The 72,089-nt window shown below is 39.1% G+C and overlaps 1 long non-coding RNA gene across 3 annotated transcripts; it reads right to left on the bottom strand.

The window, feature by feature from the left end:
* Positions 1-31,653: 31,653 nt before the first annotated feature.
* Gm42214 lies at positions 31,654-60,455 on the bottom strand. 3 transcript variants are annotated; one of them, XR_880795.1, is made up of 4 exons: positions 60,401-60,455; positions 60,259-60,317; positions 59,614-59,773; positions 31,654-32,015 (listed from the first exon to the last, which is right to left on the bottom strand). It is a non-coding gene; the product is annotated as a predicted gene, 42214 (long non-coding RNA). The 3 variants fall into 3 exon arrangements; XR_880794.1 differs by having other exon boundaries at positions 60,145-60,443; XR_880793.1 differs by having other exon boundaries at positions 60,259-60,443.
* Between the last annotated feature and the right edge of the window lie 11,634 nt (positions 60,456-72,089).

Below are 72,089 nucleotides of genomic sequence, written 5' to 3'. Positions count from 1 at the left end.
ATTCCATGTAATATATTCATGATTCAAACTTTAGCTGGGGTTGAACAGGATATTACATGAAAAATCTCATATCATCATGAAAGACACCTAGTTCTATAATGCAAGTTTCTACCTTCAGAACATTTTCCTGTCTACATGGGAAAATTTCATACAGAAATATCCAACCTAAAACATTTATTCGGACGTATAAATCGATTTTATATATTATTTCCATTCATTTTATATATTAAAAATATTACATATTTCCAAAGAAAGCATGCGTGCTATATAACTCATTCTTCACAAAATATAAGTAGAAAATGTGACATACAAATGAAGTGTATTTTTTTTAGATCTTTTCAGAGTTTATTGATGATCACGCTCGTAAAAGTGTTGCAAAACACGACAACCCCATTGTGATCAGTCACTATGTCAAGCAGGAATTTTATTCTTAGGTAAATCCTCTCACTAACAACTCATAGAATCTTCTTGATAACTTTCAATCTTCCTGTAATGATCTTCCTGGTGGGGAAAGATTCCTACTGTTCCTTGTGTTTTAGTGGTTGAAATATTTTCCTCAATGACAGACACACCTATGAGAACCTGTGCTCCTCCCTTCCATATTGTTCTTTTCCCAACACACAGCCTAACACACTTTTGTTTAGTTGGTGATAGTATTTTATTCAAAACTAGATAATAGGATCATCAAATAATTATTTTTTTTTTGACTTTGTGATCTACAGAGCAGTGAAGGGAGCCAAGAGTGGCAAATAATTGATGTCAGCATGAGTACTATGTTCTGGATTCATTTCATTGCCTTCATACATAACCTAATCCCCTGATGCTTGGCTGTCAGATAAGTGGGAAAAGGGAAGATGGTGACTGAATTTTATTAATTATACATTTTAAAAAATTGATTGACTTATCTGTGCGCATCTTTGTGTGGGTATGTGCATATGTGGACAGTGCCTCCAATGACCAGAAGAGAGAGGTTGATTCCCAGGAGCTGGAGTTACAGACAGTTGTTTATGAAAGTTAAAAAAAACCCACCTAAGGCCCTCTTCAAGAGAAATAAATATAAACTTTTAACATTTGAGCCACCTCTCCAGCTCCTCAATTACACATATGTGTGTGTTGCAATATAAATATTGATCATTTTAGTATTTTCCACAATCTACTAAAACATCTCAGGTAAAAAAAAAAAAATCAACTGTACAAGAAAAGGCAAAACAAATTGTTAATTTGGAGAGATTTTTGGTGATTCTCTAAAGTCATATGCACGTGTACATATGGACACCAAAGCATTTGTTCTTAAGGATCTCTGTGCTCATCTGTATGTAGGAGCAAAGCAAAGGTGTGTCTATTAAATCTTCACCATGCGTGCTGTTCAGTGAGTAAGGGTGTGGCTGTGCAGTCTTAAAAGTCAGGATAAGAAGGGAAAATTGATGGTGGGCGAAGAACTCTCCCAGAGCTGGGGATTAGATGGAACTGAAGAGCTGCAGCCATTGTGGAGAGAATGGGAGATATGCCAGAGGAGAAAAATCTCATAGGATTGCCAAGCATTTGTGGTCACCTCTAGGTCTGGATGCCATAAATCCTCTGGGGTACTAATCCTCGGGTTTTGCCTGCCATTCCCTGTGGTGCAGTAACATGGGAACAGGGTCTGTAGCAGAGGACATAGAGAGCTGAATTCCACCAGAGCTTCTCACAAGGCAGAGGCAGGGGACTACTGGAACGGCTGGGGATTTCTTTTTAACTACATGTGCCTGTGACACCAAGTCAGGGACATATATTTCATCCTAAAGTATTTGCGAGTGTTGACTGGATCAAGGATTCAGAAAAGCTAGAAGGCTTGCAGCAGTGACCCCGTGACCCAAAGCTGCTTAAAGAGAGGAGGAATGCATGGGACTCGAAGCCAATTTATTACTGTGCTTATAGTAATGAAATTATTTACTTGAATTCAAACGTGTCTTCAACATCATACAATGTAGTCAAAAACCACATGTCTTCAGAGGATCCTTGTAGTTGTAGAAAGTGGGTGTGGGATCATGATCTATCTGCAGTCATTTGCCTACTCCTGGATTCTTCTTAAAAGTTAATTGTTTTTATTTTCTGTATATATTTTAAAATGATTTTCTTCAAAGATCAGTGTTTCCTGAAATGTTGAAATCACAATTGCCTTGTGAAACAGACTGCGTAGACCAATACCTCTATTTCTGAAGCTGTTAACTTGTCTTGTCACTCAGTGTTAAATAAATCTGATCCCTGCCACTGAATCCTGGAGCCACACCCCCACCTTTCCTCTTTTCTGTCAGCCTTGGGGCAAATGCAAATCCCAGGACAAGAGGGTCTAAGGGATCTTTTCACATTGAAATTGGTTTTCAATTTGGAGAAGATTAGAAAACAGAAAACTTGACCATTTCCATTCCTAGAATGAAATTCAGTGCAAATGTGAGCTATAGTAAATTTGAAGATCAGAGTTCCTGGCTTCTTTTCATTTTACTTCCTCTGTGACCTTATACTTGGTGTTAAACATGGCTGTGCTTGTGAAAGGAAAACAGGATGCATGTGTAACTGCTGAGAGGAATTCAGGTCAGGTCATGGAGATCCTGGATTTCTCTAATTTCATTCGAAACAAGGTACAAAGAGCCTGGTGGCAGGTGAGAACCCCACAGGGCCATGGCATAAAAAGTCAGGCTGACCAGTCTTAAGATTCTAACACTGCAGGGAAAGAGAAAAGCTAGCTCAACTCTGACAGCTTGTTCCCATCTTTTATTTCTCTTTCATGGATCAAGAGCAACGTGGTCCTGGCTCACTGTTTGTATGTATCATAGACTTCAATTGGCTACAGAAAATTTAAGCCCCCATGTTTCTTTCCCTGTGTTCAGAATGAAACTTTCAAATTGCACACAGTACTCTCGTTTTGATCTTTCTGTCTTTACAAATCTGGTGGTTGGTTCTGACTTTTCCACAAAAGGAACCAAGGACCTGCCCTTTGGGGTGTCAAAGCAGAGGGCAGGGGGCACCAGAGTATTACCTCCTTCATTTGATGTCCTCTCCCAGAACACCAACGCCCTCCCACAGAGAAAAACACCTCTAACCAGAGGCCACAGAACCATTAACCAACACAGTGATTTGTACCAAGCAGTTACCCCTGACTCATAACAATAAGTCAAAAGCCCAGTGGGCTATCTTTTGAGATTAAGCTTTGAAAGTTGTCTAGCTTTCCTGGTGTTTTAAACAAAATGGCTTTATAGATAACGACCAACAAACATTATGCAGGCTCAAAGAGCGGACTGCATTTCTGCTAGATATGAGTCCCAGCTAAGCACCTTAGCAATTTATCATTGGAAGGTCTAAATCCCAGCATGGGTCACATAGATACAAAGTCAAGTGCTTTGGGAGCAGCAGAGCAGGGAACCCCATCTGACCATAGTCTTCAGAGATTAAGAAAGCCAATTTGACTAATATATACACCTATTTATACATTTGTTAGTCTACTTATTTACTAATAAGCTTAATTTATTATCATCATCCACATAGTATAAAGCTAAATATTGAAATTTAAGAAATTTCCTGTCATCATGTGCTAATAAGAAGCACAAACTAGAAGTGCCAGTTTGCATTGATTTTCCCTGTTAAATTACAAAAGTAATAGCTACTTATTAAAAGATTGCGCCAATAGAAAGTTATATAAAGAAAATAATAAAACCTAGGAATACTTGCATTATAAATGTATATTTTTATAAACATGTACATTTAATTTAATTTAGACTAATGCCTTATGTACCAATGTGAAAATGGCTTATAATTATTCCCAGAGTATCCTATATAATTTAAGATGCTCTAATGATTATCATCAAATAGCAATATTACAAATGACTAATTCATGTAATATGAGTATTTGTAGTAATATGAGTACTTGTGAGTGCTCCTGAATACTTTTAGTGAAAGGTAACAAGAAATGGAAAAGCTTGAACAAAATTATTTTACTCTTACTCTTTTAATAAGTATTCATTTATTATTTTTTTTAAATCACCTCCTTTTTTCTTTTTTTTCTTTTTCTTTTTCTTTTTTCTTTTTTTTTTTTTTTTTAAAGTAGCTCTTTTGTCAGGCCCTGTACCTCACCTGGGAAGCATAACAGAGCTGGCCCTAGATGTGGGGGTTGCATGTGAGCTGGCCCTGAGAGTGTGAGCATGAAAGCCAGCCCTGCTTCTTATTTGCTGGGTGGTGCCTTTGAGGGAGGTAGCCCCTCTCCTCCCTTTGTCCTTGTCACCATTGGCAGGCAGGGGAGCTGTGCCTGAAGTGGTTTTAACAGCAGGAGAGCTAGCACTGTCCCTCACCTGCTAAAGCACCTGGGAGAGCAGTCCCAGCACCTCACCTGGACAGATCTCTAGAGCTGACTGACCCTGATGGTAGGGATACTGGTGAGGGTGTAAAAGTGGGAGAGTTAGCAGGCTGAGCAGCTCAGATACCTCTCAGACCCAGATTCAGGCCTTTGAATTGATCTATCCCATCATCTACCCAGGAATTAATTGCTGAAGTATATGAAAGGGAAGGTCTTACCAATCCAAAACTACAGGATCTCCCTGACACAGGGCAATAACAGGAAATCAATAGGAGTCCCAGTGAGGTTCCAATATTGATAGAATAGCAGAAGTCAGAGGACTCATATAAGACCAGCATGTCATTGCAATGAACACTTGCAAGTAAAGGAGTGTGGACAGTAGGGTGTACTGTGGGACACACTGACACACTATAACTTCCACAATGAAATTTCTTTCCTCTGGTTGGGGGGAGAGGTTTCAAGAGTGGATGGTGGGTAGAAGAGGAAGGAGAGATGAGTGGGACATCACAAAGGAGGGAGAGATGAGCATCACAAAGAACCAAGAAAATGTTTTAAAGAACAAAATAGTTTTTTTTTCTCTAATACCATATAACCTGCTTATAGTCTCCCTTCCTAGTGCTCCCTGCAGTCCCTCCACACCTCCCCTCCTCCCAAATTCACTTTCTTTATGTCTCTAATTATAAAAGAACAGGCCTCTAGGAGATAACAACCAAGCATGACAAAACAAAATATAGTAAAATGAAGCAAAGGCGATCATACTGAATTTGGGCAAGCAACCAAACAGAAGAAAAAGAGTCCCAAGAGCAGGCACGGGAGTCAGAGACCCATTTCACAGTCAGCTCCCATTAATTATTTTATTATAGTCTGTCTACAAATTTGACAAAACATCTTATCAAGATGGGTTTTCCCTGATCTAGTTTCAAATCAAGCCTTGCAGAAAGGTCTGGATTACTATATTTCCCATGGTTCCTTTTGCTTTGATGAAATATTCCACTACTTGATTATAAGGGGGAAATAATTTTATTTGTTAGTATTAATTTTAAACCACCTAAGAACAATTCTTACTTTATGAAAACTGAACTTTCTATGTTTTGCTATGTGAATTTATCTTTAGAAACACTTAAGAGTCATTTATTATTTTAATTATTTAGAAATGAGAAATTTGAAACCTCCCAGCATAAATAAATGTTAAACATAACATGTAAGGGGAAAGAACTCAGTTACCCTGTCTTATCCTTCTATACCATGTGGAAATATCAATTTCACATGGCCCCCTGAAAAAAAGTGTAAAATTGCTATATGTCAGTAAAGTTGACCCCTTCTTCTGAAACCCTTTCTATTGGTCAGCTCTTACCACTCTCCTTGTTAAATCTTCTTTCTGGTTCTTGTTTACATCTTTTATTTTACATATGTGGAAGAAAGCATGAGACATGTTTTATCCCAAGTCTGGCTTCTTTCTATTAGATTCCTAGAGGTAAACCATTCTGCACTATACATGGATAGACCCTTACTCTGATTCTCTAACCTGGCTATTGTCATCAGTGATGCAGTAACAAAAACAATCAGAGGTCTCTATTACAAAATCATTTTTATTATTTTGAGTATAACTGACAAAGTGGCCTAATTGTACCATGTTAGAATGTATGTGTGTGCTTGTTTCTCCAATACCCTTCTCAGAATCAGTTTTGCTTTATTTCCTAGTGGTAGCTATCCTGACCGAGTGTACACCCAAGTTCACTCTTACTTTGATTGACCTTCTCCCAATTGATCTAGGGGTTGAACTTATTTTATTTTCCCATTCACATATTTTTATTGGTCTTTCTTCTTCACTGGAAAGTATGCAGTTCATTCATCTGTTTACTTATTAGATTCTCATCTGGCAACGTGTAGAGTTCATTTATGTAAAACACATATAATAAATGGTAATTACTGAATAACATTGCAATTTTACCACATTCTTAAATAAGCTATGTCTATCAATGCAGGAAGGGTAAGAGACAGAGAGAAGACTTTTGCTTAAGTTTGAAGATCCTCTCAGCGTGGGCTTTCCAGGTGAATTTTATTATGAATATTTTCTCTCTCTCCCATTTCCGTTCCCTCCCTCTTTCTTCCAGCTGTCTTTCTATATTTCTTTCTGCCCCCCCCTTCCCACAGGTGGATGACAATAAGTTAATGTACCTACTACATTCTTTTCAAATCCCAGAAATTTTTGAGACATATTTACAATTGAAACATGACTGTCAAAATAAAGTTGATGCCTACAATGTTAAAGATTAATCTAATTAGTCTCCAGTACTTTCTAAGCAAATAAATAACAATTTAAATACATCTTTCCCTTAAACAACATTTTATTTTCTTCCAAACTATAAATGCTTCAAATTACCTCTTGTCTGGATAGCATGTAAATGTGTTTCTATAAAATGTATGTTATAAAATATACTAGCACACAGGAATGCACCTCAACATTACAGAGGTAAGGATCCTCCAGCATCAACAGATAAATATCAATAAAATAGTAGCAATCACACATCCTAAGCATCTAACTGCAATTAGACAGCCCATAAAGGTGGGCCAGAAACTGTCTATGGAGAAGTCTGCCTTGTAAGCAATAGATTTAACCGATGATATAAATCAACAATCAAAACACACATAATGCTTACAATACAATAAAATTCAAGCAAATATCAGAAGAAAGGAAAGCATGCAAAGAAAAGATTGAAGACAGAGACATGAGAGAGGTCAGAATTAATCTGGAAGCAATTTTAAAGTTGTAATAAGCAATCTAATTCAATTACAATTCTTTAAATCACCTAGAAAGTAGAAAAAAACACATCAAAATGAAATCAACAGAAAATCATGGTGCTAAAAATTCAATATTGTAAAATAAAAACTCAATGAATGAACTTTAGAATTGAGATGGTAGATAATAATGTCATGGAATTGGAGGACAGACTAATGAATTTGTTCAGTCCAAAAACAGAAGGGAAAGACTCTAAAAATGAGCAGAGCAGAATTCCAAAGTTGTATACACTCTCCCAGACAAGGGCTCAGATCTTCTCTTATTCAAAACCCAGATTGAGTACAACAAACAAACGACAAACCAGCTAATATATTTCCAATAAATCTTAAACAATATACTGAGCAAAGAGATCTAAGCAAAAATGCAAGGGCAACTCTGGGCAAGATGCTTCAACACTTACATTTTACTGTAACTCCTACATGAATACAGCAGACAAGGAAAATTGCCATTGGTCAGACCATGAGCATGTAACAAAACTCACCCAATCATAATTTAAAGAAAGCGAACTCTTAGTAGGTGAGTCAGGGAATAAAATTCTGTCAGTGTCTGAGCATCTTTCATTTAAAACTGCAGCCACGGAACATACATGCAGTTAACACAGCTGTGGTACAAGGTGCTGAGACTCGGAATCCTTCCTCATCTTTAATGAAAGAGACTAAAGCCTCCTTGGGGCACAGGACACAAATGCCTGTGTAAAGCAGTTCCTGAAAGACTCAGGAAGTTCTTTGTATACAACATTGCTGAATTTCACTAATTTTTTTCATTTATAATTTGCAATTGAGTTCATCAAAAAACAAACAAAACTATGCAATATCTTAACCCCTTTTATGGCCACTTTCTTTCTTTTATTGAGCACATTGTATTATGAGCAGTGTACTATTTTTATAATGATCTGTATTTCACATCCTAATTCATGAAATCACCAAAAACATTAAGATATTAGTGAGCCAGAACTATTTTTCATTTCTTGGGATGGGAAAAACTGCCTTTCTCTGTATCTCGGGATCTGCATTCTCTCTTTTTTAGTCTGTGTCTTAATACTTGACGATATTTAAAGAAAAACATCTTAATTTGTAAATGTAAAATATCCCCCAAATGCTCTATATTCTGTTCTGGAAGGGTTTGTCCATTGTTTATGACACAATAAATCTGAAAATTTCAAACTGCAGTCATTTTTCTGTATGGATTTCTAAATAAAATTCTGCAGATTAAAACACAATAGTTATAAATAATTCCCTTTGAGTGTTAGAAGCTAAACACAGCAGCTGCATTTGAGATTTCACTTAAATATTTATAAGCCCTGTGAGATAGATCATCAGTAATTCCAGTGTATTTGGTAAGGGGGAGGCAGCTTCACTTATAAGCATAACTCAACATTTACAAATGTCATCGTTCATGAGGACAATTGCTGTGAATTTTTAAGGAATAACTGAATGCAAAGAAAGAAAGAAAGAAAGAAAGAAAGAAAGAAAGAAAGAAAGAAAGAAAGAAAGAAAGAAAGTTAGTTCCAGGGATTTGCAAGCAAATAAACAGTTCTTTTAAAAACAAAATGAAAAATAAAATCAACAGTAACACAAGAAAAGAAAGGTGCCTTAGTAAGTCACCTACCATACTCACCTACTAATGCCATTATTCGAAGTAACTTCTGGTAAATTGAGGGGAATGTGAAATATGCAGGGGGGGAAAAACATCCAAAAAGAGACAAATAGTTGAAGGTGAAAGTGGGGTGTAGACCTGTAATCCCAGCACTACAAACAAGCAGTAGACAGGAAATGATGAGTTCAAGGCCAGTCAAATCTACAGAGTGAGCCCTGGTATACAGAAAGTCTCCATCATATTATCTTTGTGCAACTTTTCTTTCTTTCTTTTTATTTTATTAGATACTTTCTTCATTTACATTCCAAATGCTATCCCCAAAGCCCCTTATACCCTTCCCCCCCACCCCCACTCCCCAACCCATCCACTCCCACTTCCTGGGCCTGGCATTTCCCTGTACTGGGCATATGATCTTAGCAAGACCAAGGTCCTCTCCTCCCTTTATTCTTTATCTAGTATTTATTGGTTTATTAAATATTGCCCATTTCTATTTCATTTTAGGTCAAGGTGTCTTTAAGCACAGATGCCAGCTATAGCAAATACCAAGCTCCCTAGGTAGATTAGCTGCATAGTCAAGCTCTGCTTTCCAGTGAGAAATGCTACATTGTGATGTAAGAGAAGAGTAACTGAGCCAATGGCCTTGTGTGTCAAACACATGTGTGTACCTGCATATATGGGCACCCTTAGACACATGGGGAGATGTATACAAACATGCATTCACATCACACGTATGCATGAAAAAATGGACAACTATGGTTTCTCAACAGCGTACTATTTTACATTAGGTCAGTTATACCAATTCTTTATCTGAGGCAAATGGTAGGAAAACCCACATGCTTTAAGGGCTTTATGTAACTTACTTTGAGAAATCTATGGAGAAACAAGGAGTCATAGTAAGACTTTTTAAAGGATGTAGGGCCCTACAGGTACTGGGGAAGCAAAGTAAACCCATTTGTTGAGGTCTTTTCATTGTTTTCAGTTATACACAAAGCAAAGGTGTGTGTTCAGGTGTTCTGCTTGATCTTGCTTGATTTGTAAAAGTATTGATGGCGCTAATTATAAGGGAAGCTTCTTGTAGTACATTCCCACGAAAATCATTAGGAAAGTGCTTTACACGTCCAGTAAAATGGAAAAGGTTGCTGATTGGCCAGTGCTGACTGTTTATTTACATAAATCATGACCCCATTAACTAAATGTTTTCTCCCTAAATAGCAGCAATTTTAGACTTGAATTATCTAAATAATTGACTCAATTCTTCATCTTGGCTTGCCAGTATACACACAACCTTTGACTTAAAGATGAATATGAGCTTTTGTGAGTTTAGCTGACATTACCAAATTACTTATTTTCTTAGTGATTTTTATCTAATTAGAGTCATAATCTGAAATAACTTATGTTCCTTAACCCCATGCAATTCATGCCGTTGCTGATTTTATGCTCAAATTCCAATATACACACTGAGTGTCAGGAGAAGTTGGCCTGCAAAACAGAACAAAGTTGGAAAATGAGATGATGTTTTTATTTCCCCAACAAATAAAATAAGGTAGAAGAAAAAAAATCATAGTTTCTATGAAACTGGAATTAGGGGAATTTTAAAACACTCACCTCCAGCAGCAGTGATGGCTGAGTTGGTTTATTACATTTGAGCGATTGATGTTGGACCAGACATGATAACAGAAAACAAGAATGAGAGAAAGATGCTCCCTCTTACACACTAGCCACAAAGCCAGTGGCTTGCTCTCCTGGTTGCCAAGATTTTCAGTTGATTTCTTGGATTACATTCCCAGAGTTTTCTGTCTTAACTTGGTAGAAGGGGAAGAGAACCGGCGTTCTTTTCTGATATTTTATGGCTAGTGTTCCTGCTGACTTAGACAGCAGTAATTAGTCAGAAAACAATGTTACAATACAATGTAAACTTTCCCAGCCAAGAAGAAAAGATGTGGAGTTTTTCCTTATCTGGAGCTTGGCCCCAAGTTTTTAATTTTTCATCTGACCAGATTTCCATTGTGTGTGCATCCCTAGACAATCATGCCACACATGATTAATTGCACTATTTTGGATGCCTGGTATACATAAAATAGTAACTGTTTGCGTGTAGCTTGACTGACTCTGTTGTGACTCTCAGTGGGCTCTTTGCCTCTGGTGGTTTGTGAATTACACCCTTATAGTGGGACCAACCTGAAGTAGTCCGATTTGAATGTTTTCTGTCCTGCCACTTAAGCTATAAAGTCTATGTTAAAAAGTTCTGTTCATAAGGACAGTTTGTGATTTGATTGTTCTGTGACATGTGAGAAACATTCAGACTTTGAATCCTTGTATACATGAGATACAGGCAAAGGGCAACCCTTATTCATTGCTAGTAGGAGTACAAACTGGTCCAGTTACATGGAAATCTGTGTGTGAACTTATTATTAACACTAAAGGTAGAATTGTCTATGACAAGTTATATACTCTTAGGCACACACAAAGGACTTTAGGCCCTCCCATAGAAATGCCTGCAAATTCATGTTTAACACAGTAGCCAAAAGTGGGATCATCCAAGATGTCCATGGAAAAGTGGACAATGGGGGCTGGTGAGATGGCTCAGCGGGTAAGATCACTAACTGCTCTTCCGAAGGTCCTGAGTTCAAATCCCAGCAACCACATGGTGGCTCACAACCACCTGTAATGACATTTGATGCCCTCTTCTGGTGTGTCTGAAGTCAGCTGCAGTGTACTTATGTATAGTAATAAATAAATAAACCTAATAAATAAATAAATAAATAAGGATCCATCATGTGAAAAACACACAGCATTTAAAAAAGGAAAAGTGGACAATGATGGCTTGTTATGTACACACAATGTAATATCACTCATTCATAAATTTAAAAATTAAGAAACTTTAGGAAAACAGATTGGTCTAGAAATCATGAAATTAAGTGAGGTAATCTCAATTCCTGGAGATACACACTGTACATTCTTGTTCATACACAAGTTCTAGCTTTCATATATAGCTGATAGAGATTGTAAAACTAAAATGTGGACCATAAGATGGTGAAGAGATATTTTTGAAGTGGGTAAAGAGGTTAAGAATTACTTAAGACATAAAGAAGAAAGGAGATCAATGGAAATGGAAGGATGCAGGTGCTGGGATCTATGGGAGGAGGAGGAGGAGGAGGAGGAGGAGGAGGAGGAGGAGGAGGAGGAGGAGGAGGAGGAGGAGAAGCAGAGCACATGTGGGAATGTCATGAGGAATTCTAATACTATAGGCTAATTTAAAAGCAAAACTGGTAAGAAATCCATACACAAGTGTGTATAAATGCAAAACTGGTAAGAAATCCAATACACAAGTGTGTATACATGCACATATGCACACATACATACCCCCCCCCCAACTTTATACCTTCATACATGCATTACAGTACTGTTTTTCATTTGATTTATACTTCATATATGAATTTCTGTCATGTTTGCCATCTCCAGCATGCTCCACATCAAGGAGAGACTGAAAGTTTTTCTAGTTGCCACTACTAATTGTTGGCAACATTCACCAATAGAGGGGTGGAGCCAGTTCTGGCTTTCTAAAAACACTGGATCAAAGTACAGTAAAGTAACAAGCTTGAAAAGAGACTCATTGATCTAAAATCCTCAAGGACAGAGATTTAAAATCACAAGTGGAAGAGGGCCTTGGCTTTCCCTTCTGGCTCCAAGGCTGACTACTCTTCCTGGTGTTTCTAGGTGGTGGTGATTCCCTGAAAGCTTCAGTAACTCCTTGATGCACACTGTGGTCTGCCTGTGACATTCTGTGCCCAATGCTTCTATTGTAAGTCCACTCTTCTCTGGTTTAGGGACTGTCTCTGATTCAGTGTGAGCTCATCTTGGTGTACAAAAATCATACCCACTGAGTCCAGTGCTCAGAACTCAAATACACATTCCAGACTGGCAATCTACCCCTCAGCACCTTGTGCTTGCCCGCCTAACTTCAATAGAGAAACAAGTCTCTTGGCCCAGAGTTTATCACTTTTACTAATTTCCATGTAGTATTAGGGTAGATGACCACCCTACCCTCCCAGAAGAATACATTTCCTAAGGATTTCTTTTATAGTTATCATTGCTATACTTATTTTTCCTTGATATAGTTTATCCTTAGATAATACAGTGCCTTACAAAAACACAAAAGAACAACCAACCACAAACTAGAATGCAGTGTTCCCTCTGGGTACTTGTGCCTGAGATGTAAAAATAAGTTGTCTATGAAAGGAATCACTGCAGAAACAAGGACCAGACTAGGCATTGACAGTGCAGCCACAGAGAGCAGGAAGTTGGATCTTCACAAGCAGGAAGAAGTGCTGACAGGCAGAGGAAAGAGGGTGAAGAAAGGAGAGAAGCTGAGAATTGATAAGGAACAAAATATATTTTGATAATTCTGAAGACATGTACAAAGCTAGACTACTTTTGATATACTTTGGAATGTGGTTGGCTGATAGCAATGGCTGGGCAATGTATCAGAGTCAGACTGAAAGCTTTAATTGTTGATTGATATACATTCAGATTTTAACATATAGCTCAAGCCAAGAATGACTCATTCTCCTCACATAACTGAGGTTCCCCTGTACAGACAGTCACCATCCTTCCCTTAACCTCTTCATTAGTTTCAAATACTCATTTTCTACTCATAATGTCATTAAGGAAGTCCATTGTTCATGGTGTCTTGGTTTTGTTGTTGTTGTTTGTAATATAAGTGTTCATTTTGATTGTGTAGAACATGAGGCTGAAGAGCTTGCTGTGTTAAAAGCACCTGCTGCTCTCTTGGAGCACAGAGTTCAGTTCCCATCTTCCACATCAGACAACTTACAACTGAATGTACCACCAACTCCAGAGAATCCAAAATGTCTCTCATGAACTCCACATGTGCCACACATGTGAAAAAAACCACACACACACACACTAGGATAAAAATGGTTGGGAAAGGTACTAACCATGCACAAGCTGCCTTCGAGGGCTCAAAGCTACTTTATCCAAATTTATCTAGGACATCACTCTGTTGCTCACAGATGTCCGTTCCCATTTTCACATTTTAAAGGTATTTTCTAAGCACTCACTTTTCATTTTCAAATTTTAGGCTGAGTGAAAGAAGAGAAAATAATTGGTACAAACCAACTCCAGTGGTCTTTAATGTGTTTGCCTAGGAACTACATCTGACCTATTCCTTCATCTGTTATCTTCAAAAGTGGTGGAATAAATTCCTGGTTGGACAGAATGGAAGACAGTATTGGCTCACTCACAATTCCTGCTCTTTGGCCATCCCTCTCTATTCAGTCCCTTTGAGAGTCTATTTTAATTGTCAACTTACAACAGCTTAAAGTCACCCTAACTTGATTGAGGAAGTATCTATATAACGTCTTGATCTAGGGGCATTTCTGCGTGAGATTGTCTTGTTCTTAGTTGATATAGGAATAAACAGCCCCTTGTGGGTGTCAACTATCCCCGGTGCAGGAGAGTCTTGAACAATGTGAGAAAGAAATCTTGCTGAAAATGACCAAACAAGGATCCATGAGTTTATTCTCTCTCTCTCCTCTTGAGAGTGAATATGACTCTTGACTTCAATGCAATACTGGCATGTGACCTGGGATTGTAAGATGAACACACCCTTTCCTCTCCTATATTGTTCCCATCAAAATATTTGATCACAGCAAACGTAATGAAAGTGGAACACGAACTAATTCAGATTCCTTGACAGGGCTTTCAGGATATTATTTTAAGGTGCTTCACAGAAAGCCTGTAACTGAAGGGCATAACACTTGTTTGTGTAGCATTTTCTTGCTGAAAGAATTCGGGGACTTTCTGCTTTCTCAAGAGTCACTCTTCTCAGATTGTAACTTTTCTTTGTGGCTTACATTAACTTTTTTTTTCTAAAGCTGTGACTCTGTACAGTGATTTTATTCTGTGATATCTTCATTCTACCATGGTAAACAGACAGATAATTAATTTTAAAGATGATAAGTGAGTGGTAATTGTTCAAACGTGCCTCATTTGGTGCTTTACTCAGAATATTATGAGAATATAAAACCTGAATTTTATATCAGTTGTCCGTAGGTACATATTGTTCATTGTACAGACAAATGTTCTTTGTTAAACATCACCGAAATATAAGAAAATGATAGTTTAGTTGACACCCACTCTACAAAGAATTCTTAATGATAGATATTATGCTGAACTGTGAGTCTAGATTCAGTATTTGAGAAAACCAATTTCAGATCAGTATTAAAGGGTGTTGCATGAAGGGAGATGACTTCCACACCATGTGCAGCGAGTTTTATCACAGTTTCTGGTTGCAGCATCGAGTATTGTGGACAAGGAGACTGTACCTCATGGGGATAAATGACACCAGACTGTATTTGCACATGTTTCTGCTTGTCTGGACCACCCACCTGGTGGGGAATTTCACCCTGGGCGGTGGTGTGTGTCACTGTGAACTGACCCTCCTGCTGAGAATGACTAAAACTAAAAAGAAAGAGAAAAAAATATCAACTTAAAAAGTACTTTCGGGACTATTTTCCAACATTAAGGTCAGCGCTTTGCCCTTAAACCCATAATTCTTGGTCTGTTTAAAATAGTGTCTTGTCTGTTATTCATCACCTTGCTTCCCTGAAGCACTTTGAACCCTCTAGTGAGGCCAGTTCATGTAGAACAGCATCAGCTGGGGTGTCAGCAAGTGTTCTGAAATAGCAACCTCACTTGAGGTTGACTGATTGGAAAAAATTATAAAATAATGAGGTCTGTACAGAGTCACAGCCTCTCACCAAGGGTCTTGTGCTCCATGAAATCCTATGTAACATGGTTAAATATAGTGGTAACCCCTTCATGGAAATGAGTGTGCAGCTGTCCTATGCTGTGAAAAAGCCAGGTGATGTGGACATTTAACTCAGTTCTTAGAAAAACAGCTACGTGTCATGGGTCTGATAGTCTAAGAATGAATAGCAGGGGATATTATCTCATGAGTTTGTTGTTTAAATGCTCTGCATTGTAAGAATACAAACCTGTTGTGGTAACATACAGCAAAATATACTATAATCCAAAGGTTCCGAAGGTCTATTACTAGTTTTGTCCCATAGCACAATGTGGTTGTTTACAATTAATTGATAGGTAGGATTCAGTGCATAGGCAAGGCCAGTTTAGGGACCATATGCAGCAAAGCCAGCCATGAAAGTGTTCCCAGAACACACACACACACACACACACACACACACACACACACACAAACACACAAACACACACAAACACACAGGTTTTTAGTGTGAAAAATTATTTTCAGTCAACTAAAGGTGAACTGAAGAGATATTTTCTGATAACAAAATAAAATTTTTAAAAATCAGTCAATAAAAATACAAATCAAAACAGTGTTGTTTAGTTCAAGTTAAAATTGAGAGAATTTTCAATTTCTGACCATAAAGTAAAATTAAGCATTCATTTTTTTTTTCTAATCTTATAGATTTGTGAAATTCAGAGTCAGCAGAAAATTAGATAAGGTGAAGAAAGCTTAAATGTGAGAAGCTTGATTGGTGGCTATTTTTGGATTCAGAGACACTCAGGGGATCTTCTGATTCATGTCTACAGGGTTAAGGGCTTTTTGTCCTACTGTGCCTGTGTCAAGCAAACTGAAGTGAGGACGCATGCTAACTTGGAGACTGTCCTTTCCAGGAGCTGCATGGTGGAGAAGCTGTTTTCATGTGTCACTGTAAGATGAGGGACAGGTTTATGCAGACAACAGTTTATATGCAGTTAGCAGACTAGATGCTGGCTGAGTTCCTGTATGTTCAGTTCCCAAAGGCTTGCACATTAGCAGCGGTATGTGCTCTGATGAAAGCCACCGCGTACTTTGAAACACTCATTAGCCCCAGTGAAAAACAGACACAATTACGTTTCGAGGATTTGCTGAAGGAGAGAAGTAAGACAGTACAAAGAGCGAAAACTAGGTTAAAAATAACATCCATGTTTAGCATCCTAATAAAATTCAAATCTAATCTATAAAAGATTACTCCATCTCTGGTTATTAACATGTCAGTTTATATTTGAAAGCTTCCTACTTAATGTTACATATAACAGCCATCCTTATATAGTATTATTATTGAAGTATCTTTAATTTTAAGTTAATATTACTGACTTTAAGAGAAAATAACTATAGTAAAGAAAATGAGTATGTATTTAAATCTGCTTTTTAAAAGATTATTTTATTTGTGTGTGTGTACATGTTCACACACATGTGCATATACACATGTGCACAAGTCCATGTGAGTAACTGTGGAACCCAGAAGAGAGGGCTGACTCCCCTAGAGCTGCCTAACATGGGCAGGGACTGAACTCCAGCCTTCTGCAAAAAAACAGCATATGCTCTTAAACACTGCCCCTTCTCTCCAAATGCCAAATTCACCTGCTGTCAAAGCTATTTTCATTCAGTCGAATAAAAGTGTTTTATTAATATCTAGCCAAAACATAAATTAATTTTTAAAAAATGAAAGAAAAGTCTAGCAAATGTCATCTTTCTCACTGGCAAGGCAAACAGGTATTATGTCTATATATTTATCTCCCTAATTTTAAACAAGTTACCTAAAATTAACTCTTTACTCATAGGCAGAGTGACCTATTCATGATCACCTTGGCAGTGGAACACTGTGATAATCACACCTTTTGCTATTAAGCACCATTGAAGTAAGTAATCACTACCATGAATGTCATAGCTTCTGAAAATTAACTTATAGAAAACAATTCTCCTTGTGTTTAAAGCATGCTAGATTCTGCCTCAGAACTTGTAGTTGAAGTTCATTGACAACATTGGTCAACATGCAGCTTGAATCTGGGGCAACTGTAATAAAACAACAGGAATTAGATGTCTTCTGGACTCGGGGCAGAAGAAATAATTTCTCCTCTCATCTGTGGTAAGGCTCAAGGCTGACACAGAAGAAAAGCTAAACAAAGAAAAACATTAAAAGCTTATGTCACATATTTTTTTCTTGACCCTGGCTTCTTTGGCCATGGAGACCCAAAGGTCCACTGCAAACTGTCTTCCACAAAGTAGAATGGCCAAAGGACCAAGGTTGTGAGTTAATGGCAATGAGCCAGGAGAGTCTCAGAGAAACCTCTTACTTAGAATTTCTCATCGTATACTGTCAGCACCTGCTGAGGGGCAGTGTTTGAACCACTGGGAAGGAAGGCACATCTGAAGATGTGGTTATTAGTTCCCGAGGAGAAAAGCCAATGGGGACATAGTTCTTAGTCTTTGTGATTTCTATTTCCTTCAGCTCAATGTAAGACAAGATCCTTCTGCACTCATAATATAATATGCTCAATAAAAGAGAGAAAGTGGCCATAAAAGGGAATAAGATATTCCATAGTTTTTTTTAATAGGCTAGGAAATAAAAAGGGGGTACTCTAATTAAAATGAAAATCTCAATGAAAAATAATACTCATAATTAAGTTCAGCCATCTAATTTTGTCTGAATACTATAAATACGGATATCTGAGCCATTAGTCCACAAATCACAGGGTTTGTAAGATTGAAAAGGAACCAAATTAATTCACTTGCTCTAAGTGAATTTCAATTCAAGGTCAACAATATCTTTACTATATTCTGTGATATTTAAAAACAATAGATAAAAATTTCCAAAATATATCCAAGTAGCTAGAAATTGTAATTTATATGAGGGTTTTCTAGAAATTTGTGAATACTAACTCTAATGTTATTTAGCCTAAACCGTCTCCTTCCCTATCTCCATTACTCTCCTCATTGCTGTTTCTAGGCAGCAATCCATTTTCCAAAAGCACAAACCCTTCAGCAGCCTCTTTTGCTTCATGAGTATAGTTGTGTGGGCAGGGATTGGATCAAGGAACAATAGTATTTACCATCTAATTTGGAATTGTAAATTATCCCAATCCAATCCTAATTGTTTGTGCAGAGAAGCAGTCATACCCATGTGATACCTATTTATTCCGTTGTGTTTCTAGCCAAGAGACAACCAGAATGGGAAAAGCTACCTTTTAGGAAATATCCCACATACTTGAAGAGGTTTCTTCCCATCTCTGCAGGTAGAAACCTGATGCAGCTTTCATTGATCTAAGAGATTTCTGATCATTCATATGATAATATGTGTGCATTGAGAGTCATATGGGTAAGTTTAAAAGAGAGTATGTAATGAGCAACAGTGCTCTACTCCATTGCTGGTTTATTAAGCATATGAATGCATGTGCACACACCCTGAGCACCAGCTAAACACATTTAAAAGTTTCCTGGTAGAATGCAGAAGGAAACAAATGTCACGTCTGTATGAGTTTACAAACATTTGAATTTCATTTGTCCAGTTTTTAAGTCTTTGCTTTATTTTTTAAAATTTCTCTTAATCCTTCTCTCAGCTATGATAAATAGATCAAGAAAACATCTTCTTAGCTAGCATGGAAACTGCTGTGGGCTTTCATCTAGAAACTCAGTGATGAGTTCATTCACTGAGAGCACCCATAACATAGGTCCCCTCTCTGCCTGCACACTACCCTCATTCTGAGATTTGTCTTGTTCACATTTACTGCATTACTAAGTCATTGAAGGTCAGTTTCCCAGAACACTCTCTTCTGAGTTATCTGATGTTGCTGTAGTCTCATGGCCAGTGATCTGTCAAACCTTCTGAAATCCCATTCAACATTGCAGTAGGGTTCTGTTCCACTCTCAGTTCAGTTAATTAGACTCTGCATGATTTAATTTGTTCTTAGATATGCAATCCAACAAGCCAGCGCTGCTTACTCAAAACACATTTTCCCTACAGTGACAATATGAAAACTGTGACATAGAAATTGTTCAGTAAATCAGTGAAGCAATGTGCAAATGGAATTTTATAGTGTAATATAGAGCATGTCTTTAATCCCAGCACTCAGAAGGCAGAGGCAGATGGATTTCTGAGTTTGAGGCCAGTCTGGTCTACAAAGTGAGTTCCAGGACAACCAGGGCTACACAGAGAAACCCTGTCTCAAAAAAACAAAAACAAAAAAACAAAAAAAGAAAGAAAGAAAGAAAGAAAGAAAGAAAGAAAGAAAGAAAGAAAGAAAGGAAGGAAGGAAGGAAGAAAGAAAGGCAGAAACACATCTTACTTAAACCTAAATCTATAGTGTTATAGAAAAATCTGCAGAAATGAAGAGACGTATACAGAGTACACAGGCAAGATCTAGGAAGATATGCACATGTGTATGTATGTTGGGGGGTATACATGTATATTTGTGTGTGTGTGTGAGAGAGAGAGAGAGACAGAGACAGAGACAGAGAGAGAGCTAGAAAGGCTAAAGAAAACATTGTAATTTTTCAACTTTAAGGACTTAAATTTGTGAGAGGAATAGATTTTCAGTGTTCTGAATATATATAAATTAATTTCATTTAAATATTGAGTCAATAAAATCAATAGCACACTTGATTGGTCCATCACTGAACAATGTACAGACTGTGTAGCTGTGGGATGTCCTATTATCCACTGAGGCTTCATTTTTGCTTTAGTCCATGTTTTTGGACAATATTGATAGGACTGCTACTAGTTTATCCATGATGTTGCATTAAAAAAATGTGCTTATCAACAGGCCTTTGTTTGCCTCTAGTTATCAATAACTATGTTGTGGGCCACTGGACAGTTGTGGCTGAAATAAGTGTTCAAATGTGGGCATTTTATGTCTATATTCTATGTATAGAAACAGGCAATATGACAGGAGGCCTAGGAGTAAGTCTTCCAAATAGAAGTGTCTTCAATGGTGCTTTATGAAGTTTGACAGTCTCAGTCCACTACAGGAATCATGGCATCCAAGAAGTCTAATGAGGAATGTAAATGTTGCACTGTAGGCCATGGTTGGGAAGGCAACTCTGTTCTACTAAGTATATGATGTATTGATCCCTCCTCCTAACTGAACTCAAACTTGAAGCAGCAAACCCGAAATTCAGTGTTCACCTTGGATAGCCTGCTAAATGGACCTATGGGAAAGAGACACAGAGGATGACAGATCTATCCCATGGAATAACTGTAAAGCCTTAAGTGATAGAGATGTACATTAAATTAATTCAATCTTCCTAATATATTTAAGCACTGTTAAATAATATAATCATATTATTTATAAGTCATTATTATTTATATGTAATATATGTCATTATTACTTAGCAAAATATGGGAATTTAAATAGTATATAAAATCTATAAGACTCAGAAGCAGCCTCAAACATAAATCAGGGGCTGGAGAGATGCATGGAAGGTTAAGAGTCTTTGCTGCTCTGACAGAGGACCCCAGTGTGGTTCTCAGAACTAACAATCACTTCCAATACCTCCTTCTAGCATCCGTGGACACTCACATTTGTGTACGCATACCCATACAGATTCATACACAAATATATGTAATCATACACAAAAATATTTTTAAGTATGGGTTGGAATTTAAGAATCTAAGATTATAGTAATTTTTCCTGGAAATCCCACTTGGGTAGCTGAGTGAAGTCAGGAAGTGGCTCACACGAAATCAGAGCTTGTGTTTCAGTCTGGGATACAAATAACGGGATCAGTTCACTGCATAGATCCAATAAGGTCCTAGTCTACCTGCTCTCAGGTGCACATACCCACCTCACACATACACACACTGACATTCTAGTAAGAGCTAGTAAAAACTGAGAAGTAACTACCAAGGTGGGCTAATGCATTTCATTAAGAAAATTCAAGTCAAGGATGGAGAGTAATAAATAATGGAGAATCAATTGTTTCATATTATAATAATAGAGGAAAGCCTTACTGACAATCTGAAACATGAAGGAAGAGAGAAAGGGAGAGAGAGACATAGGAGTTTAAATAGGAGGAGAGAGAATATTCTTACAGAGGGGCATGGCCAACACCTCTGAAGAGCAGGTACATGTGTTCAAGTAAGTCTTGTTATAAGGCTAAGACAGCCATATTGAGAGATGGAAGAGCAGCTCCACCATCATAGAGAGATATAGGGTGTGTGAGGATGTTGCCAAGAAAGTTGGTACCACATGAAGATACTTAGCAGAACGTAGACATAGAAAGATGTGAGCTGTGCGAGGTCACTGACTATGTGTGGAAACACAATCTCCATGGATACAAGTAAAGGAAGTTATATACCAGTGAGGATAACAGTTAACAGGGAAATGTGGCTATTCTGACCATGTTCTTAAATTCTAGGCAAGAAATTGACAAATAATGTGGATATTTAACATGCCTGTGAATAATCTCAGCATTTAAGTGGGCGAAGTAGGAGAATTGTGAGTTTGAAGCTATATTGGTTTACATAGAGTGGTAGGTTGAGGCCATGTAAAAAAACTACAGAGTGAGGATATATATCAAAAATTTACAAAAGAAAAAAAGGAGCATTGGGAAGATGGTTAGCTGATTGGTTATCTCAAAGCTTTTTAGACCAGGTTATGAACTCACATGGAGGTATCAAACTCAAGTTGGGACTCACAAAACCTAGCAACATTAAAGTTTTCTCAATATATAAGAACCCCAAATCACTCCAATATCAAATGTGCAATGAATCAAGGAGTTTCCAACAGCACTGGCATTCATCTTTAAGCATGTGTGTGTAAGCAGCCTTGATCATGCACACACATGCACACTTCAGTATTCATGCTGTTAGGATGTACAGAGCCAACAAACACAGCCTGAAACACTGAGGCTCAGATCACACACTACAGTGGCGTTGCTGAGCATACTTTCATGCTCTGTAGAAACATAATGGATTAGTAATGAGAAACAAAGGTTTAATATTTTCCTACCATCATTCCTCAGTGTGTAAATACCAAATTAATATATCTTTCAGTCGAATTCAGTTAGAATATTTCATTTTAAAAGTGCTGTTTGAGTTACTGACCTAATTTGCATACAAAGCTATTTGGTGAAATTTAGTTTGTGCTTAGAACACAGTTTTCAATAGCTCACGCAATTATAAACTCATGTCCATTGTTTTAAAAGATGTGTGCATGTTTATGTGTTAAGTGTCTGTGTATGTATGCACATATGTGTACGGGTGCCTGAAGAGATCAGAAGAGAGCCTTTGGATCCCTTGGAGCTGGATTTGCAGTCAGTTGTCCAGCATTTGACTTGGGTGTTAGGAAGTGAATCCTTGGCAAGAGCAGCAAGTGCTCTTAACCACTGAACGAGCACTCTCTACAGCCTGGATATTTAATCCTTTCTGTAAAAGCACTTAAGTTCATCAATTTCAGTATTGTAAAAATTTGCTTGGACTTTTAAAACAGTACAACTCTATGTATGCCCAAGCACTGTTTTAACATCTATTTCCTTGTGAGTTATTAGCAGGAAACGTGTTTCCTGAGGCATTTGAGATTTCTGTTGGCAAACAGGGTCCTGGGTTAGATGTGGGTGGTGAGGAGAAGGAAGTCAAAGACAACTCTGAAATTTGATGCCTGAATAACAAAAGAAATGAATCAGTTCTTCAGCTGAAAGAGGGAAGTACTTAGTGGGGCTGCAGTAGACATTGGAAAGGAAAGTATTTAGTGGGGCTGCAGTAGACATTGGAAAGGAAAGTATTTAGTGGGGCTGCAGTAGACATTGGAAAGGAAAGTACTTAGTGGGGCTGCAGTAGACATTGGAAAGGAAAGTACTTAGTGGGGCTGCAGTAGACATTGGAAAGGAAAGTACTTAGTGGGGCTGCGGTAGACACTGGAAGTTTGGTCTTACTTATTTTGAAGTAACATCCTTCAAATATGTATGTATTGGCATATATGTATATATTTGAATATATATATATGGGTTACTTCAAATGGAAAACATTATGAGATAGCTTTTGATCTGTCACTGGAGAGCCCTCTTCCAGAACTATCTTCTTCATGTTTTCAAGCCTTCCTCTGTGTTACTGGAAGCATAAAATGATTCATATTTATATTATTTATGGCTATTAATAATTAAATATAGTAACTTCAGTAAGCTATTCTGCTGATTCTACCAGCTGTGTCATTTTGACATCAGTTTTTTTCTATGATGTCCTTTCAATCCCCATGTTGAATGTAATTGTCTTGTGAGAGCGTTGTGGAGAGTGGTACTTTCAGAGGTGAACGACACCATTGTGAAAGGAATGGAGGTCGCACATTGCGCCCTTTCAGCTTTTCACTGTGTGCTTTGTGTTTGTGAATGAGCTCTTCCCTGCTCATTGTTAGAGCAGCAGTGCATTTCTGTTTGTAATAAACACCCAGCCCAGGTGATCTATTTGAACTCTGGTCTAAGATGTTCTGATGGCAAAGGGGTGGGAGTGGGGGGAGAGGTGTAGTCTGGCTTTTATCCTCTCTCATAACTTTGTCCCCTTCTCTGATAATCATTTGTTTTTATGAGTAGGTGCCAGATGTTGAGAATTTTACTTGGCTAGATACTTCTGTAAATATTAGAAATTGTATTTTAATGAATTTTAGAAATTTGGAAAAAATTAACCGCTTGAGTCTTCTTCCTTTTTGTGCTTTTGTAGTCTGTGTCTGAGCATCATTGTCCACATTCTTTCCTAAAGCTGATGGAAGATCAATCTTTACAGAACTCGATGCCCCGTGACTTTGAAAGTTGTCACTTGTTTCTGACTACCAGGCACAGGCATATCTTAGTTTCTTCTAACACCCATGCTGCTTAGACTCTCCAAACTTCCCACAACTGGTGTCTTGGGGTATCTTCGGAGTTCCCTTTGCTGCCACCTCCTCTCTGGTATCCTCTGTGAAAACACATTGTCACCTTGGCCTTTTCAGCCTTGCAGCTCCTGTTGGCTCCCTCATCACGCTGAGGTTCAGGCTTTCTCATATCTTGTTTATTTTTAAGTTATCGTTAACTTTTGTTGGCTCATGCTCACTAGTGCTCACGGTTTTCAGAAGCTGTAAATTTCAGTAGTTGTTTTAGACAGGAAACTACACTGGAACTTTTTATATCTTGATTAGATGTAAGTTTGTCCTTTCTATGTTTTATTTTATTCTATATTTCTGTTATTATTATACTCTAAATACTAATGTTATCAAAGAAAATACATAAAAAAGACATTTTACATTTGCAGTGTAACCAGTTTGGGTAAAAGCAGTTTCACACATGAGCCTAGCAATATCTATTTACCAAATGAATCTATCTCCATAGAGGTAGAGTTCTCCACTATCCAATTATCTAGGTAGTTGGTCATTGTTAGTTCCCACTCCTGTAACAAAACAGCACAGAATGAAAGGCTAGTCCACAATAGGTCATGCTACTGGGAGACTGGACCACAGAAGGACTTGCATTTCACCATTGTGAAGAGTAGAGATTGGAGTGTGTCAGTTCTGCTGAGGCTCATGAGTTCCATTGTCTTATAACATCACTGTTGTCAGCATCTCTCTCTCTCTCTCTCTCTCTCTCTCTCTCTCTCTCCCTCTCTCTCTCTCTCTCTCTCTCTCTCTCTCTCTCTCTCTCTCTGTGTGTGTGTAGGCATAAACAATGTCCATTCTCTCTGCACTCCAGCTTAGTTTGTAAAGTCCAGATTTCAAGGTAAAGCAAAGTATGTGATAATCATTTAGTATGGTTCTTCCCTAAATCAGAGTAGTGACAAATTGGCTGGGTGCATTCATCAACACTAATTCTTTTGAGTGGGTGAGACTCAAAATGGTACAGTAAAGCCAGGCTGTTAGTCATGCTATTTGAGTACCACTAAACTACATCCCCAGCCTAATTAATTCTTTTTATTACTGAGTATCACAAGGTATATACTATAGCATGATCATTATTAGAATCCTGGTTATTTCCAGTTTAGGACATGTTGCTAGTATAAGCATCTAGGCACACATTTGCATAAACGTTCTATGTTAATGTTCTCTCATTTCCTTTTCTTGAAGAAGAGACGCTTCTGGGATATCCAAATTGTTCTGTTTTATATAGTTGTTCTTCTTAGAACTCTCCTTAATAAGAATAGTACATAGTTTAGCTTCTCTTCCTATTTTATCTTTAATCATTGAGGTCCTATCCTCAAGCTCTACCTAGTGTGAGAGAAACCCTTCTAGCAGACTGCAGAAGATTGTCTCCTGGCTGTTTTGAGATCAACGTGTTGAACTCTTGGCTCCTCCAGCACCATTTCTGCCTGCAGGATGTCATGTTTCCCACCACAATGTTAATGAACTTAACTTCTGAAACTGTAAGCCAGCCCAATTAAATATTTTCTTTATAAGAGTTCCTGTGAACATGGTATCTCTTCACAGCAATGCAAATCCTAAGAGTGGATGCTTCACTAATTGTACTTCATGAACTATGTGTCCTAAATTCCCTTCTCAAGGCTCAAGACACCATTAAGAGACTCAGAGTACCTGCCTCCTTAGCATCTGTACCACCTAAGCCTTGTTACATCCTGATGCCCAACCTGTGTGGTCGTTTGAATAGTTATGGCCCCCATAGACTCCTGTGATTGAATTCTTGGCCCATCGGGAGTGGCACTATTAAGAGGTGTGACCTTGTTGGAATAGGTATGGCCTTGTTAAAGAAGTGTGTCACTGTGGGGGTGGGCATTGCCATTTCTATGCTCAAGCTTTACCCCGTATGGTGCACAGTCTCTCCTTGCTATCTGCAGATCAAAATGCAGAATGTTCAGCTCTTCCAGCACCCTGTCTGCCTGCTTGCCACCCATGCTTCCCACTATAATGACAATGGATAGAACCTCTGAAACTGCAAGCCAATCTCTGTTATTTCCTTTATAATAGTTGTTGTGGTCATGGTGTCTCTTCATTGCCATAAAACCCAAACTAAGAAAACCTACCTGCCTTCTTTACCTATTTCTTCATATTATTCCCTGCTTCCTATCACAGCTTACATCCGTGTTTCTAATTCCTTTCTGTTATTTTATTTTTTAGACCAAGTCTCAAATGTAGCCCAAGCTGATATCAAAATATGGACAATCATCCTGTTTTAACCCCTTAAGTTCTAGGATACAGCCACTAACCCAGGCAAATAGTTTAACATATATTCTGTGCTGTACTGACTTACAATTCAATTGCTTCTTTAAGGTTAGATGACTAATGATTCATGTTTGTCTCAAATAAAGTGAATAAGTAAAAAAAAATCCATCAAAATTATTTAATCAATCAAAATAAAATGTTTCCAAATATATTCATGCTGCTTTTGAAATAAATGTTTTATCCAATAAAAATAATGAAAATGTTTTAATTTCTCCCAAAACATAGAAAGACAGTGGATTTGGGGATGTTGAATAATCTGAGTGAGAAATACTGGTTCCTTGTCTGAGGTTAACTGCACAATAGCACAGAGGGTCAGCATTAAGGCATTGAGGTTTCTCTAGCTTGTGGGTTTGGTCCAAGGTTCATGGGGCTTCTTCTGGAGATGGGCTTCCTGCTAGCACTCTCCGGGCAACACAGAGCATCCTGTGGTTACAGATCTGGAGCTTGAGTGATGTTTTTCCTAACAAGAATCACTTTTGAGGGACCCACTAATCCATTAATTGTTAACACAAACATCCGTTCACAAAGGCAGAGATGGCTGGCCATTTAATGATCTTGTTTTCAGTTCTTAGGCTCCCACTATAGAGACTGAATCAGAGTTTAAGGGGTTAACATTACATAGACCATAACAGTAAACTTGACTTTATAACTTCAGTTATATTTAGACTATGCTATTGTAATACAAATGACTATTTTATTTGTTTTTTATTAAAATACAGAAGATGTGATTGCTACAGATAAAGAACTAACATTTTCCAAGAAAATGCTGATTTCATTTTGTAAATTTGCATTTCTAGGCAGTAAAATATGTGTTGTGTATGTGTATATTTAATATATATTATATATTTAAGATGATAAAAGGATTTCACCTTATCTTTATTGGAACAATATACATACATCATCCAAATTACTTTATTCAGTAAAATTAAATATTTTATAATCTAGTGGAAAAATATACCAGAAGCATTCTCTTATGCTTTCAGCTATGATCAAAGTTAAAATAAATAGGTGCCCTTCTAGAAGCATTAATCTGTATCTTCAAACTGCATTCAGAATAAGACCAACCTTAGGGATATTTTTCAATGAAAAAGAATTCAGTAATAGGATAAAAATGGAAATGGATTTTATATATCCATTTCCCAGGGCTTATTGCTGAATAGCCTTTATAAAGAATTTAGTAAGACCAAATAGAGCTGCAACATCAAAGCTCACACAGAACATATTTCATCCCTAGGGCACATGCAAATTAAAATGAGGTCTTTAAAGAGACCTCTATTTCTTGCATTCCATACGTGAGGCTAGAAGAAAAATAAATTAAACATTTGATCTGATTAATACAATCAAACCACCTACCACTTTGTTTAAGGTAGTCAAAGTGTTTATTTTATTTCATGTCTCAGACTCTCCCTGGAAGGTATCATCCTTTCCAGAGAATTTACTGGGTTCCTGTCCTGGACCCCTGGGTTAGCAACTGCAAATGATACATATGACCATCTCTTCCAACTCCTTTGCGACATGAGGCATTCACATAGTGTTGGCCCAGGAGATCCTCAGACACTCAGTGACACTCCTTAGGGGCTACTTTTGAGTTGTTCTTTCTCTTTTGGGTGTCTCTGGAACCTCCATCACTAAAACTTGTAGAGAGGTACACCTGGTTAGCACTGGTATACATTTTTAAATATCCCACGTCTTCTGGGATCAGCATTGCCTACGAATGTGGAATATTACTGTCAAACTCCTTTAAGAAAATCACACATGTAACTTGTAAAGCAGTGGGGGGTTCCTAAGGCTTTGTTGTCCTTCTTTAACCCACACCCCATCCCTCTGTGTCCACAGGATCACTTATGTCTTTAGCTCTCAGCATCCTCTCAGCTCAGTTCTTTCATATCACATGTATTCTGTTGTCTCATTACACTTGGGCACGGGGTTGTAGGCTCCCACACAGCTTCTCCTTGTACACTTCATTTTTTTAACCCATCCCTGTCCTCCTTCACAACCTCATCATTCCACTACATGCTTCAGCCATCCTGTTCCCTGTATCCCTGTCTCCCCTCTCTCTCCTTTCATTTCACCTGCATTCTACTATCTCCATTACCAAACGTGTCTTCCCTAGTGGCCTGTTTCTAGTTTCTTGGCTTTCACAAGCACAGCAGGTTAAACACAGAAAATAAAATATTTGGAACCAGGCACCACATATAAGTAAGAACACTGGATGTTTTCCTTTGGGGGTTAGGGTGGCCTCAATCAGGTCACCTAACATTTGCCTGCATTTTACTTTGCAGGTGAGAAATATTTCATCATGTATGTGGGATGTGTTTTCATTATCCATCAGTCAGTTAATGGACGTCGAACTTGGTTTCTACTTCCTAGAAAGTCTGAATGAATGTGAAAGCAGTGAGGTACAGGTCCTCTAGGCATATGCTCAGGCCAGGTATAGCTGGACCTTGCGGTATATCTACGTTCAGTTTTTAGAGAAACCTCCAGACTTAGATCCAAAGCAACTGTACCCATAGACACTCCTTCCACCATTCCATGCTTTCCCCGTGTCCACACCCGAATTTATTGTCATTTTTCTTCTTTCTCAGAACAACTTGAGAATAGGAGGGAGGATTCTTTGCTTAGACCTTCAGCTCTGTCTGGGAATCTGTCTTCAACAAGAACAAGGAACTTTTGTGCACAAGCAAGTCATTGTCCTCAGATAGGCTCTGTCACCTTCCCTCACACCATCTGGGTTTCCTTGAAGAGCTGGACCCCCGACGCTAACAGGGATGGGAGAGGGTGTTCTGCTTCACTTCCCGCATCTGATAGAAGCATAAAAGCTTTGTTTGTTTTGTTTAGCAAGTATCATGAATAGGGGAGAATGACCTCATTCCAGTTGAGAATGAAATATGCGAGGAAAGTACAAATTTGACTCCAATGTAGGATTAGTTTAAAAAGAGAAGTCTGGCTTTTGTTTGTTTGTTTGTTTGTTTGTTTTTGGTAATATTAAAGATAGATAGTAAGAAGGAAAACCTTCAATCCCTGCTCATGCACAAACCAAAGTCTGAAGTGGTTAATCTGTAATTATTGTCACTTTGCTGTTTAAATACAACACTTTTAAATATTGCATTAGCCTATGTTAATCTATAGGTACATATAGAAATTCTACTTTTCTTTTCTGTCTGGGTTGCAAATACAGATCAGGTGAGTTATGTAGTTACCATTGTACAAGTATGAATTTTGTAGCTGGTCTCTCAAACTTCATTTAAAAGGAAAACCATCTTTAAAGTTCTTCTAAACAATGTGTCCCAGGTTATATTTTAATTCAGACTGGCTTGGTTCTCATTTTACTAGTTCTGATATTAAACATAATAGAAAGCATTTTACAAAAGAGATTATCATACCCACCTTATAGTTTTTATTTAAGTTAATTGCATTGAAACTAGCATTGAAAATTTTCATCTCATTTTGATTTAATCCACTTCTAGGACCAACATATATTATTTATCTTGAGTGTTCACAAAATTTGTGAAAGAAAAATGTCAGTATCTTATTAAAAGTTATATTAAGTATGGATGTCTTCATTTTCCTGTAAGGTATTCTAAAAATCTAACAGTTGTTTTAAAATATTTATGGCATATACCATACACCGTGCATCATACTCCATATGCTACATCTCGTGTACCATATATCCTATACCACTTGAGATATATGTATATATATATATATATATATATATATATATATATATATATATATGTCACAATTTATGAATGATGTTATTGTTTAATACATGAAATACATAATATGAAATCCAGGCTACTAGGATAAGAAAAGAAGTTAAAAAAGAAAGAAAGAAACCAGTGGCAACAGCAGAAAGGAAAATATGCTGTGTCCTTGGTCCATCATCCTGAGCTTCATCCATCTTGTTTCTGGTCACATGGGCAAATTACAAAGTAGATTAGTGTAGTCAGTTTGCCATCCATCATAAAATAGATACTCATGAAAAAATTAAAAATCATAGGAATAATCACTATTGAAAGGCAATGTTGACAATTTACCAGTGGAGCAAAAAGGAAACATGCTGACACCTGGGATCAAGCTAAGACCTGCAAAGTTCCACACCTACAGATCCATTTCTCTGAGCTGATTCTCATTGCTGGAGGCTCCCCGGGTTCCATAGAACACAGTGATTATCTGGGGAACAATTACCCAAAACAAGAACCTTTGGGACACCTTTGTGTATTTAAACCACAATAATGACCAGTATAGATCAGCAGGACATCAATTACAATACTACAATACATGCTGATTTTGCTAGGTAGGATTTAGCATTAAAAGACACTTTCAGTTCTGCAATTTACAAGTTTATTTATTTATTTTTTCATGAGAAAGAGAAAGATACTGAGGGGACCTCTTTAAAAAACATAGATGATAGATAGAAATTAAAATGTGAAGATATCTCCAAGTAAAATTGAGTTTCATATTATTTTTGATCCATGAAGTTAAGGACAGAAATGTAGACAGAGAGATCATGTTTAAGACACAAGGATTGCCTAAGATTTCACAGGGATTAAAAATAAAAGCAAAAACCAAAAAATAGCCCAGACAGGAAAGGGAGCGGGCGTCTGAGATGACAAAATCGTCTGCAAAGAAGTTGTAAGTTTTTCATTATGGGCAAAACTTGCTAATGAGTACAAAATCACGGGGCTCAGTTAGCACATCATGGGAAAGAACCTCTCCCTCCCGAAGTTGTGTCTCTGAAAGCAAACCTGGAGCTTCTATGTGCTGCACATACATGTGGACTTCTTGTTGACAGGGCCGAGTTTATTTCCCACTATGAGAATTACACAAAAGCGATTGTACAATAAAAAATCGTAATGTGTGAACTCAACATGAAAGAGAATCATCATGTATAACACTGCCAAGTCTAAGTAAGTCCAAGCAAGCATTTGTATGTTACACAAGTTAAATGTCTTTGCTTTTTGTACCAACTGTGTTTTTCTTTACTGGCAATTACCTTTTGGAAAGCACTACAGGCTCAGTGCTTTCCCCATAATCCATAATCGGGAAAGCGTCTTACACCCTTCCTAACTTACAGAGCTTTGCAGGAACAAAACAAATACATAGGTGGAGTTCATAAGACACAGATAATTCCATAATTATTAAGGAAATGTACAAAATCAGTTCATACGGTTGGAGGCTGGCTAGTCCAACAGTGGGCATTGCACCCTGGAATGTTAGAGAACGTTTAGCTGTTCAACCCAAGAAGCTGGACACCTTTGACCAATTCTCACCAATGACCAGGCTCTAGGCTAAAGCTGGAAGCTTCTTCAGTCACTGATGTGACTCACCCTGAAAGAAAGAAGAAACGAGTCATGTCCACAGGCAGCACCAGCTCCGCTAGGCATACTGGTCTGGTAGGTTTGAGCTTCTCAGTCTTTAGCTGCCTTCTTCCCTCTGCGTTTGTTACATACGATCCAGGCTATTATATGTGCTGCCTCATTCAAGGCAGATCTTCTTTTCACCCTCTCTTGGGTGCTGTCTCAATATAGCAACTGTATCTGGAATTGACCTCACAGACACACCCACACATGGACCCATAGGACCTTCCTAGTTTCCTCTCAACATAAAAAAGCTACCAGCCATGTGTAGCCTTTAGAAGCCCTTTAGTGTCTTGACACCTAAACCAATCTCCTTAAACCATACTTAGCCCTCAGTAAAATCAATGACAAGGTCACAATTCTGCTAACATAATTATCCTGTACAGCGTGAGACATGTACTGTATTTCCCCCAGGGATACCTAATCTTTCCAGGGTATCCAAGAAATTAAGCATGGCAATGTAGGTTAAATAATGCTTAATCTGAAATACTAAGTTAACCCATGTTATTACGTGACAAAGCATGAGAGAGAGGTGTAGTAAAAACTGAACAGTGATAACGGGCCACCAAATACCACATGATATTAATTGTTCAATTTCTAAAACTCCTCACTTTAGGCAAGCACGGTGTCACTCTGTCATCAAATGAACATGCAACATAAGTGATAAAGACCAAGCAGGTCCTGAAGGTACAGTGACCCAAATAACATACTGTCTACCTCTGGTGCAATGCTTCCTTATTTCCCATATGCGCCTGTGTCATTATAGGTTATACTGGATGATCAACTGACTGAAGAATAGGGCCTGGTTTAAAGATTGTGTGTGTGTGTGTGTGTGTGTGTGTGTGTGTAGGCTTACATGAGTGCAGGTGCCTAAGAAGGCCAGAAGAGAGGGTGTCATATACATATTTGTGTGTGTTACCATACAGAATATTTTAACTATTGCTGTGCTTAACCACAGTATTGCTTCTGGCACAGAAAATTTCAATGGCCAAGCTCTTGAAGGATTCTGATTTCCCCTCAGAAACTGGTTTCTTAATCTACTACTACTGCTTAATGTACTAAAGGCCCATCTTCTAGTGGAGGTGGATGTTGTATGTGGCAAATTTACTCCAAATTGCAATGCCTCTGAGTCTTTCAATCCTCCATTGAAATGAGCTAAGGAATAGCAGACATCTGCTCATAAATAACAGGTTGTCTTTTGATGGACTTCAGTTAACTACCAAATAAACCATTTGTATATTTATTACCTGTGCAAACTGGTATACTAAATCTAGAACCCCTACTCTTTGAACATGTAGCACTAAATCATTCCTGTTCGTATTATGTACTTCCTTTTATGCTTATTCCTCTGCTGATCATCCATCTCTACGAATGATTTTCAGAGATATATGAATTAGAAACCTAAAGAAACCCTTTTGGGTATAGAGCATGCCATAACCCTACTATATGATGTGCCCATAGCCTCCTATGGAGATTTGAGTCTGGATGTAGGCTTATTGGCCAAAATGAGAGTTGGTGAGGGTGGATGTGTCCACAAGGACATCATTTGTATCCTGCTTGGTAACTGAGCTTAGTCTTAATTGTTCTGACAGGCAGTGTAGAATTAGTTCCCACAGACAGAGGTAGAGGGGGTAGTACTATAAAAGGTAGAGTGGTGGCCCGACTGTCGCTGAAGTTCTTGAGACCTCTTCCTTTATCAAATTAAATGAGGAGAATTTAGGAGCTTGATTTCCTCAGTCTCAAAAGAATGGCTCCAGGCTCCCAGCCCAATTTACAGAATTTCACTCTTCCAATGAGTGTCTCTACTTTAAGTGTAGACACTCGGACACTCTTGGAGTCTGTGAATTCAAACTCCCCTTGTAAGTCAGCCAGTTACATGATGAGGGCTTGGCTTTGGTTGTGGGCAACTTTAATCCTATGGCTTTCAGGACAGAAGATTCTCCTTCAGGGCACACTTAAAAGCCTGTAGATTGTTTGTGCACATCTGGAGCTGGGAAATTGAATCTCTGAGCTCATTCTTTTCATTTACTGCTTTGTCCTTCGATGCCAGGAGCCACCAGCCAACATCATTATACTTGTTTCCCAGAAATGCTTCGAAAGATCATATATATTGCTACTAAGTCCCTCACCTCTCACAAGGTGTGAGTTAAGAGTGTTAAGTGCATTTACTGTGTATATGCCTTTAGACAGTTCATGGCAAAAAATTGCCAGAGTTCTCTTTATGATCAGAAAGATCATGGAGAAACCATAAAACCAATGGGAGAAATCAATGCTTAAAATTCTTCTTCTCTAGTGCAGCAGTTCTCAAACTACAGGTTGCGACCATCAGAAAACATGTATTTCTGATGGCCTTAGGAATGGCGACACTGTCAGAGGCAAAATTACAGTTACAATGTGGCAACAAAAATAAATTTATAGTCAGGGGTTCCTAAGACCATCAGAAATATGCTTTTTTCTCGTGTTCATAAGCCATAGCTTGACAACTGCAAGACTATAGCCACTTATAGCACCAAAATCCCCATTTGTGTTATTTAAGGTTTTCTTTTTTCATTGTCATTTTTTCCTTTTTTTTAAAGCTGGATATTTTATTTATTTACATTTCAAATGTTATCCACTTTCCTGTTTTCCCCTCTGCAAACCCCCTATCCTACTACCCTTCCCCCTGCTTCTATGAGGGTGTTCTCCCACACACCTACCCACTCCTGCTTCCCCATCCTGGCATTCCATACTGGGGCATCAGTGGAAAGGGAAACAATAAGTAGTGTAATAAATATGCTATAATATCAAGTGTAATATAATGCAACATACTTTAATGATACTTCAGCCTATATATGAATTATATGTAGATCTACACAGATCTTCTAGTATATATTATGTGTATAGATTTACAATTGATGGTAGAGACTTACTAGCTTGCCTTACGAAACAATAGGCCATGGACTCCCACTATGTCTGTGGACTGAGACACAGAAATCAGTAGCTGATCACTGATCATTGCTGCAGAATGGACAAAGCAGGAAAAAAGTCATTCCTGATGTTACCTGTGTCTGCAGCCCAAATCTCTCTGAAAAGCTGCTGGCTGCTGGCGTGACTCCATAATGGGAGACAGATGAGGCTCGAGGATGACACTGATAATCAGCAGCCTTGATGACCACACCAGCTCAGGGGAACTTGCTTTTCATTCTCTTGCTCATTTCCTATCCTCTCTGTCATCAGCTCCGGGCACATCGGATGCTACCTCCTACATTCTGAGTTCTTCCTACCTCAGTTGGCCTGCATGGCATTTGCCTTTGAAAACATCCTTATAGACAAAGTCAAAAGATTAATCTAGATACATTAGTAAAAAATGTTAACAGGTACTTAAGAGTTATTCAGCCTGTAGCTCCCTGTGCTTTAAAAGGCTAGGAGGCTAAAAGAAAGTAGAAGATTGGATTGTATTTCTGATTGACAAAGTTGGGGCAACAAAACCTTCTGGTTTCTCTCTGCCTTTTCTGTGACGGTGTTGTAATTTTATGGAAGAGAAGAAAGAGTGCTTGGATACATACAAAAAGCCAGTGCAGTATTCAAATCTCCCATTTATCAATGGATTGCATCATAACTGAGGCAGAGTTCTCATAATCTACTCAACAGAAAAGCCCTGGCAGACTCTTTCAAGTTGTGTCTTCCTTTTCTCTAAGGTGTCGACAATGGAAATTAACCAGCAAATCTTTTACCCTCTATTGAATATTTATTCATTTAATAGTCCCAATTTTCAACCACATGCAAAAATTTTGCCACATACATGTAAATTCTGGTGTTGTGGTCAAAGAGAATTTACAACAAATAGGAGAGAAAGAGTAACTTCTTTGCTAGATAAAGAATAAGAGAAAGGGAAGAAAAATGAAATGAAAACACACATTAGCTTTACAGAGCATCCTCAATCCTAACTCTTCCCAGCTTCCTTCCCATCTGTTTCCTGCCTGCTGAGAACTTGATTATCCTGAAGCCTTAGAAGTTTCATCCCAGGGATGCAGGGATGGTTCAATTTACGGAAATCCATCAACGTAATCCAGTATATAAACAAACTCAAAGACAAAAACCACATGATCATCTCATTAGATGCTGAGAAAGCATTTGACAAAATCCAACACCCATTCATGATAAAAGTCTTGGAAAGATCAGGAATTCAAGGCCCATACCTAAACATGATAAAAGCAATCTACAGCAAACCAGTAGCCAGCATCAAAGTAAATGGTGAGAAGCTTGAAGCAATCCCACTAAAATCAGGGACTAGACAAGGCTGTCCACTCTCTCCCTACCTATTCAACAAGTACTTGAAGTCCTAGCCAAAGCAATTAGACAACAAAAGGAGATGAAGGGGATACAAATTGGAAAGGAAGAAGTCAAAATATCACTGTTTGCACATGATATGATAGTATATATACGTGACCCTAGAAATTCCACCAGAGAATTCCTAAGCCTGATAAACAGCTTCAGTGAAGTAGCTGGATATAAAATTAACTCAAACAAGTCAATGGCCTTTCTCTACACAAAGGACAAACAGGCTGAGAAAGAAATTAGGGAAACCACACCCTTCTCAATAGCCACAAATAATATAAAATACCTAGGCGTGACTCTACCTAAGGAAGTGAAAGATCTGTATGACAAGAACTTCAAGTCTCTGAAGAAAGAAATTAAAGATCTCAGAAGATGGAAAGATCTCCCATGCTCATGGATCAACAGCATCAATATAGTAAAAATGGCTATCTTGCCAAAAGCAATCTACAGATTCAATGCAATCACCATCAAAATTCCAACTCAATTCTTCAACGAATTATAAAGGGCAATCGGCAGATTCATCTGGAATAACAAAAAACCTAGGATAGCAAAAACTCTTCTCAAGGATAAAAGAACCTCTGGTGGAATCACCATGCCCGACCTAAAGATGTACTACAGAGCAATTGTGATAAAAACTGCATGGTACTGGTATAGCAACAGACAACTAGACCAATGGAACAGAATTGAAGACCCAGAGATGAACCTACACACCTATGGTCACTTGATATTTGACAAGGGAGCTAAAACCATCCAGTGGATAAAAGACAGCATTTTCAACAAATGGTGCTGGTACAACTGGCTGTTATCATGTAGAAGATTTCGAATTGATCCAGTACTATCTCCTTGTACTAAGGTCAAATCTAAGTGGATTAAGGATCTCCACATAAAACCAGATACACTGAAACTTATAGAGGAGAAAGTAGGGAAAAGCCTCAAAGATATGGGTACAGGGGAAAAATTCCTGAACAGAACAGCAATGGCTTGTGCTATAAGATCGAGAATCGATAAATGGGACCTCATAAAATTGCAAAGCTTCTGCAAGGCAAAAGACACCGTCAATAAGACAAAAAGACCACCAACAGATTGGGAAAGGATCTTTACCTATCCCAAATCGGACAGGGGACTAATATCCAATATATATAAAGAACTTAAGAAGGTAGACTCCATAAAATCAAATAACCCCATTAAAAAATGGGGCTCAGAACTGAACAAAGATTTCTCACCCAAGGAATACTGAATGGCAGAGAAGCACCTGAAAAAATGTTCAACATCCTTAATCATCAGGGAAATGCAAATCAAAACAACCCTGAGATTCCACCTCGAACCAGTCAGAATGGCTAAGATCAAAAATTCAGGTGACAGCAGATGCTGGCGAGGATGTGGAGAAAGAGGAACACTCCTCCATTGTTGGTGGGATTGCAAGCTTGTACAACCACTCTGGCAATCAGTCTGGCGGTTCCTCAGAAAATTGGACATAGTACTACTGGAAGATCCAGCAATACCTCTTCTGGGCATATATCCAGAAGATGTTCCAACTAGTGAGAAAGACACATGCTCCACTATGTTCATAGCAGCCTTATTTATAATAGCCAGAAGCTGGAAAGAACCCAGATGCCCCTCAACAGAGGAATGGATACAGAAAATGTGGTACATTTACACAATGGAGTACTACTCAGCTATTAAAAAAATGAATTTATGAAATTCCTAGGCAAATGGATGGACCTGGAGGGCATCATCCTGAGTGAGGTAACCCAATCACAAAGGAACTCTCACAATATGTACTCACTGATAAGTGGATATTAGCCCAGAAACTTAGGATACCCAAGATATAAGATATAATTTGCTAAAAACATTAAACTCAAGAGAACGAAGACCAAAGTGTGGACACTTTGCCCCTTCTTAGAATAGGAAACAAAACACCAATGGAAGGAGTTACAGAGACAAAATTTGGAAGTGTGACGAAAGGATGGACCATCTAGTGATTACCATATCCAGAGATCCATCCCATGATCAGCTTCCAAAAGCTGACACCATTGCATACACTAGCAAGATTTTGCTGAAAGGACCCAGATATAGCTGTGTCTTGTGAGACTATGCCAGTGCCTAGCAAACACAGAAGTGGATGCTCACAGTCAGCTATTGAATGGACCACAGGGCCCCCAATGGAGGAACTAGAGAAAGCACCCAAGGAACTAAAGAGAACTGCAACCCTATAGGTGGAACAACAATATGAACTAAGCAGTACCCCAGAGCTCTTGTCTCTAGCTACATATGTATCAAAAGATGGCCTAGTCGGCCATCACTGCAAAGAGAGGCCCATTGGACTTGCAAACTTTATATGCCCCAGTACAGGGGAACGCCAGGGCCAAAAAGGGGGAGTGGGTGGGTAGGGGAGTGGGGGTGAGTGGGTATGGGGTCTTTTGATATAGCATTGGAAATGTAAATGAGCTAAATACCTAATAAAAAATGGAAAAAAAAAAGAAATACGAACAAATCCCACTAACAAGTTTAGCCCATTACCAAGTAATATATGTAAAACAAGAGACTGTTTGAGAACAATATACATATATGTGTATATGTCACCATATATGACAAAAAAATAGGTAAAGATTAATGTAGATACCAGGAGTTCCTGTCTTATCTTACACCCATGGGTGTAAGGAATGGAGGAAACCTTGAGTGAGTAAAGTCCTGAGAGAATGTGTATTGTTCACATGGGCATATCCATGTCGGGACTCCAAAGTCTCAGCTCCAAGCAAATGACAAAATGTTATCTAGGTGAGTCTCAGAGGAATGCCAAAACCTTCTTGGGACTCTGAGTATGAATGAGTGTCCACTGGGTACAAGAACTAGCAAGGGCAGCTTCCTCATCCTCTGAGCATCCTTGCAGCCTGAGACCACTCACCTACAAAGATGTCCTTCTGAGACTAGCCAGCCACTGCCCCTCTCTACTGTGTGGAATAAGCACACGGAGGTTCCAGGGTGCTGCATTTGGCTCTGTTAGAGTGTAAACACCTTCCCTGGCCTTGGGGACCAGCTTTTCTGAGCTTGCATCTGTACATCTGTACATTCTTTATTCATCATCAACCCAGTTGGGTTTCCAGACCCAAGCCCTGTGGGTCATAGCACACAGAAATGTAAAGATGAACATACTCCAGCTCTGCCCTCTTCACTCTTCTTGTGCCCTCATTAGAATAAAGAGGTCAACTTACGTTTAGTCCATTTTCCCTGGGGAAGTGAAAAGTTTACCAAAACCTTCTAGACATCATACTGTCTTTGACTCACCAGCAGTTATTCAGTGTTTACTTCTCTGTCTGACCTAATATCTTTTCAATCATTAGATAAAACTCTGAATTTATTTACATAACAGATCATTGACTTCTACCAACTGGAAAGCTAAGGATGTCATCAGAGAACTTCTGAGGTTTTAGCAAGGAGGATACTGCTTCACAGTCACCAGCACACCTGATGTTTCCACCAAGGCATTTGGAAAAAGCCTTGCTCTATGACTTTCTCTTGTTCTATAGTCATATAGAACAAGGCATAGGGTACCTTCCAAACTGAAAGATGTGATTTAAAGTCTACAGATATCTGAGCCACCATCCTTCACATATGGCTCAAAATGAGCTATCTTTTATCCCCTTTGAAGACATACCCATGTTTTGTGCAACTATATACTATGTTTCTAATTAATAATTTTAACCTTTTTTGGTTTAGTTTTTATGTACTCTGACTGTTATTGAAATAGCAGCAGGGACATATACTAGTAATATTTGCTGTTTGTGCAACATTTTTGTCTATTTTCTAGCTTTATGTCATAGAGTTTTGGTTTAACATTCATATGTAATTGATTTAAGGAAATCTTAGTTTTACTTTTAACTTAGCAATCAATATTAACCACACACACACACACACACACATACACACACACACACACACACACACACACACACACACAAGTATGCATACAGAAGTACTGGAACTATATCCTACAATGACATAACAAGACAACAATATCTGTGTTTCAGCAGATCTTTGCAGTTTCATGGCATTTCTCTAGTCTATGCTGTAATATTTAAGTAGAACAGGCACAAAACAAAATTTCATAACAGCACATGAGAGGAAACTGTGTGATTCTTTCCCAGTGCAGTGCACTCCGACTTCTGTGTTCCATCCCTGAGAGGTGATACGGAGCACTGGAAGAGGAATGACACTTCCTTCTAAAGAAGCACAGTTAGGAAAAGCATACTCGATCAGCTACTGTTATTAATCACTTGGAATCACAGAACAGTTGGCAGCAGCTGCTACCTGAAGGGAGGGGCAACTTTCCACACAGGCTAGCCTGGAAAACCAGTATGAAATATGGACTTGCCCCTGGTTCATTTATGCCTGCCTTAAAATCAGTGAAAGTTGGATCAGAAACACTATTATCTATTGACTTGAGCTGTTTTATTTAAAAACAAAAACAAAAACCAAAACAAACAAGCAAAAACAAGTTGAATACCAGTGCATTTTGGAAAATAATTATTTAACAACAACAACAAAAACCCTTTCAGCTATGCTATTGATCAATCTCAATAATTTGTTCAAATTACACATATACAATCTTGAAAGAAAAGCCAGATTTCTTTAGAAAAGAACTTCTTTAAAAAAAAACAAACAAAAACCCAACCAAGCAACTGAACATAAAACTGAAATGGCTGAGAGTGAACAGACCACCTCGACTCCCAGCAGTCAGAGAAGCAGCCACAGCCCAGCTGGTCTCCAAGAACAGAAGATCTTATTTTTACAGGGGTGGTAAAAAGGGCATTTGCAGCAGACAGTAGGAGTCTGTGCCTGAGCTTGTGTGTGGTGTCAGGAAAGCCACACATTTCGCACACTGTGCTGGGGAGTTCGGTAGACGCTATAACTTTTGTACTTCACTTCTTTTTCCCTTTACAGTGGTGTTAGGGAATTATAATTTCTTCAACTTATTTTTTCCAAAGAAATACATTCGTATTAAAAATAGGAAAATGGGGAAGGTACATTTTGGTGCCACCATTTTGCTGTCCCTGAGCATCTATAAAAGAGGTGGATACGACTGTGTGATTAAACAGAGTTCCAGTGACACTCACTGGGCTGCAGGGCAAGGGTTTCCTGGGTAAAAGTATTCCATTCAAACCTACTCTTTTCCTGGTCAAAATCCACAAAAACCTGCATGCCTTTTGGAAGTACCTCAATTCTGCCTCCAAAGTAAGGGCTACAGGGGGCATATGATGATATCATAGTCTAACAATCACAATGACTCCAGGACCCCAGCCTTTCTTGCCAGAGACTCAATAACTAGAAATAACCATGGTAATGACCAATGGCCAGATGACCTGCCAGGGCGGTTCCTATTGACAGCTCCGTACTGTCTTTATATCTTGATTGCCTCAAATGTGAAAGTTACCACTTTTATCTACCAGATTAATCACAGTCTGAATTGAAATGAGAAATTTTGAAGCAATTGGGATTCTTTATTCTTATTTATATAAAGTGGGTAAACTCAGAAAAAGACTGAAGAGAAATCACCTTGAATGATTCACTCGTAACGTAGAACAAACATTTATTAGGACACCTGGAAAATAGGAAATCACAAAGAGAAGAAATTTAGAAACCACGTCAGGCTCTGTGTGCTCTGTGCTCTGGTGGGGTTCATAGGTGGAATGAAAGGGATGGGTTTTGTCATCAATGTGCAGCTGTTTACTTGGAAGTCAGTGCTGGTGTTACAAAGATAAGGCAGGAAGGAAATGAAATGGATAGCAGAAGACAGGAGGTCACAGGCTATCTCTTCTGACTTCCGGAAAAGTCCAGACTTCTTTGTGCAAAGCCAGCAGGACTTTGTAGTGGTGAAATACAGTGATCTCAAGGTATTTTGGGAGCAGGGCTGTTCTTTAAGGAGAAGAAAGACACCAAAAGCCTGTGAGCACACACAGCCCTGTTCACATGCTGCCTATGTTCTCTCACATATAACTGGGGATTCCTGAGACACCTCAGCCTGGTTTGCATCACTGTGAGGAATACACACACATACACGTGCATGCATGCACACACACTCAAATTCACACATACAAACTCACTCACACACACACATACACACACACTCAAATACACATACATACAGGCACACATGTACACACATCAATTATGAATGTCACTTGAAGAAAGGGTTGGTCTGTCCATGGTAAATACAAAGTTCAAAAGCTCTGGTCTGATCAAGGGAGATGTCTCAGCAGGTAGAGGCTCTTGCCCCAAACTCAAAGACCTGAATCCCATCCCTCAGATCTACATGACGAAAGAAGAGAACAGATAGTATAGATTCATGCCCATCTCCCAAAGCCTAAGCCCCAACCAACACTGCCAAGTTGTCCTCTGACCTCCACAGGCACGCTGTGGCACACGCCTCTAGACACAGCACACACGCAGTACATTTTCAAATTGTGGTAGAAGAGTTTGTAGATATCTCTCTGAAATACACCAGCTCACACAAGATGTTCATGCCACTCTCATGGAGTGTCTGGCATGTTAATCACTGTCAATCTGCATGTTTGGATTGCAGATATAATTTATCTAGGGCAGACTAGTATGTCAAGAAATCATAATCACTCTTGCAGACATCAAGAGATAAAATAAAATAAAATAAAATAAAATAAAATAAAATAAAAATTATAAAACAAGTTTCAATGTGAACCTGAATCTAGGTTTTCATTTAACAAATGTAGCAGCCCATGAACAGGTTCAGTTTGAACACAGTGCCTGCTCAAAGTCTCCCCTATGTCTGCATGTCTGCACCAGCTACAAAAGGAGTGGGTCGCCTGGCAATTTTACAAGGTGAAAAAATACTTTTCCTCAGTGCTGACAGGTCTGCTTTTCCTTCTCTGTTGCACAATTTCACTAATTATTAGCTGCTGGGAGTTTCTCGGCTTTCAGGAGGGGAAAATGTCTGAATTTAGCTGATTGCTGTTTGTGCTCAGGGTTTCAGAACCATCCCTGAGGCACTCATAATGCTGAAAACATTTATGGTGCTCGAGTGAAAAATTGAAGTCGTTCATCGCTCTGCATGCATCGTGTGGTCAATGTAAAAGTGTAGATGAAGTAAAAATGTATATGAGCACAAGTTCCTTCTCAAGAACAGACATGGATAGAAACCTCAAAATCATAGAAGTGGAGGAGACTGGTCCTTGTTCTGCTATGAGATGTAAAGTCTGACACTCATCGAGGACACCCACATCACCCAGGGCTATCTTAGAGCATTATGAATAGAGAAAATCTTTCTGATATTACCTTTGCTGATATACAAAGCCACAATTCCCAAAGCATGTTTACAGACTCACTGATGCCAGAGATGTTTATAATGTATTGGTGGGGATGGTACCAAGTGAGCAGAATAAATGTCTTGTATGCAGGAAACCTTGTTTCCCATCCCCCACACTCTAAGTACAGTGTGGTGGCACAAAACTAAAGCCCCAACAGTTGGGAGGTGGAGGCAAGACCATCAGCTCAAGGACATTCTTGGCTACACAAAGAGTTGGAGGCCAGTATGGTCTATGAGGATCCTTGCATCAAACAAGAGGAGAAGGAGGAGAAGAAAGAGAGAGAGACAGAGGAGAGAACAAAAGAAAACTACTTATAGTATGTTGTAGATGTGTTTTAAGAACATATATATATTTAATTAGTTATTTTCTTTATTTACATTTACAATGCTATATCAAAAGTCCCCCATACCCTTCCATCCCCAATCCCCTACCCACCCACTCCCACTTCTTGGGCCTGGCGTTCCCCTGTACTGAGGCATATAAAGTTTGCAAGACCAAGGAGCCTCTCTTTCCAATGATGGCCGACTAGGCCATCTTCTGACACATATGCAGGTACAGACACAAGCTCTGGGGGGGTACTGCTTAGTTCATATTGCTGTTCCACCCATAGGGTTGCAGACCCCTTTAGCTCCTTGGGTACTTTATCTAGATCCTCCACTGGGGGCCCTGTGATCCATCCAATAGCTGACAGTGAGCATCCACCTCTGTGTTTGCTAAGCCTGGCCTAGCCTCACAAGAGACAACTATATTAGGGTCCTTTCAGCAAAATCTTACTAGTGTATGCAATGGTGTCAGCAATTGGAGGCTGATTATGGGATAGATGCCCGAGTATGGCAGTCTCTAGATGGTCCATCCTTTCATCTCAGCTCCAAATTTTGTCTCTGTCACTCTTTCCATAGGTATTTTGTTCTCAATTCTAAGAAGGGGCAAAGTGTCCACACTTTGGTCTTTGTTCTTGAGTTTCAAATGTTTTGTAAATTGTATTTTGTATCTTGGGAATTCTAAGTTTCTGGGCTAATATCCACTTATCAGTGAGTAAATATCATATGAGTTCTTTTGTGATTGTGTTACCTCACTCAGAATGATGCCCTCCGGTTCCATTCATTTGCCTAGGAATTTCATAAATTCATTGTTTTTAATAGCTGAGTAGTACTCCATTGTACAAATGTACCACATTTTCTGTATCCATTCCTCTGTTGAGGGACATCTGGGTACTTTCCAGCTTCTGGATATTATAAATAAGGCTGCTATGAACATAGTTGAACATGTGTCCTTCTTACCAGTAGGAATATCTTCTGGATATATGCCCAGGAGAGGTATTGCAGGATCCTCAGGTAGTACTATGTCCAATTTTCTGAGGAACCGCCAGACTGATTTCCAGAGTGGTTGTACAAGCTTGCAATTCCACCAACAATGGAGGAGTGTTCCTCTTTCTCCACATCCTTGCCAGCATCTGCTGTCACCTGAAGTTATGATCTTAGGCATTCTGACTGGTATGAGGTGGAATCTCAGGGTTGTTTTGATTTGCATTTCCCTGATGATTAAGGATGCTGAACATTTTTTCAGGTGCTTCTCAGCCATTCAGTATTCCTCAGGTGAGAATTCTTTGTTTAGCTCTGATCCCCATTTTTTAATGTAGTTATTTGATTTTCTGGAGTCTACCCTCTTGAGTTCTTTATATATATTGGATATTAGTCCCCTATCTGATTTAGAGTAGGTAAAGATCCTTTCCCAATCTGTTGGTGGCCTTTTTGTCTTATTGAGGGTGTTTTTTGCCTTACAAAAGCTTTGCAATTTTATGAGGTCCCATTTGTCTATTATTGATCTTACAGCACAAGCCATTGCTGTTCTATTCAGGAATTTTTCCCCTGTGCCCATATCTTTGAGGCTTTACCCAACTTTCTCCTCTATAAGTTTCAACTGTCTCTGGTTTTATGTGGAGTTCCTTGATCCACTTAGATTTGACCTTAGTACAAGGAGATAACCTTGTTACATGATAACCGCCAGTTGTGCCAGCACCATTTGTTGAAAATGCTGTCTTTTTTTCCCCACTGGATGGTTTTAGTTCCCTTCTCAAAGATCAAGTGACCATAGGTGTGTGGGTTCATTTCTGGGTCTTCAATTCTATTTCATTGGTCTGTAACTATACCAATACCATGAAGTTTTTATCACAATTGCTCTGTAGTACAGCTTTAGGTCAGGTATGGTGATTCCACCAGAGATTCTTTTATCATGGAGAAGAGTTTTTGCTATCCTAGGTTTTTTGTTATTCCAGATGAATTTGCAAATTGCCCTTTCTAATTCATGGAATAATTGAGTTGGAATTTTGATGGGGATTACATTGAATCTGTAGATTGCTTTTGGCAAGATAGCCATTTTTACTATATTGATCCTGCCAATCCATGAGCATGGGAAATCTTTCCATCTTCTGAGATCTTCTTTAATTTCTTTCTTCGGAGACTTGAAGTTCTTATCATACAGATCTTTCACTTCCTTAGTTTGAGTCATGCCAAGTTATTTTATATTATTTTTGAATAATGTGAAGGGTGTTTCCCTAATTTATTTCTCAGCCTGTTTATCCTTTGTGTAGAGAAAGACCATTGACTTGTTTGAGTTAATTTTATATCCAACTACTTCACTGAAGCTGTTTATTGGGTTTAGGAGTTCTCTGGTGGAATTTTTAGGATCACTCTTATATACTATCATATCATCTGCAAAAAGTGATATTTTGACTTCTTCCTTTCCAATTTGTATCCCCTTGATGTCCTTTTGTTGTCGAATTGCTCTGACTAGGATTTCAAGTACAATGTTGAATAGGTAGGGAGAAAGTGGAAAGCCTTGTGTAGTCCCTGGTTTTAGTGGGATTGCTTTCAGCTTCTCACCATTTACTTTGATGTTGGCTACTGCTTTGCTGTAGATTGCTTTTATCATCTTTAGGTATGGGCCTCGAATTCCTGATATTTCCAAGACTTTTATCATGCATGGGTGTTGGATTTTGTCAAATGCTTTCTTCGCATCTAACGAGATGAACATGTGCTTTTTGTCCTTGAGTTTGTTTATACAGTGGATTACATTGATGGATTTCCTTATATTAAACCATCCCTGCATCCCTGGAATGAAACCTACTTGGTCAGGATGGATGATTGTTTTGATGTGTTCTTGGATTCAGTTAGCGAGAATTTTATTGAGTATTTTTGCATTGATATTCATAAGGGAAGTTGGTCTGAAGTTCTCTATCTCTGTTGGGTCTTTTTGTGGTTTAGGTATCAGAGTAATTGTGGCTTCATAGAATGAATTGGGTAGAGTACCTTCTGCTTCTATTTTGTGGAGTGTTTTGTGCAGAACTGGAATTAGATCTTCTTTGAATGTCTGATAGAACTCTGCACTAAACCCATCTGGTCCTGGGCTTTTTTTGGTTGGCAACTATTAATGACTGCTTCTATTTCTTTAGGGGATATGGGACTGTTTAGATCATTAACCTGATCCTGATTTAACTTTGGTACCTGGTATCTGTCTAGAAATTTGTTCATTTCATCCAGGTTTTCCAGTTTTGTTGAGTATAGCCTTTTGTAGAAGGATCTGATGGTGTTTTGGATTTCTTTAGGATCTGTTGTTTTGTCTCCCTTTTCATTTTTGATTTTAATTAGGATGCTGTCCCTGTGCCTTCTAGTGAGTCTGGCTAAGGGTTTATCTATGTTGTTGATATTCTCAAAGAACCAGCTACTCGTTTGGTTGATTCTTTGAATAGTTCTTCTTGTTTCCACTTAGTTGATTTAGCACCTCAGGTTGATTATTTCCTGCTGTCTACTCTTCTTGGGTGAATTTGCTTCCTTTTGTTCTAGAGCTTTTAGGTGTGTTGTCAAGCTGCTAGTGTGTGCTCTCTCTAGTTTCTTTTTGGAGGCACTCAGAGCTATGAATTTTCCTCTTAGAAATGCTTTCATTGTGTCCCATAATTTTGAGTATGTTGTGTCTTCATTTTCATTAAACCCTAAAAAGTCTTTAATTTCTTTCTTTATTCCTTCCTTGACCAAGGTATCATTGAGTAGAGTGTTGTTCAGTTTTCTCGTGAATATTGGATTTCTATTACTTATGTTTTTATTGAAGATCAGCCTTAGTTCATGGTGATCTGATAGGATGCATGGGACAATTTCAATATTTTTGTATCTGTTGAGGCCTGTTTTGTGGCCAATTATATGGTCAATTTTGGAGAAGGTCCCGTGAGGTGCTGAGAAGAAGGTATATCCTTTTGTTTTAGGATAAAATGTTCTGTAGATATCTGTCAGATCCATTTGTTTCATAACTTCTGTTAGTTTCACTGTGTCCCTGTTTAGTTTCTGTTTCCACGATCTGTCCCTTGATGAAAGTGGTGTGTTGAAGTCTCCCACTATTATTGTGTGAGGTGTAATGTCTGCTTTGAGCTTTACTAAAGTTTCTTTAATGAATGTGGCTACCCTTGCATTTGGAGCATAGATTTTCAGAATTGAGAGTTCCTCTTGGAAGATTTTACCTTTGATGAGTATGAAGTGTCCCTCCTTGTCTTTTGTGATAACTTTCAGTTGGAAGTCAATTTTATTCGATATTAGAATGGCTACTCCAGCTTGTTTCTTCAGACCATTTGCTTGGAAAATTGTTTTCCAGCCTTTCATTCTCAGGTAGTATCTGTCTTTTTTCCTGAGATGGATTTCCTGTAAGCAGCAAAGTGTTGGGTCCTGTTTGTGTAGTCAGTCTGTTAGTCTGTCTTTTTATTGGTGAATTGTGTCCATTGATATTAAGAGATATTAAGGAAAAGTAATTGTTGCTTCCTATTATTTTTGTTGTTAAAGTTGGCATTCTGTTCTTGTGGCTGTCTTCTTTTAGGTTTGTTGAAGGATTACTTTCTTGCTTTTTCTAGGGTGTAGTTTCTGTCTTTGGATTGGTGGGTTTTTTTTTTGTTTGTTTGTTTGTTTTTTGTTTGTTTGTTTTTTCTGTTGTTATCCTTTGAAAGACTGGATTCCTGGAAAGATAATGTGTGAATTTGGTTTTGCCGTGGAATACTTTGGTTTCTCCATCTATGGTAATTGAGAGTTTGGCTGGGTATAGTATCCTGGGCTGGCATTTGTATTCTCTTAGTGTCTGTATAACATCTGACCAGGATCTTCTGGCTTTCATAGTCTCTTGTGAAAAGTCTGGTGTAATTCTGATAGGCTTGCCTTGATATGTTACTTGAACTTTTTCCCTTACTGCTTTTAATATTCTATCTTTATTTAGTTCATTTGTTGTTTTGATTAACATGTGTCAGGAGGAATTTCTTTTCTGGTCCAGTCTATTTGGAGTTCTGTATGCTTCTTGTATGTTCATGGGCATCTCTTTCTTTAGGTCTGGGAAGTTTTATTCTATAATTTTGTTGAAGATATTTGCCAGTCCTTTAAGTTAAAAATCTTCATTCTCATCTACTCCTATTATCCGTAGGTTTGGTCTTCTCATTGTGTCCTGGAATTCCTGGATGTTTTGAGTTAGGATCTTTTTGCATTTTGTATTTTCTTTGATTGTTGTGCCCATGTTCTCTATGGAATCTTCTGTACCTGAGATTCTCTCTTCCATCTCTTTTATTCTGTTGCTGATGCTCACATCTATGGATCCAGATTTCTTTCCTAGTGTTTCTATGTCCAGGGTTGCCTCACTTTGGGTTTTCTTTATTGTGTCTACTTTCCTTTTTAGGTCTAGTATGGTTTTGTTCAATTCCATCACCTGTTTGGTTGTGTTTTCCTGTTTTTCTTTAAGGGCTTGTAACTCTTTAGCAGTGTTCTCCTGTATTTCTTTAAGTGAGTTATTAAAGTTCTTCTTGATGCCCTATACCATCATCATGAGAAACCCAGGTCTAGCTTTTCGGGTGTGTTGGGGTACCCAGGACTGGCTGAGGTGGGAGTGCTGGGTTCTGATGATGATGAGTGATCTTGGTTTCTGTTAGTAAGACTCTTAAGTTTTCCTTTTGTCATCTGGCAATCTCTGAAGTTAGTTGTTATAGTTGTTTCTGGTTAGAGCTTGTTCCTCTCATGATTCTGTTAGCCTCTATCACAGACCTGGGAGACTAGATCTCTCCTGAGTTTCAGTGGTTAGAATACTCTCTGCAGGAAAGCTCTACTCTTGCAAGGAAGGTGCACAGATATCTGGCGTTTGGACCTGCCTCCTGGCAGAAGATGAAGGCCTGAAACAGGGCCTGTCCCAGAAGCTGTTAGCTTCTGTATTCCACACACTCTCCTTCGCAGACTAGTCTCAGAGGGATCCAGGAGCTAAGATGGCTCCCCGAAGTGCTCTGGCAAAGCCCTCCCGGGCAGGGTGGACACCTCTCCTCTGGTAGTGAAGGTGCCAGGATGTCTGGAGCATGAAATTGGGTCTGCCACAGAATCTGTGTAGCTTCTGCCTGTCCCAGAAGCTGTTAGCTTCTGTAGTCCACACTCTTTCCTGTGCAGACTAGTCTTGGAGGGATCCAGGAACCAAGATGGTTCCCCCAAGTGCTCTGGCAAAGCCTACCCAGGCAGGGTGGACACCTTTTCTCTGGTAGGGAAGGTGCCAGTATGTCTGGAGACTGAAACTGGGTCTGCCACAGAAGCTGTGTAGCTTCCCCTGGCCCAGAAGCTGTTAGCTTCTGTAGTCTATACTCTCTCCTGTGCAGACTAGTCTCAGAGAGATCTGGGAACCAAGATGGCTCCCCCAGGTGTTCCACCAAAGTCCTCCTGGGCTGAGTGGACACCTCTCCTCTGGCAGGGAAGGTGCCCAATGTCTGGAGCCCAAAACGGGGTCTGTCTCAGAAGCTGTGTCTCTGTCTGTCCCAGAAGCTGTTAGCTTCTCGGAGGGATCCGGAAACCAAGATGGCTCCCCTGGGTGCTCAGGCAAAGCCCTCCCGAACTTTTATATTAATGAGCTTATATACAATGTATTGAGCCTTTTCTGCATTGTTACCACTCACAATCAAAGAACTGAGAGAAATATTACACTTTCAGGTTGTCTCAAATGGCAGGCATGCCAATGACCTGATTTGACATCCCTGAGGGGGTGAACTGAGGCTTGCAGAGAATTGTGAGATGTAGTGTCAGTAGTTGGAGTCAGTGCTGAAAGCAGCTGACAGGGGTCAGCACTATGATGTGCTGAAAGGGAACTGTCCAGATAGTGACTGACAGGAGCTGCTGCCTATAGCAGCCAGCGATTAGAGAAATTACTCAGCAGCCTTTCCTCTGAGGAAACAAAGCTTGATCTACTGGGTCTGTTACTCCTTGAGGCCTGTGTAAACCTCTCAAGTCTTTTAACATTTAGAGACCGGTGAGAAAGAAAAAGAAAGAGAGAAAATTCACACACACACAAACACACAAAGCGAGCGAGTGAGAGAGAGAGAGAGATGCACACACGCTAAATGGATGAAGCAAAAGGCATAATACAATAGCTTCATACATACAAATACATACATACATACATACATACATACATACATGCATGCATGCATGAATACAGGCCTACAGACAACATATTCAGATTCACAGATTGATGGAACAAAGTTCCAACAAGTAGGCTCCAAACATTTCACACATACACATATACACACAGCCATATATACACATGTACAAATATACACATATACACACATATTTGATGGGTGGATGGAATGAAGTTTCAACATGAGGCTATACATACACACACACACACACACACACACACACACACACACACACACACATATATATGCCTGGTGGATGTAGCAAGCTCTAACACACACCCACACAAGCTTTACACATATACATACATACAGGTTTGATAGATATAATAAATTTCCAACAACTTTATATTATCTCTTATAGCTTATGTATCCTAGTGAATACATTCTAGTTTTGTTCTACTGAATAACTATAAAAAAAACAGTATGTTCCTCAACACTGTTTTAAGACATCATATTACATGTTACATGTAAAGAAAACAAATGATTCCCAAGAACCAATATATATTGGTAACTTAGCAACTTGTTAGCAATTAGCAAAGTGAGAGCAAGCAGGGTAGTTTTCTTAGACAGTCTCTTACTGGCAGGCAGCAGTTTACAGTTACAAAGAAAGAATTAATTATTTTATCATTTATCTTTAAAAGTAATCTTATGAGGATCTTTAAAAAAATCACAAATCTAAACTTTTATATAAAAATCAGTCATATCTATTTTAAATCCTTAGAATGCATATCTACTCATCAGCAACTCTTATTAAATCATATCAGGAAGCTGAGGGCAAAAATGGATATAAAGAAATCAACGAACACCAGTCCAGCCTCAGTGAGAGTGTTGTCAGTTAGTGATGCCATTGTTTTTGTTCCCTGACCATAAAAAGTCCCTAGCTTAACTATTAAGACTGTGATTTTCTGAACTTTGAAATTTTCTCTAAGATTATCTATAACAGAGCCAGTAGCAAAAACACAACCTAACTTCACTAACATTTTTAGTTTTCCAAATGCTTTTTAAGGGCAGTGGTCATTGCCAACAATCGACATTTCTAAGTTTTTTCCTAGGATGGCGATTGAATAATTAATCTGCTCCAACAGCAATGCCTGAAAGAGTTCACTTACTATTATTGTAAGTGCCAGTGATGTTACCCAGTGAGGAGCTAGACTCCCCTTAGAATTTTTGCACAATTCTTAGATTAAGAGGAACATGAGGGCCACAAGCAGAACAGAATTCATAACAGCACGAAGTGCTCAGGACACTTGGCACTTGGGCCATGCCTCTCCTGGGCACAGCCATAGTGGCTGTGCTATCTGATGGGGACACGTTCCATGAATTTTAAAGCCTCGCATGACTCTCGGCATCAGGTGACCCCTGCCTCATATTCTCCTGTGATTTCTTGAAGCTCATCAAAGTAAGCTCCACAAAGAGAAAGATGTATACATTCTCCATCTTTCTCTAGAACATGTGAGTTTGTAAACTTCACTGAGAAGCAGAAAGTCTGAGTTATAAAGCTGTAAGACTTAATGATGTAAACTCTAGCAAGACTTTTAAATTACAGACTGCACACGAAAGTATTTCAGAAAAAAACCAATAAGGCCCATAGAAAAGGTCACCTGGAGATTGACTGCCCACACCTGAGTTAGAGTCAGCCCTTGCCTCCTGGACCTGGGTGGAAGTATTTGCAGTTTTTCTATACGTGTTACTTTCAAGACTGTGACTATCAAAGACCAAGTGAAGATGACTGATTTCAAGCCCTTTAGGATTCAGCTGTTTGGCTTTCGAACTTTTTTTTCCCAACTTACCCTTCCTCATTACTAGTTGCTTAGCCAAGCATCCCATTTATGACTTTGTAAAGTTTCTACTTTGGTGTCTCATGTGGTCCTCTTTAGAACTGTCTTCTAAACCCTGTACCTTTAAGATCACCATTGTGCATTTTCACCATATGAGGTGTTAAGTTGTGTGACATGAGGATGCTTTTACCCCAGCACATGTTCTATGTGGAGTACTCCTTGGTATCCTCCTTCCTCCTTTTCCCCTGACCCTTGACCTCCAGTGGTTGCTTTGCTCCCTTCATTTTTCCACTTGACTTTTATCTCAGAAACACATACAAAATCTCACAGATCGGTAAAAAATCTAGGAAGTACAGATGACTCAAAGCTTGATTGGACTGAATTTGTCTAACATAAGGTTTTCCAGTTTTCTATGTTTCCTTGAAAGTGATGTAATTGTTTATTATTAGTTTAAAAACTGCATTATTAGCCAGGGCTAGTGAAATCGTGGCTTTTGGAAAAGAACCCACAACCACCACTTCACTAGATGATCAGAATTCCCTAACTACAATCTAAATATTTGTCCTTATACCCACATATAGAAGAGTTCTCACCCCTCATCAGGGAGACTTCCTTTTGCAACAGATGGAAACCATTTCAGAAAACCACAACCAAACAAAGTGTGGAGTTGTAGAGCTCAGTCTCAATGGATACATCTACAGATCACTCCCACAACTATGGCTCAAGGACATTACAAAAGAGGAGGCAGAAAAGTTATAAGAGTATGAGGATGAAGGAGTTTGTTGTGAGGCTGTGCCTACTAGGAATGTCAAAAGACACACCCATGTATCCTTATCCTTAGGGTTGCAGAAATATGAACTAAACAAGGACAGCACCAATAGACATCTAACTTGGGCAGAGGAAAGAACAAGAGGAGTCAGTCTGACACAAAGAACTTCAGGCCACAAGGACTGCTGAGAATGGGAGAAACAGTCTTGCCCAGGGAAAAGCTCATCAACTGGTTATCCAATGCCGAGTGGTCAACCCTAAACACATACATACAAGTAACACTATGCAGACTGAGCAGGTTATATTTAGAAATACATATGCATACATGCATGTAATAAAAGCAAGTAGTGAGAAAGAGGTCATGAATGTGAAAAAAAAGTAAGGAGGAGTACACGGAGGTTTGAGAAGAAGAAAATATAAAGGGGAAAGGATATAATTATAATCTCAAAAGCATAAAATACATCTTAAATGTAAACACAGGTATCATACATTTTTCCTAGCTTAGAACTCACATAACCTGCTTGTACTGTTAATATAGGCATCAAATGAAGTTCTTTATTCTTTTTTGTTTTTTTTGTTTTTTTGATGTTTTACAAATGTATGCTTTTTATTGGGTTAGATATCTTTATCTTGTTAAATGCTGATCATACTTTATACAGAAAACATTCAGAACTCTTTCTTCAGACTCTTTGAAGCGTACAGTACATTGTTATTGGTAGTCATCCTACCATGTGCTAACATTAGAAATTCTTAATTCATCTAAACTTAACCTAGAATTCTTGATCAACCATCGCTACTCTCTCCCTTCTTTTTTTTAAATATATATATATATATATATATATATATATATATATTATTAGGTATTTTCCTCGTTTACATTTTCAATGCTATCCCAAAGGTCCCCCATAACCACCCCCTCACTCCCCTACCCACCCACTCCCCCTTTTTGGCCCTGGCGTTCCCCTGTACAGGGGCATATAAAGTTTGCAAGTCCAATGGCCCTCTCTTTGCAGTGATGGCCGCCTAGGCCATCTTTTGATACATATGCAGCTAGAGACAAGAGCTCCGGGGTACTGGTTAGTTCATATTGTTGTTCCACCTATAGGGTTGCAGTTCCCTTTAGCTCCTTGGGTAATTTCTCTAGCTCCTCCATTGGGGGCCGTGTGACCCATCCAATAGCTGACTGTGATCATCTACTTCTGTGTTTGCTAGGCCCTGGCATAGTCTCACAAGAGAGAGCTATATCTGGGTCCTTTCAGCAAAATCTTGCTAGTGTATGCAATGGTGTCAGCATTTGTAAGCTGATTATGGGATGGATCCCTGCATATGGCAATCACTAGATGGTCCATCCTTTCGTCACAGCTCCAAATTTTGTCTCTGTAACTCCTTCCATGGGTGTTTTGTTCCCATTTCTAAGAAAGGGTAAAGTGTCCACACTTTGGTCTTCGTTCTTCTTGAATTTCATGCGTTTGGCAAGTTGTATCTTATATCTTGGGTATCCTAAGTTTCTGGGCTAATATCCACTTATCAGTGAGTACATATTGTGCGAGTTCCTTGGGAAAGGATCTTTACCTATCCCAAATCGGATAGGGGACTAATATCCAATATATATAAAGAACTCAAGAAGGTGGACTCCAGAAAATCAAATAACCCCATTAAAAAATGGGGCTCAGAGCTGAACAAAGAATTCTCACCTGAGGAATACCGAATGCCAGAGAAACACCTGAAAAAAATATTCAACATCCTTAATCATCAGGGAAATGCAAATCAAAACAACACTGAGATTCCACTTCACTCCAGTCAGAATGGCTAAGATCAAAAACTCAGGTGACAGCAGATGCTGGCGAGGATGTGGAGAAAGGGGAACACTCCTCCATTTTTGGTGGGATTGCAAGCTTGTACAACCACTCTGGAAATCAGTCTGGCGGTTCCTCAGAAAATTGGACATAGTACTACCAGAGGATCCCGCAATACCTCTCCTGGGCATATATCCAGAAGATGTCCCAACCGGTAAGAAGGACACATGCTCCACTATGTTCATAGCAGCCTTGTTTATAATAGCCAGAAGCTGGAAAGAACCCAGATGCTCCTCAACAGAGGAATTGATACAGAAAATGTGGTACATTTACACAATGGAATACTACTCAGCTATTTAAAAAATGAATTTATGAAATTTCTAGGCAAATGGATGGACCTGGAGGGTATCATCCTGAGTGAGGAAGTTCTATATTCTTAGCAGTTAGAATGAATAATGTAGGTTTTTAAGTTTAAAAATGAATAAATAAGCTAAGACAAAAGTTTAAAAATTTTATATATATGTGTGTGTATACATATACACATATACACATATATATACATATACACACATGTATACATAAGCATATATATATATGCATTTGTATACTATCAAGCCCAGATTGTTCAACCTAAGTAGTTTCATTTCCCTGATATGGCAAGCTGGAGATTTTCCTCAGCCCCAATACCAAAACAGAAACTTCTATTCACTGTCCTTATTCACATGAGATCACTGTCTTATTGACTTTCTCTACAATCACATTATTCTTGTGACATCATTTGGGTCACACATCATTTCCTATAAATATCCCTGGAAATAATTACTGATTATTTATAAAGTTTTAGAATCAATAAATCTACAAAATTGCAATTTTGGTTGAGAAAAATGTGAATTTTATCTATGTGCTCTGCAAAATGAACTCAACAGCATTACTGAAAAGCTGCTTTGAAGAATACACCAGTATCCCAATAGCAAGGAATTAGGTCTAGCTTTAGCATTATTAATTTATTTAGGAATAGGCCTAGTTTGAGAACTAGAGGACATTATTAAGAAAATTAAAGTAACTGATGCAGAAAAACAAAACATGATCAGGTATGTTGTCTCCCCGAGCCTCAGACTTTCCATCTGTAAAACAAGGATGAGCCTCATAAAAGATTATCTAATACAAAGTGTATATATACTGTGTGTATGCATACTGAAACCATATATATATGTATACAAACCACACAAATGTACTTTTTGTGAATTTTCTATTTTTGTGCATATATGTATGCAAAACAATCAAAGAAAAGCAGCTAAGTGAGGAGGCTACGTAGGAGTAGCTGGAGAGAGGAAAGAGAAGACGGATGTGATATAGTTATATTTTAATTAAAAAGATATTCAATAAAAGTACTGTCTAGACAATATATCTCAATAACGATGTGACCAAGAGCACTGTTTGTAAACATGAAATTGAAGCCGAGGATGAAATCCGCACCGTGCAAAGAATCAACCTTCAGAGGCTGGTGCCTGTGGCAGTTCCCATGCACCATGAGCTCGGAAGGAGAAAACTCTGGCCAGATGATGGGAGCCAATCAGGAGACTGCTCAGCATGTATCCAGTAAATGCCTACACTGGCTTCATGTTAATGTCACATGAGTATCACCAAAACTTTCCCCGACCTAAAGCTGTTTACATTCTTCAAAGAACACTGTGCTGGCTCCAATGTCTAAAGGGTAGGATACAAAGAACTGCAGCAAGTGTCATAATTAAAGAGAAAGAAATAAAAAGGGACAGTGTTTGTGGATGTAGAGTTGGAAATTTTCTACTCAGCAGCATCTTTTCTTCCTATATACACTATTCCAGCGTCTGTGTGACTTTGTACTGTATTTAGTTTTGTGTGTGTGGTTTTTTTTTTTTGTTTGTTTGTTTGTTTTTTTTTTTTTGGTGTGTTTTCTTTTTGTTGTTGTTGTTGTTTTGGTTTGGTTTTTGGGTTTTTTTTTTTTTTTTTTGGTTTTTGAGACAGGGTTTCTCTGTATAGCCCTGGCTGTCCTGGAACTCACTTTGTAGACCAGGCTGGCCTTGAACTCAGAAATCTGCCTGCCTCTGCTTCCAGAGTGCTGGGGTTAAAAGCATGTGCCACCACGCCCGGCTTTGTATTTAGTTTTATAGTTCAGATTTTTCTGTGGACAGAGTTAGTGAAAGGCATTCTCTAGTCACCCATAGCTTAAGATGTGCTAACCTTGCTCCTGGAGCTAAGGAGGTCAAGGGTCATTTGCATAAAAGAGGTGATAAGAATATTAAATTTGCAACTATTAAAGTTTATGTACATGGGCAGAAGGTTGAACTAAACATTTGCCTCATTTCATAACATAGGTTATCAAATAGACCAGCATGTTCTTTACAGAAAAGATTAAAACAGTGGGGATTCTCTTGAAGTAAAGTGTCATGTCTAGATGCCTCACTTCCTCTTAAACACTGGTAGGGACCACAACAGTCACTCTCTAGTGAACGGAGGGTCATAAAGAAACATCAAAAACACACGTTTTAAGCGGGGACCTTGGAAAGGGACACCAGGAACATACAATTCTGTTATTCTACTTGTGTTCCAAATCAATATACATATAATCAGAAATATATATATATATATATATATATATATATACACATATATATATGTGTGTGTATGTATATATATATATACATATATATATATATATATGTATGTATATATATATATATTCAGAAAACAGATAGCTAAGATCAAGATGGGCTGGTCAAATTGCTCAGAGGGCACGGGCACTTGCCACAGAGCCTGACTGCCATAGCTGGTGTCAAAGTCCCACAAGGTAAAGGAGAACTGATTCCTGCGTGTGGACCTTTGCAGTCATTTGTGCACTGAGGCAGTGTACCCTCCAAAAAATTTAATAAATGAAATATAAAAAATGAAAAGAAGGCGCCAAAAGGTCTAGATGTCCTTCCTGCAAATGTATACTATAACTGAGAACTCAGAGAAAGCATGGCCATTGCTGATTCTATGTGTGAGCATTTGTCCTATTGCCAGTCATTTCTGTGCCCTTCTCTTGAATATCACACTTAAAATGCAAAAGGTAAATGGGCATAGAGACACCTATTGTTGGTCATGTTCTTATACCAGAGCAGGTGGCAGTCCTTTGTTCAGACTAGGTTGAAGCCTGGTTTGGTGGCCAAAGCTGTTTTATGCATTGATCTCATAAAAACTAAACCAACCCAAGACAAGTCAAATCAAATAATCAAATCCAGGCAGCACTGTGCAGAAGGAGGAAGACGAAAAGCCCCGTGGACTGCCATGCCACCCATGGGCCTGCCTTCCAGTGTGGATGAAAAATGTCATCTAGGAGCCTGCAAAACACATGGCCAGCCTGTAGTTAGAGCCACCATAATGTGCAAGTATATGGTAGTCAGATGGGAGAGAGAGAAATTAAGCAGCTGGAGCTGTTTGAAGAAAGATGGAACTTGAGACTCAAGGGCAGAAAGAAGCAGCCTGTTGTGAGTGGCTAGCCCTGCCATCAAGGTGAGACCCCAGCCTGCACTGTCACTAAGGGCCATGCTTAAGTCCATGGCTCCATAGTGGCATGGGTCTGTGTTGATGTCTGTGGTTCATATTACCACAAAAGAACATTGGGATGTCCCTAGTCAAGGAAGCCACCAGGGACCACCTGGATGTACAGGTACTATGCAGAACTGGCCCTGTCCCTCATTGAATGTGGTGTTCTGGAGAACTGGCTCTATCTCACACTCTTGGTAGAGAAAGCCCTGCACAGTGCAGTGAAGCTGGCCGTGATGGTTGGGGTATGTGTGTGAGCCTACCCTGAGGACATATATGTGGCAGAGCTGACCCTGCCACTCATCTGCTGTGGGGTGGCACAGCTGCAGAGATGATGCCCCCCCAACTCTCACCCCCGCCAGCAGATGGCAAACCTGCTCACAGGATCATTAGCTCAGGAGAGCTACCCTTCCCCCTTACCAGCTGCAGTTCTCAGAGGAACAGGCCCTGCACCTCACCTGGCCAACAGAGTAGGGCTGATCCTGTCAAGGGACATGGGTGTGTCAGTTCTGGGGGACAAGTGCAGGAGAGCACTACTCACCTACTACAAGATGATCCCATTGCCCCTCACCATCTTCAGCAGTCAGGAGAACTGGTCTTGGGGTCCTGAGAGCTGGTGAGTTAGCTCTGTGAACTGGTGGCTGGAGCACTCAAGACAACAGCAATCTGTGTAAATCCTGGGCAGCATAGTAGAACTGGCCCTGGTGGAGGGGGCTTGGCTGAGCTGGCACCAAGGATGAGAGTGTGGGATAGCTGGCCTGGTGACTTGTCTGCCTTTAAGTGGCATGGGTATGACTATGACATCCTCCCATCCCTTTCTCTTTTCCCTTTTCCTTCCCCTCTCCCCTCCAACCTCCCTCTCCCTTCCCCTTCACAACCTGTGGTAGTTGGGAAAGCTGACCCTGAGGTGAGGGCATGAGAATTGGAAAGCCAGCCCTGCCCCCTCATTAAAGCACTCCGGAGAGCAGGCTCTGCAACACTGGGCAATATAGTAGAACTGGCCCTGATGGTGACAGTACGGGGGAGGCAGCCCTGATGGTATGAGAGTCAGGGAGCTGGCCTAGATCCTCACCACGGGCTTCAGGATTTGAGAGAGTGGGCCCCAGGTCTTGGAGCTGGTTCTGGAGACGTGGATGTGAGTGACCCGGCTCCAATTGCATGGGAGCAAAAGAACAGTCCCGCTTACTGTGGATTGTGGCAGGCATTGTGTGGCCTCGCCAGAGCAGTGCTGGAGAGCTCATCCTGCTGGTGTGGATAAAGGAGAACCTGTGAGGTGACCAGCTCTGCTACCAATCCAGGCCGAGATCCAAGGCACTGAGCTAGCTCACCTTCAAATCCATATCACCTGCGAATGGATGGGATGCGTGAAAAGCCAGTCCTGCTGTTCTAAAGCTGCAGGATCTCCATGGCAACAACAGGGTAACTGGGAGGAGTTGTGGTGAGGATTCAATACTGATGGTGTCACAGAAGACACAGACCTTGAACCACCAAGGGCTCATTGCCATGAACGTTCACAAATGAAGATGTGTGGACAGAGGGATATACTGTGGGACACACTGTGACACACTAAGGCTTCCACAATGAGATGTTTTCCATGCTTGGTTTTGTTGTTATTTGCTTGTAATTTTTATTATTATTATTTTTATTTTGGTGGGGATGTTACAAGAATCAAGGGCAGATATGAGGGAATGAGGAGATGAGTGAGACTGGGGTATATAATGTGAGACTCATAAAGAATCAACAGAAAGCTAAGCAAAAACACTCAAAAGGTACACTGAAGAGTAGCTTGTAGATTAGCATGAAACAAAGGTTGCAAGGTGGAAAGAAATAGTTAAATCGATGAGTTCAGACAAAACAAAAACACAGGAAGCCAATTCCTGTTTCCTAGCTATGAGATCCTTTCAAGTCTTATGAAAAGGATCCTGTGATGTAGTGGGAGGATTGTTTACTCACTCCTTTAATCCTGTTAACCTTACTCTGATACTCGGATACTGGTGTTAAACTTTAAAACCAACAAACAAAATAATCACACGTTTTAAATCTCCATCTCAGCTTTGTCTTTTACTTTTTACTTATTCACAAAATGCTCAGTTCTTTGGTGACACGAAGCTAAATCGTCTCTAATAGAATTTGGATTTATTGAGCAGTAAACATGGCTCCACAGAATATGTTTAATTTGTATTGACTTTTCTGTTTTATATTTTTCTGTGTTTGTTTGTTTGTTTTATCTATTGGGGGATAAAAGATTTATTGTAACAAGTAATTGTAAATTTTATTTCAAAAACAGAGATAATGAGTTTTAAATATAATGAGTTTAGCTCCATAAACCCCACTTATATTAATGTTCACTCTAGTTACTGTTAAAAGCATCAAAGCATTTGAGACTCTTCCCTTTCCAATGAGTAAAGTAAGAACTAGTGCCATGTGGTTTTACCTTGCTCTCTTTGTCCCTACACAATTAATCTACTATAAATGTAATTAGTAACGTTAAATATATTTTGCCTCATTAGAGTAGTATGAAGTAGGCGAGATTCCTTTTCTTGTCTGGAGAGAAATGTAATTTCTGAACCTTTGTATAGTACTTTTGTTGTCAAAGAGATTTATAATTGCTGACTGCAATCTCCCCTTGCTATTAGCTCTGGACCCTGGAGCCCCAGGCAGAAACAATGAAAGCCAAGATACGTCTGAAAATTTGCAGCCACTTTACCATTTTTTTCCTTGTTGTCTGGACAACAAAACACAGCAGAAATATTATTATCATATTGGAAAGAATTTTAATCATAGACTTAATAGTAGTTTATAGAGATTAACAATATGGATAGTCTAACTTTGATAATTTAATATAAAGTCATAGATGCCGTACCAGAAAAAGACACCTTTTCATTGCATGCATAAAATTCGTGTGAAACTGTGATTAAAAGATCAGCAATTTTGTGTTTTGACAGGACAGACACCATTGCCTGTTATTAGTAATTCGTTTCAGTTTCTTGACTCATTAAGGAAATTCAAAGAATGTTCAATTCAGAAAAAAAAAAAAAAAAGAATACAGGACACTCAAGGAGAGACAATCTAGGCAGGGCCATTTTAAGTTGTGACTTTTTGGTAAGGCGGTACTAACTAATGTGAGGTCTGATCAGCATTAAAGAGAGAAAATGTGCATGGCCAAAGAGCACTAATGGCTTTGAAAACAGCACCGAGTTTCCTGGATAGGACTATTTAGCATAGAGAAACTGAAGGTGTCCCAATGAAAAAGGCATCCTCCTCTTGTTAAGCTGCTATTTAAGGCTGACTCCTTGGGACCCTTGAAAAGATTAGCCTAAATGGTACATTATTGGACTGAATATAATTACTCGAACTTCTGGACTGCAGATGCTGATTTAAGAATCAGCAGACCAGGATACACTGCTCAGAAAGCCCTTATGAATTACCTTCTGTCTTTTCAGTTTTGGGTGGCTCTGTTGAAGAATCCAAAGTCTGTAGCCTCAAAAGGATCATTTCTACCTCCATCTACTCAGTGCTAGGGATTGGATCCAGGGCCTGAGCAGGCCAAGTAACTGCTTGGCCTACACAGGCAGTCTCTGATCCATCTCCTCATGATCTCTTTCTTCGCTGTGCTATTTACAGTTTCTCCTGAGGGAAATCTCTTTGAATTTATGACTCAAATACAAGTTCATCTCAGTCCTGCTAAGATTCTGTCTCAGTTCTGAAGTTTGTAGTGGTTATGATCTTGGACTGAAATTAAATACTATTCAATGTACTATAAATAATTTAAAAATATATACTTATGGAAAAATGATAAAAAAATTTAAGACATGGAATGACTATAAATACAAATCTCAGTAACATCGAAGTACAGAATGTCACACTTCAGGAGGTCCTTGAAACTTGCTGTCAGCTATCTGTGAAAATAAAAAAAGTATCAACAAAAGCTGATGTGAATTGATGTGAATTTTACAAAAGAGCAAAGAACATAGCAGGATACCAACACAAATATTTTAACTAAGTTGAAAAAGTACTTGTAATAAAAATGGCAAGTATCTGATGTATACAGGAGAACACTGACAATCTAGTCCACAACAGAAGGTGATGGAAGAAGACTCAGTAACTAATGAGCACAGGAATGAAGGAAACAAGGCCATGAGGAACTTCTAAGGAGGATGGACCATAAAACAGCATCACTATGCATCACTAACATGGGAGTTACAATGTTTATACCAGAATAAATGACAATGTTTTAAGGGAGAGGAACTCAAGAGGTAAGGAGGTGAGACCAGGTATCATGAGTGTTCTATGACAGAGACTTAGATGGGCAAGTTTATGTCTCTCCATAATGTCAGACTTTACTGAATGGCAAAACATTCACAAGCTATGTGGATATTATAGGATGCAATTCCCTGAGGACTCATTATTTCCCTTGACAGCTGGCTGTGAACAAACATGGGTTCTTTATTACAATATTAATTACCCCTATACACTTCACACAGTGAGGCAAATTCTCTGTTTATATAGACATTCATGGTTTTGTTTTTGTTTTTGTTTTTTTTTTTACAGGGTTGCTGCAAAGGCATGAAAGAGGCAGCAGGAGAAATGAATAAGCTCAAAGAGATTTTGCTGAAGGCAGAGGCAGGGTTCCCATGCAGAGCCCTGTCCTGTCAGTCCCTTGATGCACACACCGGGTATCTAGGATATAGGTTGGTAGGGTTGTCACCATTCCTGTGTTAAGTATCTTCTTTATGGAATCTGGGTGAGGGAGTAGAACTTTTCTTTTGTCATCATGTGTTTGGCATGTTCAGTCCCCATAGGCTCACAGACAGTGGCACTATTTCAAAGGATTAGAACAAGCAGCCTTGTTGGACTAGGTGTGGTCTTGGTTGAGGAACTGTGACACTGGCATGGATTTGAGGTTTCAGAAGCTCCAGCCCAGCCCTGTGATTTATGCTGTATTCCTGCTGCATACTACGATGTAAACCATCTCCCTGTGTCTGTGTATGTTGCCATGCCTCCCACCATGATGATAATGAACTAAACCTCTGAATGTAAGCCTGCCCCAGTTAAAAGCTTTTTTTTTTTAAGAGTTGCTGTGGTCATGGTGTCTCTTAACAGCCATAGAACACTGACAAAGACAATCCTCCCACCTCAGAGTGTACACTTTTAATAGAGGTAAATGAAGCTTTTAAATGGAGTCACTTGTCACTGGGGATAAGGCTCAGCCTGAAACCTGTTTAGCTTCAGAGAGGGGAACTGCTAATGCCTCTATTTCATTAATGAGGCCAAGAGGTTTAAAGAACTGTGAGATTCCACCCAGCTCTGACCCGACATGCGACATGCTAAACGTGAGGTACAAAGCCTTTCTGTCCCACAGACTCTTCAGTGATGAGTCTCAGAGAGACAAAACCTCACTAAAAGTCACTGAATGCAAAGACAGGTTTCAGTTCACACCCTGCTGTCGTACAAAGGAAACCTGAAAATCTAAGAACTTGTCAGGGAAACGGGCTCATTGTAGTCTAGCCAAAACTGGGGGAATTAAAAAAAATCCTAGTTTTTCCTCAGCCTTTCCTGTATCTGTATTACAACTCATAGACACAGTGAAGCAAAAGTGTGAGGTAAAAATCTGAGAGCTACTGGGTTTGACTCTAAGATAAGTTTCCAGAGTCCAAAGTGTCTCCTGATATGGAGGCTCCAACTGGGCTACAGCCTTGTCATTTCCAGGCTGAGAGTTGAAGGGAAATTGTTCCTTGGGGTGTTCGCCCCTCCCCTTCTGCACATTATAATTCTGAGTGGACTTCACAGGGACCTCACCCTCTAATAATGTCTGATTCACACTGTCTTAAAAGCAGCAACTGAGATCACCTCTGCCTCAGAGGGATATGCCCCAGGAATAGCAAGCAAGAGGAAAGACATTTGAGCCCTGAGTGGCTATGTTGTAAAATACATGTATAGCTTACACATTGAACGGGAGACTACAAAGTGCTTGATCAATCCTCTTTGCCAGAGACAAAAATAAACATAATTAATAAATATTTATTCTGGACAGTATAAGGTGTAACCTAATACGGTAAGCTTAATGTGGCCAAGTTCCATTCAGCAGTTTATTTATAGCTCTTCAGTGTCCAAATTATTAAGGGTGTAAATTTTGGTGACTCGACAGAGTTACTAATGATATTCCCATCTATTCTGAATAATGTTCCAATATGGATGATAAAGTATACTGTCTGAAACAATTTATAGAAGAATCATCAACTAGATATTAAGTTTTATTTTAATTTTAGAAGCACAGTGCTCGTAGTTATGCGTCATCTATATACTTACACTTAGACCTTTTATCTACTGCAAAAGTATCCTGGCTCCTCATTTCAAGTGGGTCATAGAAAAATGAGACTTTGAGAGCCCCACCAAGTATCTCCTTTTAGGCAGAAGCCTTGATACCTTAGGTTCAATTTAGGCATAAATTTGTTCCCTTTTCCATTCTGCTTAATTAGATTTCAAACCAAAGAAACATCTCGGTGTGCCTTACCTTGAAACAGTTTAATATGCTCTTGGGTTTCTCAGTAATTCACACCCCTACCTTCACCACAGACTTGTAAATCCCCAAACTGTGTAGGATTGTACCCCTGCCCCTTCCTGTGAGGTTAGTGGCTCCTGTGGGGAAAGGGACACTCTTAAATGCTAAGATTTATGAGTGTGCTGCATTTTTGTAAGGTGTAAATTGCAAAGAAACTCCAGAGAACAATTAAACATTTAAACGTGGTGAGCATCATGCCCCTGTGTCCTCCGAGGCAACAGGAACTGTGCAAAGGAAGGAAAAAAAAGGAGGACATCTGGGTCCCCAGAACCTTCACCACATCACAGATGCAGCCTTTGGGATATGCTGGATTTTTGAGCTACAGAAAAATTAGTAATTTATAAACATGTTGTGAACTAAGCATGGCCACTACTTAACATGGCTGAAGTGAACTTATTTATTATGTAGCGGAAGCAAATCAACCCTTTTGGGAGTATAGTTATTAAAATACAGTTAATGCCAGCTACCTTACTATTAAACTAGGAAGTCTCAGCACTAATAAACACAGTAATAGGAACCTTTAAATTGTCTTGCTTTAGACCCTCATGGACAAACATAAAGAGAACATTGAAAGTCAATCTGTCTAGGGTTAGGCTGGGCCTGGTAGCACTAAATTAATGAAGTTCGTGAGCAATGCTTTTCCAGTTTGGCTCCTGGAGCAAAGTGCGTTTCCCTTACAATGTTTGTACAGCCACCTAAGAGCATGTTGAAAAAGCCATGGTGAGAAACAGTGCCATAAGTGTTTACATAAAGACCAATACTTGCCAGTATGTTCTCAGAGATTGGGCCCCAGGACTTTGGTTAAAAATGGCAGTTCTACTAGCCAAGTTTATCACCCAAGATCTCAGAAACAAACGCACATGGAAAATAATGTTGGAAGCTTAAGGGTTCCTTACATTTAAGCCAACGTTATTGCCTTTGGCCCTGAAGTCTCCATTTCTCTTTCTCCTTCTGTGACTAACAGGGAAGTGTGAGTACCACTCTGTCTAAAGAAATCTTACAAACACAATTTCATCACATAAAAGAGCAAGAAAGAATGGTTTGGCTCCAAATGACCATACCCATGATTCCCTGTAGAATCACCAAGGTGTGAGTGGAAAGCCAATGGAGCTTCAGGTCTCAATAGCTCCAGAAGAACAGGAAAAGGAAAGAAAGAGATGGGGAAGGGGCACAGAGAGAAGTGACAGTGAAATAGGAATGAGAAAGGCAAAGACAAAGAGACAGACAGAGAGGCAGAGAGATAGATGATGATGTTAGATGACAGATAGGTAGATGGAGTGATCGACTGATCAATCGATAGATAGATGAGAGATGAATGGATGGATGGATGGATGGATGGATGGATGGATGGATGGATGATGGATGGAGATGCACATAGAAACAGACAGAAAATGTCTAGGCTGATTATTCCTAAAAGGAACATGAAGTCAACCATAAATTCTTATTCTTTCTGTGTCTTGTGTGGCCCACGGGCTGGGGACTTCTATTCTTCAAGCACCTTGATATATCTATGCAGGACACAGATGTATTCATATGAAAGACATTGTCTTTTGTCTGCTCCCATATGAAGCTCAAGTTGCCAAATCCCTGTGCTCTGTCCTGCAGGATTGACATATTTCAGTTTTTCTTCCTTGAGGTCTATTTCTAGTTTGGTTCCTTATGCAAATTTAAACCTTCTTTCCTGACTTTTACAGGTTTCCTTTTGTTTTCCAGCCTACTATCATTTGTAGCTCTCTTAAAATACAGTTTAAAATGTATTTTAGCCCCCTTTTATCTCAGTTGTCATCTCCATATTACTCTGCTACTGTTTTCCTCTGACATACCTTTATATATTTGCTTTGGAGATGTTTGACAGAAGTATTGAGAACATGAACTTAGCATGCACTTAGTTCATATCTTTTGAACTAATCAACAATTTTGCAGTTTTCTCTAGAGTTCAGAAACATCTTTGCTTCATCCATTAGATTGAGATATTAACACTTGGCAGTGCTACTTCAAAGGCTAAGACTAGTGATGTATACTTGCTTGGTCACTGGGAACTGAAGGTCCCTAAAATAGCCCTGTGTAAAATTAACATGTATTTGTCTCAGAGGCTTACTGCTGAATAAACTCACCATTTCTTGTTCTTTCTGAACTATGGCTGGCTGATTCATCTTAGCTGTTCTGGATCAAAACTCTACTGCACGCTGGCTGATTCAAATTGACTTTTCTAGGCTTCTCACTGAATTACTCTACTTAGAAAAACTGCATTTGTATTCCATGAACTGACCTGCCTTGTCTGAACTCAACTGAACTGCACTAACTGAATTACCCTACACCCTGACTCATTCTGCTCTGCTCTTAAGTAGCCTCTCTTTCCTGTATGCTGTCATAAGAGTTGGGTGGATCCTCTGACTCATTGTGTTAAATCTCCCTCTGAGTCATCATTTTGTCTGTTCCTCAATTAGATATCACTTTCAAACATGGGCTGCTTCTTTCCACAAACTAATTTTACCTCCATTGTTCGGGATTAAGGGTGTGTACTAAGGGTCTGTCTATATTCCAACCAGAGGGATTAAGGGCGTGTCATTCGAGCCAGAACACCCAAACCTAGAGCAGCATTGTTGCTGGATTAAAATTCTTCTACAGCCATGCCTTCGATAAAGATTGAGCAGGCTGGTAGGCTGCCACCACCGTCATGATTGCACAGTTAGAATGCAGTTAGATGTTGATCAAGATGCCAAATGATCTTGGACTAACTTTGGCTTTCTTGGTGGCTATTTACCCTCCTTAGCTCTGTAACTGAGCGTTATTTTGGCTGCTGTAAAGCTAGTTCCTCAGGATTGAACCATTCCTTTCTCAATTGATGCTCTTAAAGACTAAGGAAGTAAAACAAAAATGCAAGTCAGAAAGTAAACATGTCACAAGTCTTAGGGAAATTCTGGAACTTCTCTGAATCACAAGTCCCCCATCTCAATCCACCCCTCCCCGCCCCCACAAGGATAAAAGCAGTAATACTTGCTGGCAAGACAGGACTATAGACAGACAAACTGCCTGTAATATGCGCAGGAAGCTCTGGAGAGGCAGTTTTCATGTGTTAGGATCCATGTTTGGCTGATGATTTTTTTTTTTTCTGATGCAATTGCCCCTGAATCACCCAGGCTGCTGTGAATAACTCCTGCCCATACTCCTGTAATGAACCCAAATAAACTCCCTAGTTCAGAAAGTGGCTGAGTTTCTCTGGTTCTTCATCTGTGCTCTATCTGGAGGAGGGTATGTTTGCTCTCATATCTCCAGAAAGAGTCATATAACACACACTATTCATTCATTTCCACTGGCCCAGAAGCTAAGAATATTATCAGATAACCTCTAAAAAATAATAGCTAAGAATTTCCTAATTTATAACCACCTTTTCCTTGATGTCTCCACCAATGAATTTGGTAAAGGACTTGATCTATCACTTTCTTTTGGTCTCCATCAATCAAAATCACATCACTGATTCTCCTGTGAAACCTGTCACTTAAACCAACCTGAATTTCTCTTCCTGGGCAAAGGTTGCTCACTGGCTAAGAGTAAAAGATCTTTGACTCCCTTTGTGGTCAGAACTGTGCTTTGCATCAATAGCACAATTCTAGAAAACATCCAGAAAACGAATGTCATAATGTGTTCATTCATGGGGAGGAAGAAGGGGGAGTTCAACATCTCCTTATGTGAGTAAACAGTGAATCTCAAAAGCTAATTCTGTGCAGACCACAAAAAGTTAAACGGACTCAGGGAGTGGGAACCTCAGGGTTTCAGATCTTCTGTGCAGCTCAAATTAGAAATGAAATTTGTAAAAAGACACAGACACCAAGCACTATTACTCCTGATTGTTTAAAGGGGTGTTGGATTTTGCTTTTGTATTTTTGTTAGTTTGTTGTTTTCTTAATTAATTTTTTTTATCTTCCTCTGCCATGGGAGACTCCTGTGTATAAACACCTTTTTAACTCCACTTTGAGGAAGAATGTGAGCACAAAACTATGTCAAACCCTTCTGAAGATGCTATATGCTGTACCTAACCTTCTGAAGATGCTATATGCTGTACCTAACCTTCTGAAGATGCTATATGCTGTGCCCATCCTCTCTCTCTCTCTCTCCCTCTCTCTCTCTCTCTCTCTCTCTCTCTCTCTCTCTCTCTCTCTCTCTCTCTCCCTCTCTCCCCCACCCCCTCTCTCTGCAGTGCACAGGAGCTTAGCATTCTATACCATATGTGATTTTTGCATATCTACCCTGGAATACATTCACCACAAGTCTTAACCTTTAAAGTACATTGAGATGGCCTACATTAGTTCCATAACTAATATTACAGACGTCAATATTTAGCCCCAGAAATTGAGTCTGAATCTTTGAAAATGTAGGAAACAGTCTTCAGGCTAGTTTGTTAGCTGTTTTTACAGACACATCACATGCATTTGACAAATTGTCTTGAAAATGGTTACATGGTTGCTATGCCTTCTAGGTGCCCAATACAATGTAGAGTGGTATGACAAGTGAGCATGTTATCTAAAGAATAGTTATATGCCTGCAAATGGCTTGAATCTACTATCCATAAATGTTGAAGATAAATGTGTCACCAAATAGTTACAACATTAAATAATATCTTTTCCTTTACTGACAACAGGGCAATATTTGAAACTTAGCTATCATGTAGCTTCCAGATATAGAATTAAGACCACAATTTTAATATATTTCCCTCTCTTTCTGCCCCTCTCCTTCTGTGTCTGATTTACATAAGAATTATCTCACACTATGTCAGCTACACTCAGTTGCTGGCCTGTATCCCCTTTCCACAAAATCCATTTGTAGCAGTGAAGTTAATGTGGTTCCCACCCAAGTCAGCCATCAACATAGTTCTCCTCAGGGCTAGGCCACTCCAGTTCAGAAAGTTCACAGATAGTCACCAAATATAATTCAATTTCAAATTCTGAAACCAGACCCAGACTGCAGGACCATGTCTTATTTATATTCATTATACCACTCACTGAGAGTGTTCTAAAGTATGGCACAACTGAAGGAATTAAAGCCAGTCCTTAAAGTATGGGGTGGGGTGGGGTCTCTATACTTTCTAAGTATGACAATTACATCCTCTTCTCTTCAATATTATATACTGTTTTAGTAACAACAACATTATTCATTTGCAAAACAGCTGAACCTTCTTTTGATAATAGCAAAACTCGAAGAATTTGCTCAAATCTACTGAGCTACAGAATAAAAATCAAGGTTGTATGCCACAGTAGATAAAGTTTCTTCTTCTTCTTCTTTTTTTTTTTTTTTTTTTGGTTTTTTCAAGACAGGGTTTCTCTGTATAGCCCTGGCTGTCCTGGAGCTCACTTTGTAGACCAGGCTGGCCTCGAACTCAGAAATCTGCCTGCCTCTGCCTCCCGTGTGCTGGGATTAAAGGCGTGCGCCACCACGCCCGGCAAAGTTTCTTCTTATAATAAACACATCTTATCTACTACATTTCAGTGAATTATTTAAAAAAATAGATACAACAAATACATAAATGGCATTCAAAATCCAATACAAAGTCAGATAAAGTTAACCTCTGCCTAGCCTCAGCTGTTTCAGTAATGTTTATTATTCAAACATCATGAAGGGCAGGACACACAACAGTAATGAGCAAACCGCCTTGTAAGAGTATGCAAGCGTCGGGCATGATGGTGCACGCCTTTAATTCCAGTACTTGGGAGGCAGAGGCAGGCAGATTTCTGAGTTCGAGGCCAGCCTGATCTCCAAAGTAAGTTTCAGGACAGCCAGGGCTATACAGAGAAACTCTGTCTCAAAAAACAACAACAACAACAAAAACAGAAAACAAAAAACAAAAAAACAAAACAAAACAAAACAAAACAAAACAAAAGAGTATGCAAGCATTTCCACTGTTATCTCCTCCTTTTCTCATTGAGTGGGATATCAGAAGTGTCACTTGCACACTGACAATACATGCCAACCTCACCAGTAGAGCCAAATAAGTGGGGAAAGTGTCTATGACACAGAAAGAAAAGAGTCTGAGATCTTCTTGGCTGGTGTTAATACCCAGGCAAAGGGTACTAGCAGAACATGCCTTTAAAACATTGGAGTAACACAGTTTCCCAGGGCCAAGCTATTAAAGGGCACAGCTCCAACCAGCCTCATTAACCACAGGCATTGGCAGCCTTTGGAGTGTGAAGTCAGGAGATGGCCATGGTTGCCTTCACCAACTAAGTCATCCCTCATTACAGCTAGGAAGTCCACACTCTATTAAACTTTGTCCTAACATCCAGAGAAGAAAATCTGTCCACTGCATTATGTGAGGAACATTCCTGTTACTTTTCCATAATCCTAAGTCGTGATGCTCATTTTGGCTTTAGATGTATTTGTCCTAGGGAATTAAAATTATAACTCATTCTCTTTTTTTCCCCAGTTACATATATACTTTTGTCTAGACCATTAAGTTTGAC

This window comes from Mus musculus, chromosome 3 (assembly GCF_000001635.26).
Source record: "Mus musculus strain C57BL/6J chromosome 3, GRCm38.p6 C57BL/6J".
Classification (NCBI taxonomy): Eukaryota; Metazoa; Chordata; class Mammalia; order Rodentia; family Muridae; genus Mus; species Mus musculus.
Note: the sequence above shows the minus strand (reverse complement) of the source record. Positions and strands in the feature narration are given on the sequence as shown.